Source organism: Muscardinus avellanarius (assembly GCF_963383645.1).
Source record: "Muscardinus avellanarius genome assembly, chromosome: 19".
NCBI lineage: Eukaryota > Metazoa > Chordata > Mammalia > Rodentia > Gliridae > Muscardinus > Muscardinus avellanarius.
In genome coordinates this window covers 35,691,930-35,751,485 of record NC_137805.1, presented here as the reverse complement: position 1 = coordinate 35,751,485, position 59,556 = coordinate 35,691,930, and the positions used below count along the sequence as shown (strand labels likewise).

Sequence of the window (59,556 nt, the reverse complement as noted above, 5' to 3'; positions counted from 1 at the left end):
AGGTCTCACTAAGTTGCAGAGGGCCTCACTAAGTGGCTGAGACTGGCCACGAACCCAGATCCTCCTATCTCAGTCTCCCAAGTACTGGGGATTACAAAGCGTGTGCCACCACGCCCGGCCTGATTATATATATATTTTTTTTTTTGTTGTTGTTCTCAAGCAAGGTCTCACTAAATCGCTGAGGCTGGCTTCTAACCTGCGATCCTCCTGTTTCAGCCTCCCAAGTCCTGGGATTACATGTGTGCGCCACCATGCCCTGCTCTCCACAGCAGGCTTTTGATACAGGCCTGCCTGACTTCTGGCCATGTTGCTTTTTTTTTTTTTTTTTTTTTTTTTTTTGTGTGTGTGTGTGTGTGTGGTACTGGGGTTCCTGGAAACCCTTCTACCTCTGGGCTACACTCCCAGACCTATTTTTATATTTTTTAAATTTGGAAACGGTCTCTTAAGCCAGCGCGGCTGGCTTCGAAGCTGCGTGATCCTCCTGTCTCTGCCTCCCAAGTGCGGGGATTACAAGCGTGCGCCACCACACCTGGCTTTTTTTTTTTTTTTCCCACAAAGGTGCCCACAGCCTCTCTTCAATAGACCCGGGTAGGTCAATGCTAAGGAAGGTCAAAGCTAAGAGAGGCGCTGAGGTCAAGGTTTCCAGTGCTCCCATTATACACCATAGGCCACAGGGTAACCTGTCACTATTGTGAACCGAGCCATAGCCACCCAGTGAGAGACCCAGGAACACGCCTGAGACCAGCTGGGCCTGGGCAAGATGGCAGAACGTAGCGGGATCCCCTCAGTGACCCCAGATTTAACCTGTCACCGGATGCCTTTCAGTCCAGTGCCAAGAGGGAAGTTTCTGTCCTGCATTACTAAGTACAAGGCTTCACAGGCCAACAAAATACACCATTCAGTGGGCCCACAGTCATTCATCTTACGGCTTGGGTTGGAGGAAAGGCACATCTTTGAACCACCCAGTTTCAAATCCCAGCCCTGTCAATTCTGAGCTGCCTGGCAGTGGGCAGGTCCCCTAGCTCTTCTGGCCGGTCCTCTTCCACGACACTGCCATCATAGTTGATACCTTGACAATTGTCGTAAGAGCCGGGTGTGGTGGCTCACATCTCTAACCCCAGTACTTGGGAGGCTGAGACAAGAGGATCACAGGGTCAAGGCCGGCCTCAGCAGTGTAGTAAGACTACCGGCAAACTAGCAAGACCCTGTTTCAAAACAAAAAAATAAAAAGGGCTGGGGGTGTGGTTTGGAGGTAGAAAGCCCCTAGGTTCAATCCCCAGTATCAAAAAAAGAAAGAAAAGAGTTGTCGTGAGGATTAAATAAGAGATGTAAGAAGGACCTGACTTGGAGCCCAAAACACACAGTAGGTGCCTAATCAATGAAACACACAGTAGGTGCCTAATCAATGCCTCTGCTCCTGTTGATGCTTTGGGTGGGGCTGCACGTGCTTTAGGTCTGAGCAAGTACTCAGCAGCTCGGGTCGGGGTGACCGCGCCAGGGCTGAGCTGGGGTCACGTGGGCCCTTCCCGTGGGCTCCAGCAGCAGGAGCCAGGGCCGCCCTCACGCGCCTCCTTCCCCTCAGCTCTTCCTCCACCTGCAGCGGGAGCGCAGGTTCCTGGAGCCCCGGGCCCGGTTCTACGCGGCCGAGGTGGCCAGCGCCATCGGCTACCTGCACTCGCTCAACATTATTTACAGGTAAGGAGGGCCTGCAGCTCAGGCCAGGCCCGGGCCCTTCCGGCTCCCGCAGCCAGGGCTTGTGTGGGCCCAGGAATCCCAGTGGGCCTGGTCCCTTGTCTGAGAAGGGCCCGAGAGCTGGGGTAGGATGGGGCGCCCTGCTTCCTAGAGACAACTGCCAAGCCTCCCGGGGCTTTCTCTCTGGAAGGCTCCCGGAACAGTCCTCCCAGCAAGACCTGGGATTCCCAACTGTCTGACTCCGTAGCTGAGGTTCCACCAGGCTGATTTCCCTTATTTTTTGCAGGGACCTAAAACCAGAGAACATTCTCTTGGACTGCCAGGTTGGTGTGTATGTGTGTGCATGACCATGTATCTGTGTACCTACCTTGTCAATGTATGCATATGGGTAAAGGTACACTCCTGTATGTGTGCATGTGTACACCCATGTATATGCGCACTGTGCACATAGGAAACTGTGTGTGTGCATATGTGTGTGCATGTGTATACCTAAGTATATGCACACTATGGACATAGCAGGCTGTGTGTGCATGTATATCGGTGTGCATGTGTGTGTACGCAAGAGTTGTATGGGGCGGGGATGTAGCCAGGTGGGGGCAAGTAGATTCTGTAGACCTGTGTCTTGGACCAGGTTCCCTAGAAACAGACTGAGCTGGAGAGGTAAGTGCAGAAGGTTTACTGGGGGGCACTCTCAAGAGGTACAGTTTTAAAGGGGTGAAGGAGACAGGGTCTGATAGAAGAAGAAGCTCGGCTGCAGTGTGGTTGGGAGTGAGGTCCCAGCTGACCTCACAGGGAGGGTCCAAGCCAGGTGGGGCTTTAGGATTGTCCCAGGTTGAGGGAAGGGGGCTGTGCATCAACCTGTCACAGGGCGTGAATTGCCCCTAGGGAGGGGGCAAGGTCCCAGGAGGGATGGGCTTGGCAGACCCAGCAGGGGGTCTGAGCGGAGCTCCGCGGTATCCACCCACTCCACCCTCCCGCCCAGCTGCCCCGGATGTGTTTGCTTTCTGAGTGCCAGCCCTGCCTCCTGGGGGCTGCTGGCCAACAAGGACATCCTAGGGCTGCTGCTGTTGTAAGCACGGGTCTGAGTCTGTAATGACCTGGGGAAGACAGTACAATGCCATGTCCCTACCTGGTGCCCTGCGGTATTTGTGGCATCCGGTCTAGGAGCCCTGGGCCTGAGCGGAGCCTCCAGCCTGTCTGGACATCAGACCCGCTGCCTGGGGGTGGGTTCTGGGCTTTGGGATCAGGACTAAACATCCCTGGGCTTAGCTCCACCTGTCTCTCGTCCTCTGTCTCTCGTCCTCAGGGACATGTAGTGCTGACTGATTTTGGTCTCTGCAAAGAAGGTGTCGAGCCCGAAGAGACCACGTCCACCTTCTGCGGCACCCCTGAGGTAAGCAATGGCGACCGACCGGGAGGGGCAGGCCATGATGGCTGAGGCCCGAGCTCCCAAACAGAGCCAAGAGGCTACAGCTGGGGACACTTCCCACCCGCCCAGGAACTTCCCCTGAGCCAGCTGGGCATCAAGCCTTGGTCTCCTCCCCCGGAAGGAGAGGCTCTCAAGGCAGAAAGAGAGAGGGGTGCTGGTTCTGGGGGTGGCTGGACCTGGCCAGCTCAGGTGCAGCTCCGCAGCAGTGGCCCCCAGTGGAAATAAAAATTCAAACCACATACATAGTTTAAAAAATTTCAGCAGCCATATTTAAAAAGTAGCTGGGTACAGTGGTACGCACCTATAATCCCAGTACTTGGGAGACTAAGAAAAGAGGATCACAGGTTTAAGGCTATGTGATAATAGCAAGACCCTCATATCAAAATAAAAACTAAAACAGGCCAGAGGTGGAGTACTGGGTTGAATTCCCAGCACTACAAACACTATATATATATATATATATTTTTTTTTTTTTTCAGGTCTGGGATGGAACCCAGGGACAGTCAACCTCCGAGCTACACCTCTGCCCTATTTTTTATTATTTAGTTTGAAACAGGGTCTCACTAAGTTGCAGAGGGCCTCACTAAGTTCCTGAGGCTGTCCACGAACCGCAATCCTCCCGTCTCAGCCTCCCGAATGCTGGGATTACAAGCGTGTGCAACCATGCCCAGCTTTTTTTTTTTTTTTTCCCTTTGGTGGTACTGAGGTTCCTGGAAACCCTTCTGCCTCCGGGCTACACTCCCAGACCTATTTTATATTTTTTATTTGGAAACAGGGTCTCTCAAACCAGCGTGGCAGCGCGATCCTCCTGTCTCCGCCTCCCAAGCTCAGGGATTACAAGCGTGCGCCACCATGCCCGGCCCTATATATATATCTTATTTCTTTATTTTTAAGTAAAAAGACAGGGCTGCCGGGTGTTGGCGCACACTTGTAATCCCAGTACCTGGGAGGCTGAGACAGGAGGATCCGGGTTCATGGCCAGCCTCAGCTACTTAGTGAGGCCCTTCACAACTTAGTGAGACCCTGTTTCCAAATAAAGAATAAACAGTAGGGCTGGGGGTGTAGCTTGGAGGTAGAATCCCCCTGGGTTCATCCCCAGCATCACACACACACACACACACACACACACACACACACACACACACACGACAGGGCTGGGGTTGTTGTAGCTCAATGGTAGAATTCTTGTCTGGCATGTGCAAGGCCTTGAGTTTAATCCCCAGCACTGAAGAAATAAAATAAAATACAGGTGAGAGCCAGAACACGGTGCACAACTGTTATGTCAGCAATTCAGTAGGCTGGGGCAGGAGGATCTCACAAGTTGAAGCCTAGACCCAGCAACATAGACCTGTCTATGTTAACTAGACCCTGTCTCAACAAAACAAAACAAAACAAAAAACAAGGAACAGGTGAAATTAATTTCAACAATATATTTTATTTAATCCAATATATCCCCAAGCATTCTCATTTTAATATACAATTAAAGGTGAGCCAGAAGGAAAGTTCTCCAGGTGGAAAAAGAGTGAACTCGAGGCAGGGCTGAGCGGGTAGGAGAGGACGTCAAGGCAGAAGGGAAACTATTTGATCATTTTTCTGAATCTTTGACATCTAGATGTCTTTTACAATTGCAGCACATCCCAGTTAGGATTCGCCATTTGAAGGGTTCAGTAGCCACAGGTGGCCGGTGTCTGCTGTACTGGGCGGCACAGCCCACAGGCCGAAGTCCAGGTGCAACAGGAGGGCCAGGCCTGAGAGTTACGAGCAGGATTTGCAAGTGTTCAACACAGCTCAGAGATCCTGGAGGGTTAAAAAATCTGTGGATCTCAGCAGTAACTCCAAGTGTCTCTGTCCCGCTGAGGCCTCCCTGTAGCCTTGGGGTTAAGACCTTCCCTTGAACTCCCCCCCCCCATCTTGAACCTTAGACCTGCCAGGAACCCCAGTGGCTTGGACGGACATCAGGGTGGAAGGGCTGAGGCTGCAGGCTGGGCAGCTCTTCCCCACGTGGCCCGGGTCAGGACTTAAGCAGCTCTGGCTTCCTCTGTATGCTTGAAAGTCTGGGCCTCGGGCTGGTGCTCGGGTAGCTGATGGACAGGTGACGTCTCTTGTCTGTGTGAGGTGGGGGCCGGGATAAAGCCTGACAGCCAGGCCGTCCCTTCCTTGACAATACCAGGCAATATGGACCCCTGACTCCTATAGAAGACGCCTGGCCCAAAAACACATCACTTTTCCTATGACTCTGCCACTGCTGTGGTGCCAGAGAGCATATCCAGGAGTAGGTACAATTGCTCCTGTGGTTCAAGGACTTGCACGTACCTTTAAAACAGCCCCCAAGAGCCCAGCCCGGTGGTGCTTACCTGTAATCCCAGTGCGTGGGAGGCTGAGATTGGAGGATTACAAGTTGGAAGACAGGCTCAGCAAATAGTGAGATTCTCTTCAACTGAGTGAGACCCTGTGGGGATCAGGCTCCAGTGTCTGTCTGTCTGTCTGTCTGTCTGTCTCTCTCTCTCTCTCTCACACACACACACACACACACACACACACACACACACACACACACAAGTTCCCAGGAGAGACTCTGCATACCCATTTTATGGATGAGGGAACCCAGGGTCTGAGAGGCTAAACGGCCTGCCAGAGACCACACACCACGTAGGGCTCAGGTATCCCTTTGCTTTCCACAACCTGCACAGTCCCTCAGGACAGCTTTGCCTATTGCTGAGACTTCTCTCCTCAGTGGCAGAGACCCAGGTTAAGATGCCACCAAGCCCAGGGTCCAGCAGAAAGCACAGCTCTGCCTCAGTCTCTCTCTTCATGCAAGGCAGTGATGCACAGCGTGCAGACATCTATCACAGTAGCCTCAAGAGTCACCTCTTCCCAGACCCCTTCCTCTGTCACTAGGGTTTCCGGTACAAATGTGTGACTTGGACTCTGTTGGTCTCCCCACTGCTCTGTGAGAGCGCTGCCAGGGCGCTTCTATTTCTAGGACACCGAGAGGCCATTAGATGTTCGTGTGCAAATTAGAAGAAGGCGCCTTCTCCAGGCAGGCTGATTAGAAATAGCACCCTTATCAGCAAAAGTTCCTAGACATATGCCTCAGTCAACATTCTCACTGCTCTACTCCAAAGTGACTGACCACACAGCTTAGAGAAGGAAGATGTGCTCACAACTTCCTTGGAGATTTGGGGTTCAGACCGTGTGAGGCTGGGAACCAGGGAATCTCAGGGCAGGAGGGCAGGAAGCCCAGATAGGGAGAGCACCCGGCTCTGCTCCTCACACCACGGTGGCCGGAAGCAGAGAGAGCCAGCACGCAAGGGGGGTCAAAGCCACCAGCCCTAAGGCCACACCCCCAGGGACCTGCCTCCCAGCCACACCCCCAACCAAGTTACTTCCCAGATCTACTGATGGGATTACAACCCTCATGACTCAGTTATGTCAGCTCTGAACACCAATTTCTGCGCTCTTAGGGGACACTCTACCGAACTATAACAATGTATTTCTGCACTAGTGTTATGGCTTGGAGAGTGGATCACAGCCAGGGTTGTAGCCCCCTTAACCCTTTTGGCTGGCAAAACTTCTATGAGGGGCACGCATGTACTGTACAGGACGGTACTGCCCACCTCTGTGTCCCCAGCACCTGGCAAAGGGTCCTGCATGTACCAGGCCTTTGGTCACTGGGTGCTGAATGAACACACGCATGCACGTGTGACCCCTGCTGGTGTTCTCCTGCCAGTGCCTTGTTTATAAATGTAGAAACCGAGGCTGAGGGCCTTTCAATTAAGTGTGTTTCCCCAACAGTACTTGGCTCCTGAAGTGCTTCGTAAAGAGCCGTATCACCGGGCGGTGGACTGGTGGTGCCTGGGCGCGGTCCTCTATGAGATGCTGCATGGCCTGGTGAGTGGGGTGTCTTCAGGGACGTGGACTCGGGAGAGCTCAGGGTGGGCGTCTCCTGAGGGTGGCTTGCTGGAGCTCGGCACAGGGAACTAAACGAGCCGTCTCTCCACCCTGGCTAAAAAAAAGATGATGCCAAGCGAATATAACGATTCTGGTTTTTTTCAATGATGTTACTTAGCACTTTACAGTTTATACCAAACCGTTGTGTCTTGGGTACCTGAGCGCAGCCTTTGGAATCTGGCACTGAAGGATATGAGGTTGTTCTGATTTTACTGAAAGGGAAACTCCTGACAGATTGTGAATCCATCCCAGGCTGCCTGCCTAGCCTTCTACTTGTGTGGACCCACTCAGAGGAGGCTTTTCCCTGGGGCTCCATCACCAGCAGGGCAAGGGGCATTGTAAGGGGCAGGCTTCATGGGGTGAGAAGGTCCAGCTGAGCCAGGCACGGTGGCACACACCTGTAATCTCAGTACTTGGGATGCTGAGACAGGAGGATTGCAGGTTTGAGGCCAGCCTCAGCAACTTAAAAAGACCCTGTTTTAAATTTTTTAAAAGGGGAGCCGGGATGTAGCTTAAAAGTAGAATGCCGGCCAGGCGTGGTGGCGCACGCTTGTAATACCCGCGCTTGGGAGGCTGAGACAGGAGGATTGCGCAGGTTCGAAGCCAGCCGTGCGCGCTGGCTTAGGAGACCCTGTTTCCAAATAAAAATGTTAAAAAAAAAAGGTCTGGGAGTGTAGCCCAGAGGTAGAAGGGCTTCCAGGAACCCCAGTACCACCAAAAAAAAAAAAAAAAAAAAAAGTAGAATGCTTGGATTCAATTCCCTATACCAAAAAGGAAAAAGAAGGAGGAGGAGGAAGAAGAGGAGAAAGAGAAAGAGAAGAAAGAAGAGGAGGAGGAGGACCATCTGGTGATCTGGTGGGGGAGGTGGAAAAAGAGTGGCAGGGAGGAAAGGTGGACCCTGGTTGTCATTGGGGGCCTGGCTCTTTTCCTAGGTTGTGTGTGTGTGTGTGTGTGTGTGTGTGTGTGTGTGTGTGTGTGTGTGTTATGGTACTGAGGATTGAACCCAGGGGCATTGTACCTCTGAGCTCCAGCCCCAGCCCTATTTTATTATTTATTTATTTAATTTATTTTGGTACTGGGGATTGAAGCCAGAGGTATTCTACCTTCAAGCTACACCCCCCAGCCTAATTTTTATTTCTTATTTGAAAAGAGTCTTTCTAGGTTGATAAGTCTCACTACTTGCTGAGGCTGTCCTCGAACCTGTGATCTTCCTGTCTAAGCCTCTCAAGTGTAGGGATTACAGGATCTTTCTAAGTTGCAGAGGGCCTCGTTCAATTGCTGAGGCTAGCTATGAACTGTGATCCTCCTTTCTCAGCCTCTCAAGCACTGGGATTACAAGCGTGCACCACCTCTCCTGGCTAAACTGTGGGGTTCAACTCCTTTGAGCCTTGTCTTTTCGTCTGAAGACCTGCAGCCTCTTTTGGAGGACGGTTATGAAACTGGGATAAATGACGGTCAAGGGGCAAATTTGGAGCTGGGCTTGGTGACACACGCCTGTGACCCTAGTACTTGAGAGGCTGAGACAGGAGGGTGGCAGGTTTGAGGCCAGCCTCGACAATTTAGCATAATCTTGTTGCAAAATAAAAATAAAAAGGGCTTGGGATGTAGCTCAGAGGTAGAATTCCCTGGATTCAGTCCCAGTACCCCCGCACAAACACATAAACTTGGTGTCAAACTAGAGGAGAAGCGCTGGACAAGGGACACACTCGGAGGGCCACATACATCCTCTGGTGGGGAGCGCCACGTGACCTTCCCAGCACCCCATCCCCTGTGCTGAGGCAAAAGACATGGCGGGCCTGGCTGAATCCTCCTGACTACCCAGCTTGCTCCGAGACTCCCCAAGACCTGGTTCCACGCTCCTGTGGGTGATCCTCCCGCTCCTTCTCCCTCTCTTACCAGCCACCCTTCTACAGCCAAGACGTGTCCCAAATGTACGAGAACATTCTGCACGAGCCGCTACAGATCCCTGGGGGCCGGACGGTGGCCGCCTGCGACCTGCTGCAAGGCCTTCTCCACAAGGACCACAGGCAGCGGCTGGGCTCCAAGGCGGACTTCGTAGGTGACCCGCTGGCCGCGCGGACCTCCGGCTGCCCTTCGGAACCAGGCCTGCTGATGCGAATGTCTGGAAACCCAGCACTGCTCTTGACTGACTGCTTTCCTTAGCTGACCAGTTCTTTTGTGTCAACCAGTATTTACTGAGCACCTACTATGTGCCAGGCATTGAGCTAGGTGCTAGGGTCTCTGCCCTTATTAAGCTTAAGAAAACCAGGTGTGGCGGTGCAGGCCTGGAATCCTGGTACGCTGGGAGGCTGGGATAGGAGGATCGCAGGTTTGAGAACAGCCTCGGCAAGTTAGCAAGGTTCTCAGCAACTTTGCGAGACCCTGTTTTAAAATAAGAAAATCATGCCGGGCGTGGTGGCGCACGCTTTTAATCCCAGCATTCGGGAGGCTGAGACAGGAGGGTCACGGTTTGCGGACAGCCTCAGCTACTTAGTGAGGCCCTCTGCAAGTCAGTGAGACCCGGTTTCAAAAAAGAGAATAAAAAAATAGGGCAGGGGGTGTAGCTCGGAGGTCGAATGCCCCTGGGTTCCATCCCCAGTACCAAAAAAAAGAAAAGAAAATCATTGGTGGGGGGGTTGTGGCTCAGAGGTAGAATGTCTTGGGTTTAATCTTCAGTAACACACACACACACACACACACACTGGGGGGCAAGAGGCATCTAACAAAGAACAATGATTCTATACAATTATCACAGAGTGTGATAAGAATCAGGAAGGAAATGAACAATGAACAGAGACGGACAGTAATAGAGGAGGGACGGTTCCCACTGGCGGGGCCAGGCGGGCCGCCCTCGGGGACTGTGGCGCTGAGACTTGGAAGAGGAGCAGGGGCCTCGAAGCGGGCTGGGCCAAGGCACCTAGATGTGGCGAAGTCCCGAGGTGGGAAAGAGCAGAGGAGCGGTGTGATAGCTTCCCTCCCTCCCTCCCTCCCTGGTGCTATCTCTGAGCTACACCTCCAAGCCCTTTTTTTTTTTTTTTTTTGTGGTACTGGGGTTCCTGGAAGCCCTTCTACCTCCAGGCTACGCTCCCACGGGCTATACTCCCAGACCTATTTTTTAACCTTTTCATTTGGAAACAGGGTCTCTTAAGCCAGCAAGGCTGGCTCCAAACCAGCACGAGCCTCTTCTTGTCTCCGCCTCCCAAGAGCCTCTTCTTGTCTCCGCCTCCCAAGCGCGGGGATTACAAGCGTGCGCCACCACGCCCTGCTCTTTTTTTTTTTTTTTTTTTTGAAGCAGGGTCTTACTAAGTTGCTAAGGAGCCTCTTTAAACTGCTAAAGCTGGCCTCGAATGTGAGATCCTCCTGCCTCAGCCTCCAAGTACTGGGATTATAGGTATGTGCCACTATTCCTGGCTTTGTGGTTTTTAAAAGATTCCTCTGGCTTCTGTGCAGAGGGTAGACTGGACTTCCTACTCACAAATATCTGGGTGTATACACACATACACATACACACACACACACACACACACATCTGAGCATAGGCGGGGCACTTGAGATATAAAGATAAATAACAATATAGTTCACTCCCTTAACAAGTTCACGCTCTTTAAGCCGGGCACAGTGGTGCATGCCTGGAATCCCAGTACTCGGGATGCTGAGACAAAAGGACCACGCGTTTGAGGCCAGCCGCAGCACATTAGTGAGATCTCAGGAGCTTAGATCCTGTTTCAAAATAAAAATGAAAAGGGCTAGGGGTGTAGTTCAGGGGTAGAACGCCACTGGGCTCAAGCCCCACATGCTAGATACTCGAATCATGACATGGCGGGCATGGGCTTACTACCTTTGCCTGGCTTAAAGAACCGAGGTCTCTAAAGATAGACTCCCCTCATTCCAAGGGGAAGGTGGCATCTTAAAGCATATGCGTGGCTTTTAAGATAAGTTATTTATTCACATAGGTGAAAATTCAGAAAGTACCAAAGGGTAACCAGAAAAAAATCCCCGCCCACCCAGTACCGCAATTTAGAGGCGACATGAGTTGCCGGTGTCTCGGGTATTCTGCTGGAGATATTTTGGATCTGGTTCTTTAAAAAACAGTTCACCCGGCAATGTGGAGACTCGCTCCCTGAGAAACACGGAGAGGGGAAAGGGCCCTGCTGCGGGGTTGGGGGGGGTCCATTAGGGAAGAAGTGGAGAAGGGAGCCCCTGCTGAGTCCCAGATCCTTGGGCTCCAGGAACTGGCAACTTTTCTTTCTCGATCTTCCCTTAAGTAAGTTGATTTTGTTTATTGCTCTGGGTGTTTTCTGGAAGACTCAGGATGCACCGATGCAGTGTATGGCGGACAGGGGTTCTCACGCTCCCCCAGAGGCCCGCTTCTCTCCTGCCCCTCCGAGAGCCAATCTTGTTCTGCAACCTTGTTCCCGGACACATCTCCGGAGCCTAGCACGGTGTAGAAGCGCAATAAATAGTTGTGGATACTCTCTGTTGGGAAAAGGGTCTGGGTCTGGATGATGGTGGAGGCAGAGGCCTGGCTGCTTCAGAATTCTCTCGTCCCAGGACACGAGCCAGAACCGCAAGGAAATGTCCAGTCGACAGCCAGTAGCTGCTGCAGCGGGGCTCTGGAGGATGTGGGGGTGGGACGGGGCAGCCGCCGAGGGACGGGCCGCTTCTGATCAGCACCTTCTTCCCGCAGCTGGAGATCAAAAACCATGTGTTCTTCAGTCCCATAAACTGGGATGACTTGTACCACAAAAGGCTGACTCCGCCCTTCAACCCAAATGTGGTAAGCCGTCACAGGGGTCCAACTTTGGATTCTGGGTTCCCAGGGCTGGTGGGGGCGTGGAGGGTACCTGGAAGCCCTTCTACCTCCGGGATACACTCCCAGACCTATTCCTCCTGTCTCTGCCTCCCAAGCGCGGGGATTACAAGCGTGCGCCACCACGCCCGGCTGGGCCAGCTCTCTTTATGCAGGTGGGCCAATGAGGGTCCGAGAGGCCTCTTGCTAGATGACAGGTGGTGCTGGCTCTAGCAGCCCCAAGCCCTGCCTGCTAGCTCGGCACCTGGGATGCGCCTTGCTGCGGCTCCTCGGCGTCTTCCTCTTCAGCACCACTGACCCTGGGCAGAGCCTTCGCGGCATGTAAAGTGCTCTGTGTCACGAAGCACCCAGGCAGAGCCACACCCTGGAGAGAGATCTTTAGACTCGCCTTGATAACAAAAATGGCATGCGTTCTTTGTAGAAATTGTGTGAAACAGAGAATCTGAAAGCAACGGTGGAGAAATACGTAGCATCTCACTACTCAAGGGAGACCACTGTTGGCAGACTTCCTCCCTTCCCCTCCCCTCCCCTCCCCTGCCCTCCCTTCCCCTTCTCCTTTCCTCCCTTCCTTCCTTCCGTCCTCCCTCCCTCCTTTCCCTTCCCCTTCCTTCCTTCCTTCCTTCCTGCCTTCCTTCCTTCCTGTGGTACTGGGGAGTGAACCCAGAGGTATTCTACCTCTGAGTTAGCTACAACCCCAGCCCTTTTTATTTTTGGTTTTATGTATTCATTTATTCACTCATTCATTTCATGGTACTGGGGATGGAACCCAAGAGCATTCTACCTCAGAGCTATACCCCCAGCCCTATTTTTTATTTTGAAACAGGTCTCGCTGAGTTGCAAAGGGCCTCACCAGGTAGCTGAGACTGTCCGTGAACCGTGATCCTCCTGTTTTACTCAGCCTCCCAAATGCTGTTATTACAAGCGTGCGCCACCATGCCCAGCTTCCATATTTTATTTTTATTTGGAAATAGTCTTGCCATGTTGCTGACAGCTTTGCTAAATTGCTGAGGCTGGCTTCAAACTTGAGATCCTCCTGTCTCGCACACCCAAGTACTAGGATAACAGGCGTGCGCCATCATACCCAGCAAGATTCTGGGGTTTTTTGTTTGTTTTTGTGGCCCTGGGGGTTGAACCCACGGACATTATACCTCTGAGCTACACCTCCAGACTTATTTTATTTTTATTTTGAAACAGCTAGGTTGATGAAAGTCTCACTATTTACTGAAGCTGTTCTCCAACCTACAATCCTCCTGTCTCAACCTCCCCAAGTGCTGGGATTACAAGTGTGTGCCACCATGCCTGGCTGAGACTCTGTCTTAAAATAAAAAAATAAGTTGGGTGGTGGACTATGCTTATAATCCCAGTACTTGGAAAGTTGAAATAGCAAGACCACAGGTTTGAAGCCAGTCTTAGCAACTTAGTGAAGCTCTCAGCAATCTAGTGAGAACTTGTCTCCAAATAAAAAATAAAATAGGTCTGGGGGGGGTGTATCCCGGAGGTAGAAAGCCCATGGGTTCCATTCCCAGCACCACACACATGCACTAAATGAATGAATGAATGAATGAATGAATAAATGGGCTGGGAGTGCAGCTCAGAGGTAGGATGACCTTGAGTTCCATCTCCAGTACAAAAATAAAATAACTGATCACCTGGAGGCATTTGGCTTCCTTTGGCAGCTCTGACCCCGGTGCCCCCTTCTCATTGCTGGCTTATATTAACAGGCAGGACCTGCTGACTTGAAACACTTTGACCCAGAGTTCACCCAGGAAGCCGTGTCCAAGTCCATCGGCTGCACCCCGGACGCCGTGGCCAGCAGCTCTGGGGCCTCAAGCGCATTCCTGGGATTTTCCTACGCACCAGAGGATGACGACATTTAGCTAGGAGAGAGCACCTGCGCAGCCTCGGAGGCCAGCTGGTGATCCTGGGAGTTATCTTTTCCTAGGAAGACTCAGAGTCATGGAGATGGCTTACACAGGAAGCAGGATGTACTTCTCCCGTCCCATGAAGGGACATCGTTAGGTGGACCCGGGCTGGTTGGATAGGTCATCAGATACTTGGAGCCTTTATCTCTGCTCGCTCTTCATGACCAATGGCTTCCAATATTCGGGTTGCCTCATCATCACAAGATGATTACTAGCCACCACTTTTGTGTTCTGGGCAGGGAAAAAGGAGGAATGGAGCGGGAGGGAAGAGATAAAGGGCATCAGTAAAGAAGAGCTTTCCAAAGCCGGGCGTGGTGGCGCACGCTTGTAATCCCAGGACTTGGGAGGCGGAGACAGGAAGATCGCAGGTTCAAAGCCAGCCTCGGCAACATAGCAAGGCTCTCAGCAACCTGATGAGACCCTGTTTCCAAATACGAAATAAAATTAAGAAAAGGACTGGGGGTATGACTTGGAGGTAGAATGACTCTGGGTTCAATCCCCGGTCCCCTCCAAAAATAAATAAATAAAATAAAAAAGAGCTTTCCCAGAACCCCCGCCCAATGACTTCTGCTGACAACTCATTAACCACCCACCCCCTTCTCTAATGGAGCCCGGGCACATGACTACCCCTAATAGCAAGGGGGTATTAGCATCAGCTAATGGAGAAGGGGAGGACGTAGAGAGGCAAGCAGTCTCACGCACCCAGAAGGCTTCTTGGTGTTTGGGTTTTGATTTCTTTGTTTAAAATGAGATATGTAGCCAGGCGTGGTGGCACATGCTTGTAATCCCTGCACTTGGGAGGCGGAGACAGGAGGATCGCACAGGTTCGAAGCCAACCACGCTGGCTTAAGAGACCCCGTTTCCAAGTTTAAAAAAATATAAAAAATAGGTCTGGGAGTGTAGTCCAGAGGTAGATGGGCTTCCAGAAACCCCAGTACCACAAATAAATAAATAAATAAATAAATAAATAAATAAATAAATAAATAAAATAAAATGAGATATGTAACCAGCCTTCAGGGTATTACCCAGCGCCTCTTAGTGTTCTGTGTTGCCGGCATCTTCCTTTGTTGTGAGTAGTACTGGACACTTGTTACTGGGTTTGGCTGCCTGGCACCTACACCCTTTCCAATATTCAGGGAATCCCCCACTTTATGAGCCTTGACGAGGGACAATAACTACCTCCACTTAAGAGTAACTGAAAAGCCGGGCGTGGTGGCGCACGCTTGTAATCCCCACGCTTGGGAGGCTGAGACAGGAGGATCGCGCAGGTTCGAAGCCAGCCTCAGCTACTTGGTGAGGCTTTCAGCAACTCAGTGAGACCCTGTTTCCAAATAAAATATAAAATAGGTCTGGGAGTATAGCCCGGAGGTAGAAAGCCCCTGGGTTCCACTCCCAGCACCATAAAAAAAAAAAAAAAGAAAAGAAAAGAGTAACTTAAAATGCTAGATACTGACTTTCCCCTGAGCTAGGACCAGGCCTGTGGCCCAGCAGTGCCACAGTATAAGCCAAGGAAGGGACCGGGAGCGCTCCTTCAGGCAGCAGCTATGATGACGGTACCCATGAAATGGAGTTCCTGGCATAGATGCCGCAAGGATGCAAACTGTAGCCACCGGTCCCCAGCAGCAGCAGCAGTTTCTTCACCAGACCAGTGTGGCAAGGTTACTCCTGGATGCCTTGAGTCTCTTCTCTACAGTGCCAGTGATCCTCCTTTCTCAGCCCGAGCCTCTGAGCCTAACACACTCCAGCTTCATCATGTCTGCCTATGCTGGGCCGGTTCCTACCCTCAACTCCTTCATGTCTCTCAGCCGTTTTCATCCAACTAACCCTAAGGTGGGAATGCTTATCCCCTTTTAGCCAATCAGGAAACGGGGTGGGAGTAGCTGTTCCTTGCTTGAAGGTGGCATCACTAATAAAGGCTAGGACTGCGACTTGAAGCTATACCAGCTGGCTCTAGGATTCTTACCTTTAACCTTCGTGCTGGTCTGCCCCTCACTCAGGGTATTAGGTCCAAGCAGAATGACTATCAAAATTTCCAACGAAAGCCAAGGTAAAAATTAGCTAGAACAACCCAGGTGGTGATAAAAAGGTGTCTTAAAGAAGAGACATCAGCGGAGCCCAGCGTACCTGGGAGGCTGAGAAAGGAGGATCACAGGTTCTTGGCCAGCCTCAGCTTCTATGAGCCCTCTGCAACTTAGTGAGACCTTGTTTTAAAATATTAAAATTAGGGCTGGGGGTGTAGCTCGAAGGTAGAATGTCCCTGGGTTCCGTCCCCAGTACTGAAAAAAAAAAAGAAGGAAGAAGAAGAAGAAGAAGAAGAAGAAGAAGAAGAAGAAGAGGAGGAGGAGGAGGAGGAGGAGGAGGAGGAGGAGGAGGAGGAGGAGACGACACCAGTGGAGCATGGTGTGTACACTTGTAATCCCAGTACCTTGGGAGGCTGAGATAGGATCACAGGTTCAAGGACAGCCTCAGCAACCTAAGGAGACTCCCAGCAGCCTAGTAAGACCATTTCCAAACAAAAAATTAAAAAGTACTAGTGTAGCCGGGTGGGATCCATGTTCGTAATCCCCGTGCTTGGGAGGCGGAGACAGGAGGATAGCGCAGGTTCGAAGCCAGCCATGCTGGCTTAGGAGACTCTGTTTCCAAATAAAAAAATATAAAAATAGGTCTGGGGGTGTAGCCTGGAGAAGGGTTTCCAGGAACCTCAGTACCACCAAAAAAAAAAAAAAAAAAGGGCTGGGGGTGTAGCTTGGAGGTAGACAATCTTGGGCTCAATCCCCAATAACACCATAACACCAGCAGTGGAAAAAAGAATGTACGCTCAGGTAGAGTCTGAGCCTGGCTGCCAAGTTTGTGCTGTGCTTTACCCAACATGGGAGCCAGGCCTTGGAGACCAGGGCTGCCGGGCCACTCCTTGGGTTCTATGTGCGTAAGATCAGTCATTTCTAAAAGTAATTCGGGCTGGATGGGACATGAGCATCTAACAGCTCACGAATCCAAGACACTCTGCTCTTGCGGGATGGATTCCGCTGCCTTATGTCAGTAGAAAAGTGGTTTCTTTTTCACAAACCTCCTGCGGTTCCTGCGTCATTGTGGCCTTATTACCGTTCTGGTTTGGGGACAAGGAGAGGAAGTTTCTTGGGACTGGAGTGTGCTGATGACTTTAAGTGCCTTTTTCTTTTAACTTAGCCCCACTCTCATCATCCCATTTTTGTCCCCCCAACTCCCTGACCCAGGAATTATGGGTGAAGAGGCCACAGAGGAGGGGAGGTACCAATAGCACTGACCTATTAGAGGTCATAGCTGATCAGAAAGAACTGATGTTGCCGGGTGTGGTGGCGCACGCTTATACTCCCAACATTCAGGAGGCTGAGACAGGAGCCGCGCGGTTCATGGCCAGTCTCAGCTATTTAGTGAGTACCGAGTCCCTCTGCAACTTTGAGACCCTGTTTCAAAATAAAGAATAAAAAACGGCAGGGCGTGGTGGCGCACGCTTGTAATCCCTGCGCTTGGGAGGCTGAGACAGGAGGATCGTGCAGGTTCGAAGCTAGCCCCAGATGGCTTAAGAGACCCTGTCTCCAAATAAAATATAAAATAGTTCTGGGATTGTAGCCCAGAGGTAGAGGACCCCTGGGTTCCATCCCCAGTACCACCACCAAAAAAAAAAAAAAAAAGAATAAAAAAACAGGGCAGGGGGTATAGCTTGGAGGTCAAATGCCCCTGGGTTCCAACCTCAGATCCGCAAAAAGAAATAACAAACGAACGAACTGGTGTTAAGCTTTGTCATGTGTTAAGAATATGGAAACTCTTGTTTATTTGTTTTGTTTTGTTTTGGGTTTTTTTTTTTTTTTTTTTTTGTACTGAGGTGGAACCCAGGGGCTTTTCTACCGGGCTATACTCCCAGACCTATTTTATACTTTTTTTTTTTGGCGGGGGGGGGGGTACTGGGGTTCCTGGAAACCCTTCTACCTCTGGGCTACACTCCCAGACCTATTTTTTATATTTTTATTTGGAAACAGGGTCTCTTAAGCCAGAGAGGCTGGCTTCGAACCAACGCAGTCCTCCTATCTCCACCTCGTAAGCACGGGGATTACAAGTGTGCGCCACCACGCCCCGCACTATTTTATACTTTATTTGGAAACAGGGCCTCAGTTGCTGAGAGGCTCACTAAGTAGCTGAGGCTGGCTTTGAACCTGTGTGATCCACCTGTCTCAGCCTCCCAAGCGCGGGGATTACAGCGTGCACCACCAGGCCCGGCAAAACTCTTGGGTTTTTATATTAATAGTGCTTGTAAATTGCCAAAGTGGCACACCGAGTAGAGATCAAAATCTTAACTGCTCAATGCAAAAAAAAAAAAAAGACTATAATTGTCAGAAACATGACAGTATTGCCAAAATTACATAATCAGCTATGGGTTGTGAAACAGTGGTTCTAAGATTATAAATCACCAAATTTGCCACCAACATAAAAAGAAGGAAAACTACGTTATTGAATAGATCATGCTAAATTTAGGTTTATCGGACATATTGCAAATTTTATATGCATTATCTGCAATTCTTGTTATAAACCAGCATTTAGAAATTATTAACCTGGCTTTAAGATGGGTTACATTCACTCAGAGATATTATGCCACTTGCCCCTTGCCCAAGGTCACCCAACCCAGCTGCTACAAGTTGCAGCCAGGAACTGGAGGTGGTGGCAGCTGACTCTGAAACCCTTACTCTTTCAACACCGAATGGCTGCGGAAGAAATGCTCTTGGCAGGTGCTCGTTTCACGTTTTAACAAACATGGACCGCACAAAAAGCAAAAGAATCCCAAGACCTGCCACAGCTCTACATTACTGCCATTTTTATCCCTAACTGCAGGTTGCATTCACCCAATTTTGCACTAAAATGCAGCATCCTCAAAAAGAGAATCCTCTGAGCCACGCACACATGGATGGCGCTCCTTGGTAGAGCGTTCTGCCTGTGGGAGGCCCTGGATTCCATTCCCAGCACTGGGAATGTGTGTGTGTGGGGGGGGGGGGGGGCACAGGGAGAGTGTCAGTCACCTAGCAGTTGTGAAAAAGTAAGACAAGGTGTGTGACTTTTAATACTCTAAACTTCCACTACTCTGTATACGCTAAAGACAAACATAAATGCAAATCAAAACCGTTAAGATGTCTCTGCATTCTTTTGTGTGAGCCTCGAGGGTGCTACCGGTCTGTACACAGATCCACAGTCCTCAGGGCAGGGGCAGTCTCCTCTGGGGAGAAGAGTGTTTGTGGTCGCGGGTGTCTGGATCCCCAATTTCATGCCGATGGCTGAGCAACTACTGGTGGTGATGGCTCTTCCACACCAGCAGTTCCTTCAGCGTCCCACACCCTTCCCCATCCCTTCTCTGTCCTGATGATTACCTCTCTTCTTTCAGATCTTTGCTCAACGGGGGCGTCTTTCTAACCAGCTGGGGACCCTCACAACTCTTAAAGACAGTTTATATTTTTAAATTTGGTTGGATCTGGCCAAGATCTATCTCTCTGCGTGAGGCCACCTAATAAAGGAGAAAGAAGAGCTGGAAGTGGTGGCGCACACCTGTAATCTTAGTACTTGGGAACCTGAGACAGGAGGATCTCAGGTTCGAGGCCAGCCTCGGCAATTTGCAAGACCCTATTTCAAAATAAAAAACTAAAGCCGGGCGTGGTGGCCCACGCTTGTAATCCCAGCATTCGGGAGGCTGAGACCCGGAGGATCGCGGTTCGCGGACAGCCTCAGCTACTTAGTGAGGCCCTCTGCAACTCAGTGAGACCCGGTTTCAAAAAATAAATAATAAAAATTAGGGCAGGGGCTGTAGCTCGGAGGTCAAATGCCCCTGGGTTCCATCCCCAGGCCCGCAAAATAAATAAATAAATAAATAATAAAAAAATAAAATAAAATAAAAAACTAAACCGGGCGTAGTGGCGCACACCCTTAATCCCAGTACTTGGCAGGCTGAGACAGGAGAATTGCAGGTTTGAAGACAGCCTCAGCAAGTAGTCTCATCAACCTTTGCGGGACCCTGTTTCAAAATAAAAATAAAACAGGGCTGAGAGTGTAGCTCGGAAATAGAATGTCCCTGGGCTCAATCCCCTGTACTACACATACTAAAAATAAATTTTTAAAAAAGGGGTCTGGGGGTGTAGCTCAGAGGCAGAACGCCCTTGGGTTCAAGCCTAGTACCACAAAAAAGACAGTATCTCGGGACGCCACTCTCACCGTTACACCTGCCCACCCTCGGGAAGCCTCCCCTCGCCTCCTCCTCCCCTAGCAGCAGCCTGGGGGAGCAGGCAGATGCTCCGAGGAGCCAGCCTTGAGAACCGGTAGCCCCGGCCGGACGTTCTGCGCCTGCGCCCTGGGGGTCCCGGCTGGGCGCTCCTCGCCGCGCCCTCCGCCGCCGGCAACCTTTATAATTTCCACCCTCCGAGTGCAGCGAGCTCTGGGTCCTTGGATCCTACCATCTTTATCAGTTTTTAGCAATAACATTTTTACAGAACAGAACAAAATGAGCTGCTTCTGGGTGGAAAGTTAACCCTCGATCTGTTTGCGTTTACCCGCACTCGTAGTCATGGTACAGCCCGGCGCGGCCCCGCCCCCGAGGCGCCCACGTGACCTCGGCCGTCGCCGCGCCGTGACGTAGTAGTTCTGCGCCCCGGGCCACGCCCTCTCCTTGCGCGCGGGCGCGCCGCCGCGGTTGCTAAGCGGCCTTGGATACCTGGCGGCGCGATGCTGCGCGGTGTCAGGTGAAGATGGTGGGCACTGGGCCTCAGGTAGGAAGGGGTCCGGCTGCAGTGGCCGGCGGGGCGCTGGGGCGGCCCAGGGGGTCGCGGCGCCCGAGCCGGACAGCCTCGAGGCCTCGGGGCCCGTCTTCTGGACACAGAACTCTGCTGGGGTACACCGAGGGCCCCTACATTTAGGTAGCCTAGGGCCCCGGATCCCGAACGGGACCCAAATCTCCATCCTCTCCGACTGCACGGACTTTTAGGCGTCCTGCTGCGTAAGAAAGAGCACTGGACGAGGAGTTGTAAAATCATAGGCTCTTGACTGTCGTTGCTACCATCCTTGATTTTTTTTTTTTTCCTTTGCGGAACTGGGGATTGAACCCTAGAGCATTCTACCTCTGAGTTACGCTCCCAGCCCAATTTTTAGTCTTTAATTTGAAACAGGGTCTCACTAAGTTGCCGAGGCTGGTGGAGAACGATCGATCCTCGAGTCTCAGCCTCCCAAATACAGGGATTACAAGCGCGCCACCACGTCTGGCGACCCCAGGTCTTTTAATCATTTATCTGGGAAAAGACTGATTTGACTGATAAGACTATTGAATAGAAAGTGCGAGGATATTTGGGCAGTGCTATCTAAACGTTGTTTTTAATGTTATCACTATTGTTTTTAAAGTCATTTCCTATTCTTAAGGAAGCGAATTTCTGAGTAATTCTAATAGGACAGGACCCCAGGTCTGCTGCTTTCACCAAGGGCTGAACTCAGTAAGCTGTCAGCTGACGTCTAGCTTTGATTGCACTCTTCCTTTAAGAGCTATGAAATGTCAGAAGGAGCTTTTTCCTTTTTCCTAGGAGTCTATCCTTTTGGCAAAAGCAGAAATATGACCCACTCATTGTTGCATACCTGTAATCCCTGCTCCTGGCGAGGCAGAGGCAGCACCATTGCAAATTTGAGATCAGCCTGATCAACTTAGCAAGACCCTGTCTCAAAACAAGAAAAGGGCTGGGCGTGATGGCACAAGCTTGTAATCTCTGTACTTCGGAGGCTGAGACAGGTAGATCGCAAGTTCGAGGCCAACGTCAGCAAGTAGTGAGACTCTCATTAATCTAGTGAGACCCTGTTTCCAAATAAAAATAAAATAGGGCTGGGGGTATAGCTCAAAAATAGAAATTTTAGATCACAATTGACCTATGTGACCGAAATCTTAGCCAAACCGTGGATAAAGGGAGGATTACTGGATTTTATTTATGAAGATTACAAAGATTGGAAACAGGGTTATATAGGGTGATGGCAGACAAGGCCTTGGAAATAGGCTGGTGGGAGGGTCCGCAGAAGCCCAAAGCAGACACTGAAGCCAGGATGGGCCGGGTTTGGTTTGGCCTTTGCTTTCTGCAGCTATGATATTGCATTTCACTCAACCTTTGAAATTGTAAGAGTTTCATGGATAGGTTGTAGTTGTGTACCCTTCTTTGATGAGTTAGAAATGGGATGCAATGATTTATTCTTTTGAGGGTCTTTCTTTTGGAATATTATTTTCATAATCTGCCTTTTTTTCCATAAGGTAACCATGGAGAAGGAGGTTCGGAGCACCATCCTTTTCAATGCATACAAAAAGGAGGTATTTACCACCAGCAATGGCTACAAATCCATGCAGAAAAGACTTCGGAGTAATTGGAAGATTCAGAGGTGACCATGACTCTGTGTGTGAGTGAGTGAGTGAGTGAGTGTGTGTGTGTGTGTGTTCTCCTCTAAGTAATAATGAGAGCCTACAGGTAAAACTGAAAAGTCGTAATTTTCTTATATTAGACTGGTTAGGTAGGAGGAGCTCAATTTAACGATTATTAAAATGCAAACAAGTTATTATTAAAACAACTCTTGAAAATTGGCAATCAATTTAAGTTGTTCCACAAATCACAAAAAATTATTCTAATTACATATATATTATATTGTAAGATGTTGAAGACATTCTCCATATTTTAACTTGGGTCAGTACTTTAGGGAAAGGAAAAATGATAATTAGATGAGAATATCTCTTTTTTTTTTTTTTTTTTTTTGTGGGTCTGGGGATGGAACCCAGGGGCATTTGACCTCTGAGCTACACCCCCTGCCCTATTTTTTATTCTTTATTTTGAAACTGGGTCTCACTGAGTTGCGGAGGGCCTCACTAAGTAGCTGAGGCTGTCCGCGAACCGCGATCCTCCGGTCTCAGCCTCCCGAATGCTGGGATTACAAGCGTGCGCCACCACGCGCGGCTTCTTTTTTGTTTTCTTAATGAGCATGAATATATAGTCATATAAGCTCACGGAAGAGCTGATTGCATAGTTGGAAGACTCTGCTTTAGTGTGACTTAATTTGAACACCTTGGCTTGTTGGGAGCATTTGAGCAGAGGCAAGATGACTCTGGTTGGCCAATAAAGGGATTCTCATTTTGGAAGAGAGGCTGTAACATTATTCCTCTTAAGTTTCTTCATCTCTTGGCCACTGTGGCCTTGGTTCTGTACAGTCAAAAGGCTAAAATAATCCATAAATCGGTTTAAATTATAGCTCTAATATTTGCTCTTAAAATAACTTTTCTAGCTTAAAAGATGAAATCACATCTGAGAAACTAATTGGAGTGAAACTGTGGATTACAGCTGGGCCAAGGGAAAAATTTACTGCGGCTGAGGTAAGAAGTCTTCATAGAGTACGACAGGAAGGTAGTTAGGAGCCCGGGCTCTGAGGTCCTGGGTGAGATCCACTTCACCTCAAGGTGGCCGCTTCGCCTTCATCATGTGCTAACACATAGGGAGGCTAATTATTGGTCATGCTTTGCCATGGTTTTGCTTTGAAAATAGGAAAAATTTTATTCATATAAAAGTACAGAGTAAGCCAGGTGTGATGGCACACACTTGTCATCCCAGCATTCGGGAGGCTGAGATGGAGGGTTGCAGTTCAAGGACAGCCTCAGCTACTTAGCGAGGCCCTTCGTAACTCCGTGAGACCCTGTTTCAAAAAAATAGAGAATAAAAAAAATAGGGCTGGGGTGTCTCTCGGAGTTAGAATTTTCCTGGGTTCCATTCCCAGTACCAGAAGGAGAGAAAGAAAGAAAAAACAAAACTACAAAGTCCCGGGCATGGTGGCACACACCTGTAATCCTACTACTTGGAAGGCTGAGACAAGAGGATCACAGGTTTGAGGACAACCTTAGCAAGTAGTGAGGCTTTTATCAACCTAGCAAGACCCTATTTTGTTTCAAAATAAAAATAAAATGGGGGCTGGGGGCTGTAGCTTGGAGGTAGAATGCCCTTGGGTTCCATCCTCAGTACCACAAAAACAAAACAAAAAAAAACCTTCAAAGTGTAAACGTTGGTGAGGATGTAAAAAATTTTGGAACTCTCCTACACTGTTGAGGGGGATGTAAAGTGATGAAGGCATTAATAGAAAACCACCTGGCAGTTCTTCAAAAAACTTAAAGATAGAATTACCATATGAAGCTGGGCATAGTGGAACACTCTTGTAATCCTAGTCCTTAAGAGGCTTAGAGAGGAGGATCCCAGGTTTGAGGACAGACTCAGAAATGCAGTGAGACTCTGCAGCTTAGGGAGACGATTTCAAAACAAAAAATAAAAAGGATTAGGAGTGTAGTTTGGACGTAGAATGTCCCTAGGTTCAATCCCCAGTGTGTGTGTGTGTGTGTGTGTGTGTGTGTGTGTGTGTGTGTGCGCGCGCACGCACACACGCGCACGTGCATGTGCACAATTAAAAAAAGAATTACCATATTACCCACAGAGTCACTTCTATGTATACATCCAGAACAATTGAAAGCAGGATCTTAAATAGGAATTCATATAACCTTGTTCATAGTGCTTTTCACAATAGAAGAAGGATGAAACAGCCCAGTGTCTGTTTACAGATGATAGATAGGAAAAATATGGTATTTACCTACTATGGAATATGGTATTTACCTACTACTGGAATACCATATTGGAAAAATATGGTATTTACCTACTATTCGGCTGTAGAAAGGAGAGAGGGGTTAGCCAGGAACAGTGGTGTACACCTATAATCCCAGGGCCTGGGAGGCTAAGGCAGGAGGATTGCAGGTTCCAGGCCAGTCTCAGCAATTCAGTGAGACTCTCAGAAATGTAGTAAGATTCTGTTTCAAAATAAAAATCAGAAAGAGCCAAGCGTGGTGGCACATCCTTGTGACCCCAGTACTTGGAAAGCAGGGACAGGCAGTGTTCAGGTTCGAGGACAGCCTCAGCAAGGAGTGAGACTCTTGTCAACCTAGCGAGACTCTGGCTGGGACTGGAGCTCAAAGGTAGAATGCCCCTTATTCAGTCCTGAGAGAGAGAGAGAGAGAAAAAAAAAAAGAGAAAGAGAAGAAAAGAGAGGAGAAGAAGAGGGAAGGGAAGGGGTGGGGGAAAATATTCTGACAAATGCGGCAACATGGGTGACCCCTAAGGCCATCATGCCAAGTGAACTGAGGCCACGTGACTGTATAATTCCACTTTTGTGAGTAGTCAGATTCATAGCGACAGAAAATAGAGTGGTAATTGCAAGGGCTTGGGGAAGAGGGCAAGTTGTTTAACAGGTAAAGAATTTCAGGGCTTTTGTTTTTTGGGTACTGAGGATTGAACCCAGGAGCTAGCTTTCTACCTCTGAGGTAGACCCCCAGTCACACACACACACACACACACACACACACACACACACACACACGTGTGTGTGTGTGTGTGTGTGTGTGTGTGTTATAGTTTTTTAAATTTAGAAACAGAGTTTTACTAAGTTGCTGAGGCTGGCTTTGAACCTGTGATTCTCCTGTCTCCCCCCAAGTACTAGGATTATAGGCATGGGCCACCATGTCTGGCTGAGTTTCAGTTTTGAAAGATGAAAAGAATTCTGGAGGGTGGTTACACAACAGTGTTAGAGTGTTAACCATGTGTTGAACAATAGGTAAAAAGCATTAAAATGACCGTGCATCAAGGTGCACACCTATAATTCCACTACTTAGGAGGCTTATATGGGAGGATGGCAGGTTTGAGGCCAGCCTCAGCATCTTAGCAAGACTCTGTTTCAAAAATAAAATTAAGAGTGCTGGGAGTATACTTTAGAGGTGGATGGCCGCTGAGTTCAAGCTCAGAGGTAGAATGCAAGATGAGCTCTAGATTTTCTCCCCTCCCCCAGCTTTGAGAGCAAGAGGGAACTTTCCAGAAAATAAGCAAAGAACTTACATTTCTCAGTGGTGTAGTTGTTTAATGACCCTGAACAGAATTTCTCCATGGGGAGGCGTGGAATGCCACCACCTTGCTCTCCCTGGTCGGTGCGGGGAGAGCTAGATCAGTGGTCCTCAGGTGGGTGGTGTTGCCCCCCCAGTATCTGGAGATACTTTTGGTTGTCAGGGAAGGGCAGGTGCAGCTGGCATCTGTAGGTGGAGGCCAGGACTGCTGCAGAGTGGACATCTCTGAGTCTCCTTCAGCTAGTTGTTCCCCACTTTTGGTTTGCTCTCCAGATAGTCAGTTTTGAAAAATGGCAGTTCAGTTTAAGAATTTGGAACTTAAGCCAGGCTTGGTGGCGCACACTTGTAATCCCTGTGCTTGGGAGGCTGAGACAGGAGGATCGCACAGGTTCGAAGCCAGCCCCAGCTACTTAGTGAGACCCTGTTTTCAAATAAAATATAAAATAGGTCTGGGAGTATAGCCTGGAGGTAGAAAGCCCCTGGGTTCCACTCCCAGTAACGCGCGCACACACACACACACACACACACACAGAATTTGGAGCTTTATGCTCCAAGACGAGCCTGGGAAAACCTACATAGAGAATATACTTTATGTTATTCCACATGCATTTACATTTATTTATTTATTTGTGTGTGTGGGGGGGGTACTGGGGGGTGGAACCCAGGGGCTTTCTACCTCTGGGCTATACTTCCAGACCGATTTTATATTTTATTTGGAAACAGGGTCTCACTAAGTTGCTGAGAGCCTCACTAAGTAGCTGAGGCTGGCGTTGAACCTGTGCGATCCTCCTGTCTCAGCCTCCCAAGCGCAGGGATTACAAGCGTGCACCACCACGCCTGGCTATGCATTTATATTTAAATGCCATATACATGTGAAGTGTTTATTTTCTAGTAGTTAACGGCTTATTCATTGTACAGGTATTTTGGACAAAATTTTTTGAGCATGCTCCTAGATTGGCCTTTTCTTCTTTGCATAGTTTGAAGTTCTGAAGAAGTACCTTGACGGTGGTGGAGATATCCTTGTGATGTTAGGAGAAGGGGGAGAGTCCAGATTTGATACCAATATTAACTTTCTACTAGAAGAATATGGAATCATGGTTAATAATGGTAATTATTATTGTTACTATTTTAGACCGAGGCAGCGATTTCCTATTTATTGTTCACATCGTAGCTCTCTGGGCCCACTGGTACAATGGAGAAAGCTCTGGACTGAGGTCATATGGTCCAGCCTTCTGGCATCACCAGCAGTTAGAACTTTCTGGACATGGACTTCTTTCGTTGATAAAATATGAGGGATTGCATGAAAGTTTCGGGGTTCCTTGAAGGTCAAAATATTCATATAATGGGTGTGGGAGTACATATTTGTTATTCTAGTATTTGGGGAGGGGAGGCTTGTAGCTTCGTGGCCAGCCTCAGCGACTTAGGCCCTCTGCAATTTAGTGAGGCCCTGTTTCAAAATAAAGGATAAAAATTAGGGTTGGGGGTGTAGTTTGGCAGTAGATTGTCCCTGAGTTCAATCCTCTGTACTGAAAAAAATTATGAGTCTGTAATATCAAACTTATTTCTAATTTAAAATGTATGTTTCTTTTTCCTTACAAGATGCTGTGGTTAGAAATGTATATTATAAGTATTTCCATCCTAAAGAAGCTCTGGTTTCCAATGGTGTGTTGAACAGGTAAGCACATTAAAAAGCAAATGGCTCCTGTGTCTTTTTTTTTTTTTTTTTTTTTTTGGTGGTGGTACTGGGGATGGGACTCGGGCATTCTACCTTCGAGCTGTACCTCCAGACTTATGTTATTCTTTTATTTGGAAACAGGGTCTCACTAAGTTGCAGAGGGCCTCGCTAGGTTGCTCATGCTGGCAGGGAACCTGCGATCCTCCTATCTCAGCCTCCCAAGTTCTGGGGTTAGAGGTGTGTGCCGCCCCGCCCAACTCCTCTCATGTCTTCCTACACATTTTTTCACTGCCCTATATTCCTTTCTTGTCTTTTTGCTTTAATGTACTATATTATAATTTTTATTATATTATTACTTCCCTTTTTTGGTATCACTGGGGATTGAACCCAGGGGCATTCTACCTGGCTACACCTTCAGCCCTGTTTTATTTTTCTTTTGAAACAGCGTCTCACTAAGTTGCTGAGGCTGGCCTCAAACCTGTGGTCCTTCAGATTTAGCCTCCCAAGTACATGCATTGCAGACATGCACCACTATGCGTGGTTTATACTTCCATTTCTTATTCATCAGATTAGATTCCTACTTTTATTTTTTTGGTGGTACTGGGGGTGGAACCCAGGGGCATTGAACCTCCGAGCTATACCTTCAGCCCTATTTTTTATTATTCATTTTGAAACAGGGTCTCACTGAGTTGCAAAGGGCCTCACTAAGTAGTAGCCGAGGCTGACCCGTGGTTCTCCTGTCTCAGCCTCCAGAATGCTTTGTCAGGGTATTTTCAATTGCAGTTTACAAAAAACTCTGTCCCAATAGAATTAAACAATAAAGAAACTTTATCGGTTTGTATAATTGAAGATCCCAGAAATAGGGCTGGCTTTGGACCGACTGAAAGAACATGCTGTCAGGGCTCTAGTTGCAGCCCTCTCTAGTCCTCGTGGCTTCGAGTCCTGTGTGTGTGGCTGACTGGTTGGAACAGTTCCCAGATCTGTGTGTGAATGTCATACGGTCCAGGGCAAGAGCATGCCTTGGTCCCAGCATCCCCAGCGTGAGTGGTCCCGAGACTCAATCTGTTTGAGTTGGCCTAGGCCAAGTGCCTGCCCTGGACTGGCCCCGTGGCATCGCTAGGTCAACTCTTGGAGCCAGGAAAGACAGCCTTCTCTGAGCTGTCCTAAAACATAGATCGGAGGCTTTTAAGAAGTGGGAAATGTATGTGTGAGGGGGCAATCTCAGCTGCCCCTGTGAGCCTTCTCATGTTCAAAAATATGTACATCTGACTCAAATTTTCCATGTGCCAGGTGCTCTGCTGATTCTGAGGGTGGTCTGAAATGTGGGTCAAGGATAGGGACCTTTCCTTGAGACTCAAGAGAAAGGAACTGATCCAAAGTATGTGTGTATGAGAGACTAGGATTGAATCCAGGGACGTTCGACCTCTGAGTTACACCTCCAGTGTGGTTTTGTTTTGTTTTGTTTTGAAATAGGGTCTTGAGCCGGGCGTGGTGGCGCAGCTTGTAATCCCCGCGCTTGGGAGGCGGAGACAGGAGGATCGCGCTGGTTTGGAGCCAGCCTCGCTGGCTTAGGAGACCCTGTTTCCAAATAAAAAATATAAAATAGGTCTGGGAGTGTAGCCCGGAGATAGAAGGGCTTCCAGGAACCCCAGTACCGCAAAAAAAAAAAAAAGAAAGAAAAAGAAATAGGGTCTTGCTAAGTTGCTGTGAGTCTTCCTATGTTGCTAAGGCTAGCCTCAAACCTTTGATGCTCCTATCTCGGCCTCCCAAGTACTGGAATTACAGGCATGTGCTACCACCTCTGTGGCTTGAGCCTAATATTTTAATGTTAACTTTTTTTTTTTTTTTTTTGCGGGTCTGGGGATTGAACTCAAGGGCATTCAACCTCCAAGCTATTTTTTTATTCCTTATTTTGAAACAGGGTCTCACTGAGTTGCAGAGACCTCACTAAGAAGCTGAGGCTGTCCGCGAACCATGACCCTCCAGTCTCAGCCTCCCGAATGCTGGGATTATAAGCGTGCGCCACCACGCCTGGCTTTAATGTTAACTTTTGCAAACTTCCTGAGAAAGATGTGGGTGTACTTTAATATTTAAAAATTGTATCTCAAAGTCAGCAAATTCTTGTGTCTAGTTCATGTTTACTATTAATTGTTTTGTTTACTAAATTTTAATTTTTTTCTTCAAGGGAAATTAGCCGAGCTGCAGGAAAGGCTGTGCCTGGAATCATTGACGAGGAGAACAGCGGAAATAACGCCCAGTAAGTGTTTCTTAGGCCACTGGAGGCCACCGAGGAGGGTGGGTTTGTCATTCTGAACAGTTTTCTTTTTCAAAGTGAGCTTCCAGAGCTGGGCATGGTGGTGCACGCCTGTAATCCCAGTACTTGGGAGGCTGAGACAGGAGGATCGCAGGTTTGAAGACAGCCTCAACAACCTAGTGAGTGAGATTCTCAGTAACTTAGGGGAGACCCTGTTTCCAAATCAAAATGAAACAGACAGGGTTGGGGGTGTAGCTCAGAGGTAGAATGCCCCTGGGTTCAATCCTTGGTACCAAAGAAAGAAAAGAAAAGAAAAGAAAAGAGTTTCCTGGTTATAAAAGTAATTATTACCAATCCCCCCTCCAATTTTAGCAGTTCAAAAGGAAGAAGTAGAAGTTCTACATTATAAATCCATGCCCCTCCCCTGGAGATAACCAGTCTTAGCAGTGTGGAATTTGGACTTCTTTTTTTTTTTTTTTTCTTATTTAGAAATACAGACCAGTACTTTATCCTTTTAGTGACTGGATTCAATTGGGCATGTCTAATTGAATGCATATATTTTATCTAGCCACTCCCCTATTGGACATACAGGTAGCTTTAATATTTTGCTGTAATAATACCTAACATTATTGAGCATGTACTGTGTAACAGGCATGTGTACCTCATTTAATCTCCACAGCAACCCTAGAAAGAGAGGAGATACACAGAGGTAATCGCTCAGATTCCAACTTAGAATTCAGTGCAGCCGGCTGCCCCGAGGCTGTACTTTTAACCTCTGCTTCATGCTGTTGTCAGGAAGTTTTATATTTGCTATGAATCAAGGCGCAGTGAGCATCTCGGCTTTTTTCGTTGTTGTTGTTTTTTGTGTGCCTTTTTTTGTTTGTTTTTGTGTGCTTGTGCTGGACTTTAGTAAGGTGGATTCTTCTATTGGGATTTCTGGGTCCGAGGCTTCCAGTTGGCGCCTTGTCCAATGTGATGCCCCGCGACGCAGAATCACCTCTCCGGCCCTGGGCAGCACTTACAGCCCCCGGGAACGTGCCCTTTGTCCTTCCTGCCAGCTGGGAGTGTTCTAGTAAAAATGATATCTCACTTAGCTTGAATTTCTTTGAGTATTAAATGTAGAAGAGATGTTTGCTACTCTTAAGAGTATAAAATTTTACCTATATTGACTTTTGGTACTTTTATGGTTTCCTTCCTTTTTTGTGTGGTACTGGAGATTGAACCCAGAGCTACACCTCCAGCCCCTTTTTCTATTTTTTGTTTCGAAACAGAGTCTTGCTAGGTTGCTGAGTTTTGTTACATTGCTGAGGGTGGCTTTGAACTTGTGATCCTCTTGTCAGCCTCCCAAGTACTAGGATTAGAGGTGTGTACTGCCATGTCTGGCTTTATGGTTTCTTTTCTTTTCTTTAGGCATTGGGGATGGAACCTGGGCTCATTCTACCTCCAAGCTACACCCCAGCTCTATTTTTTATTCTTTATTTTGAAACAAGGTCTCACTGAGTTGCAGAGGGCCTCACTAAGTAGCTGAGGCTGGCCTCGAACCGCGATCCTCAGTTCTCAGCCTCCCAAGTGCTGGGATTACAAGCATGCGCCACCACGCCCAGTTTATGGTTTCATTTTAATATAAAATTTCAAACCATCTGGAACATAGTTTGGGGTGTGGTATGATAATGGAAATGTTTCTACAAATAGCCAAAAATTATGCCATCCACCTCCAAATAATTTTAAATGCCTTTATTTATTTATTTATTTATTTATTTTTGCAGAACTGGGGGTGGAACCCAGGGGCATTCTACCTCTGGGCTACACCTTTTTTTTCTTTATTTTTTTGAGACAGGGTCTCACTGAGTTGCAGAGGGCTTCACTAAGTAACTGAGGCTGGCTGTAAACCATGATCCTTCTGTCTCAGCCTCTCAAATGCTGGGATTACAATTGTCCACCACCATGCCTGGCATAATTCCCACCTCCCATATATACGTGTGTGTGTGTGTGTGTGTGTGTGTGTGTGTGTGTGTGTGTGTGTGTATTTTTATGGTCCTGGGAATGGAACTTAGGGGCTTTCTACCTCTGAGCTACACCCCTAATCCTATTTATTTTTTATTTTGAAACGGTCTCACTGAGTTGTAGAGGGCCTCACTAAGTAATAGCTGAGGCTGTCCACAAACTGTGATCCTCCTGTCTCAGCCTCCCAAATGCTGGGATTACAAGTGTGTGCCACCACGCCTGGCTTCTCCCACATATATTTTGAGTTTGATCTAATTCATATTGTTTGCTTATTTTTTATTATTTCTGCTTTACTGCTACATAATTTTAGTTATTAAAACTAACTACATAAAAAGGTCAACTTTTATTTATCTATTTTTTCATGGTACTGGGGATTGAACCCAGGGGTATTCTACCTCTGAGGTATACTCCCAGCCTTATTTTTATTTTGAAACAGAGTCTCACTGGGTTAATCAGAGTCTCATTACTTGTTGAATCTGTCCTTGAACCTGCAATTCTCCTGTCTCAACTTCCTTGGTACTGGGATTACAAGCATGTGCCAACATGCCTGGCTAACTTTTATGGGATAATATATCTTTTTGTGTGTGTGTGTGTGGTACTGGGGTTCCTGGAAGCCCTTCTACCTCCGGGCTACACTCCCAAACCTATTTTTATACTTTTTATTTGGAAACAGGGTCTCTTAAGCCAGCGCGGCTGGCTTCGAACCTGTGCTATCTTCCTGTCTCCACCTCCCAAGCGCGGGGATTACAAGCGTGCGCCACCACGCCCGGCTGGGATAATATATCTTAAAGTAGAAAGATAGACTGGGGAAAACGTTTGTAACACATGGAGATCTTATAAATGAATAAGAAAAAAATGGTCAGAAAGCAGTAACAAACTGGGCATAGTGGCGCACACCTGTTATCCCAGGTCTTGGGAGGCTGAGAGAGGAGGATCACAGGTTCAGGGACAGCCTCAGCAACTAGCAAGGTTCAGAGTAATTCAGTGAGACCTTGTTTCAGAAAAAAAAAAAAATGCTGAGAGTACAGCTAGGAGGTAGAATGCCCTTGGGTTCAATCCCCAGTACCAAAAACAAAACAAAAAAGTAACAATAAAATTGATAGAAGGAATGCAGCCAGCCGCACTGGGGAGTGTGGTGTGGGGGAGAGGCGTGTGTTTTGATGTCCCTGTGACTGCTTCTGTCACTACCTCCCCTTCTCCAGGGTCACGGGCCCACCTCCTCTGGCTGCGCTCCCCCCTTCCCAGGGTATTGCTGGGCTCGGGCAGATGGGGAGAACGGAGTCCATGGCCAGGTGCTACCCTTTCCTTTGGTGGGACCACAAAAGTCAGAGGGTAGATGAGACTTGGCTGAGGGATGGAGAGAGCTAACACTGGAAGGAAATAGTTTTAAAATCCCGCTAAGAAGAAGCTTCTCGTGGTCTAAAGGAAAAGGAAAATAGAAAGCTCTACTGGGGGTTCCTCATGAGTGTTCCCCCCACAGCTCGCCCACCTGGAAGTTTCTAACTTGTGCTCTGGTCATGAGAGCTCTGTCTTCTCCGTTCTGAGAGCTCACCCTTCGTATGGCTCTCTTGTGGAGCTCCGACTTCAAGGAGAGTGTTCCAACCAAATCTAAGGAAGAAGAAAATATTTACCTGAGAAGACATTATTATCCGGAGTTGGCCCATGATTAGCTCTAAGTCAGTTCCTAGATAAGGCCTCTCTTTCTCCTTCCCTTCCATCTGGGCGACTTTAGTTTTTCCAGTTACAATTATTTGTACCTTGCTGTTAATTTACATTTATGTTTGTTAAAATACTTTATTAAGCCAGTCGTGGTGGTGCACGCTTGTAATCCCCGCACTTGGGAGGCTGAGACAGGAGGAGCACACAGATTTGAAGCCAGCCTCAGCTACTTAGTGAGGCTCTCAGCAACCTATAGGTCTGGGAGTATAGCCCGGAGGTAGAAAGCCTCTGGGTTCCACCCCCAGTGCCACCAAAAAAATTTTAAAAAATAAAATACTTTATTAAACTTATAGCTAGAATTGTCCCAGTTTTTGACTTAACAAACCAAAGCTTAGAAGAAATTTGTGTCTGATGCTGAATCAGAGTGTTGTGTAGGAAACACGAAGATTATTTTCAGATTTTTAAATTTCATTTTTTAAACTTTGCCTGTCTCTTTAATTTCTTACAGGGCTCTCACCTTTGTGTACCCTTTTGGTGCCACGTTGAGTGTCATGAAACCAGCAGTGGCTGTGTTGTCGACAGGCTCTGTCTGCTTCCCACTCAACAGGCCCATTCTGGCCTTCTATCACTCAAAGGTACAGCCTTTCTTAGGTACAAGTATATGTTATTTTTCTTATTGAGATAAGAAACCAGGCACGGTGGCACATGCTTTCCAGCACTTGGGAGGCTGAGACAGGAGGATCATAGATTCGTGGCCAGCCTCAGCTACTTAGCGAGGCCCTCTGCAACTCAGTGAGACCCGGTTTCAAAATAGAGAATAAAAAATAAGATGGGGAATGTAGCTCGGAGGTAGAATGCCCCCGGGTTCAATCCTCTGTAACACCACACACACACACACACACACACACACACACACACACACACACACACACACACAGTTAATAGAAACTGCTTTCCCATTTTGTACATGAGAGTTTCGCACATTTTCTCACTGGTCTTCATGTGAGTCTCTCGGGTAGCTACATATTACTCATGGGAAAAGAGCGGATTATCCAGTAATTAATGGAGTCAAGTCTTAAACCTACCTCTTACTCTAAGTCCAAAGCTTTTCCACTATAGCATGAAGCTGTCTGCTTTACAGCTCTAAAATAACTTTTTATCCAGAAGAAATACATACTCTTATTTATATTTTATAGTACTAGGGATTGAACCCAGAGGAATTTTACCTCTTAGCTACACCCCCCAGCCCTGTTTTATTTTTTAACCTTGAAGCAGGGCCTCGCTGAGCTGCCAGGGCTGGCCATGAACCTGCAGTCCTCCTGCGTCACCCTCCCAAGCACTTGGATTACAGGTGTGTGCCACTGCGCCCAGCATATTTAATTAAAAAAAAATTTTTTTTTTCAGAACTGAAAATTGAACGTAGCGGTTCAGTTAGTCTAAGTTCAATTAGGCTAAATCCCCATCCCTTTCTATTTTTTGAGACTTGTCAAGAGATGCAAATAAGAATACAAGTACTTTTTTTTATGACACTAGGGATTGAACTTCTAGGCATTCTACTTCTGTGCTATACCCCTAGTCCTATTTTTTATTTTTATTTGGAAACAAGGTCTCACTGGGTTGACGAGAATCTCGCTACTTGCTGAGACTGTGCTCAAACCCGCGATCCTCCTGTCTCCGCCTCCCAAGTGCTGGGATTGCCGGCCTGCGCCACTGACCCAGCTATCTACTCATTTAATTGGAACCAATTACAGGCAAATGCTGGGGAAGGAAGGAGCAGACACAGGTGGAACTTCTGTCAGAACAGAATGAAAAGAGTAAAGGAAGATTTATAATCTATTTGAAACAAATGAGGAAGAGAAAAGAAAGCATAGGCCTGACTGAATAGTAGGCAAGAGAAGGCTTTTAATTTCCCTTGTGGCATTTACTTACGTCTGTGGATGCGGTCCATTCAGTCCTCTGCTTTCTGTCCGGTTCTCCCGTGTTCATATTCTCTTCTCAATAGCCCACCTGTTTTCAGTGACTATGGAATAGTAATCGTATTGTCATTTTTTTTCCTGTGAATCACTTGTTTTTGTGTGTGTGTGTGTGTGTGTATGTGGGTCTGGGGATGGAACCCAGGGGTTCGACCTCCGAGCTACACCCCTGCCCAATTTTTTATTCTTCATTTTGAAACCGGGTCTCACTGAGTCTCACAGGGCCTCACTAAGTAGCCGAGGCTGGCCGCAAACCGCGATCCTCCATGTCTCAGCCTCCCAAATGCTGGGATTACAAGCGTGCGCCACCACGCCCGGCTGAATCACTTGCTTTTAACTTGGTACAAGTCAAAATTTGTGTTTTGTTTTTAGTGGGGTTTTTTTTGTACTGGAGGTAGAACCCAGGGGCTTTTCTACCTCTGCGCTACACTCCCAGACCTATTTTATTCTTTATTTGTAAACAGGGTCTCACTAAGTTGCTGAGAGCCTCACTCAGTAGCTGAGGCTGGCTTCGAACCTGTGTGATCCTCCTGTCTCAGCCTCCCAAGCGCAGGGATTACAAGTGTGCGCCACCACACCCAGCTAAGTATTTTGTTTTAATTTGTTAAAAATGACCAATATTGACATCTTATTAATCAGATGATAATTCTGTGATTATTTCATACTTGTGGCTTAATTTCCTATTTGAATCTTATGTAAGATTCTTATTAAGATTCTTATGTAAGATCTTACCATTATATTACTTAACTACTATTCAGTTAAGATTCTTATTAAGATTCTTACGTAAGATCTTATTTTTTTTGTTTGATTTTACTTTACCTTTTTTTCCGTTAAAGTTGTTAGCCACAAGCTGGGCATGGTGGCACGTGTCTGGAATTCCAGTATTTGAAAGTCTGAGACAGGAGAATCACAGACTGAAAACCAGCCCCAGCTACTTAGCAAGGCCCTCAGCAACGTAGCTATCCTATTCCCCAAAAAAGAAAAAGTAATAAAATAAGTCTGGGAGTGTAGCTCAGAGGTCGAATGCCCTGGGGTTCAGTCTCTACTATAACACATGGATTAGCCAGGGGTGTAGCTCAGTGGTAGAGCACTTGTCCAGCATGTTCAATAAGGCCTGGACTATCCTCAGCATTGTCAAAAAAAAAAAAAATTATGATCTTCATTTATAAGCTAACTAGCAATGGGAAAAGGCTGCAGAACCAGCTTACACTGCTTTTTGTTAAAGTGAAATAATGAGAATATGAACGTGTCTAAAATGAGAGGCAGGTTAAAATGCCGTTGTTCTCAAACTTGGCGTTTCTAGACTGCCGCAGTCCTGACGTGGCCGGCACGCGCTGGCACGTCACACGGGTGCTGGCGGTCCCGGGATGCCGCGGTGCGCGGGATCCCAGATTCTGATACTGTTTTGTCATCAGTAGAACCAAGGCGGGAAGCTGGCCGTGCTCGGCTCATGCCACATGTTCAGCGACCAGTACTTGGATAAAGAAGAAAACAGCAAAATCATGGCAAGTGCTTCTCTCTCATCAATTAATGTGTATGATTTTTATGTCATTTAAAAAATACTGATGAGCGTCTTTTCCTCATGTAAAACCGGCTCTTCAGAACCCATTGAGTGCCAGGCACTAAGAATACAAAGTTGAATCAGACATAGTCCTTGCTTTGAAAAAATGTGTAGTTCATAGAGTGGCAGATTAGTAAATCTAGAATTAATTAATTTATTTATTTATTTATTTATTTATTGGTGTGGTAGTAGAAATTGAAACTGGGGGCATTCTATCTTCAAGCTACACCCCAGCACTTTCTGTTTCTTATTTGGAAACTGGATCTCGCAAAGTTGGCCGTGGCCTCACTAAGTTGCCGAGGCTGATTCTGAACCTATAATCCCCCTGCCTCAGCATCTCAAGTGCTGGGATTGCAGGTGTGTACCACTGTGCCTGGGCAGAAGATATGTCTAAGCACGCCACGTTGAGATGAGTCTTGTCCCTTAGAGAACTGGTGAAGAGCAAGATCAGCAGGGGCCTCACATGCAGAGCCAAGTAGCCTGACCTTTCTATGATGAAAGCCACAGGGAACCCTTGTAGGGTTGCGGCAGCCTCAGGCACAGAGCCCTCTGTCAGTTATGTGGCGAGGAGGAGGCAGCCCAGAGCTAGTAGGTGCTGGTGAAATCAGCCAGGCGAGAAACATTAAGGCTGAATTAAGGGAGTAAAGAGTGGATGGACATGAAGGGCTAAGAGCATGAGCAGGCACGCACCTGAGGCAGGAGGTTTGCAGGTTCGAGACCTGCCTCAGCAACTTAGGCCCTCAGCAAATTAGTGAGACCCTGTTTCCAAGTAAAAAGGGCTGGGATTTAGTTCTGAGGTAGAATGCCCCCGGATCCAATCCCCAGCATCACAGACACAAATAAAATAAAATAAAATAAAATAAAATAAAAGCATGTACAGTAGTTAGGAAGGGGTATGTGCAGGACTGGGCACTGCCGATGAGGGCCGTGAAGCTGAGCCATTGCGTTGCTCTGTAGTGCACAGGACGCCTGTCTTACGTAAGAGGACAGAGCAGTAAGCAGATGTCTTCACAGTGCATGCCCGAGCTGTCTGTGTGGGATCCCACTGACTGTCACTGCCCGAGGAAGGTGTGCCCAGTAATGCAGGGTAATTCTTCAGCCTTATCATTGTAGTATTGATTGCTCAAGATCTCATTTCTGTGGCATCTTCATGAAGTCCCAGTGTCTCTATATCTCTAGGAACGTTCTAGGAAATCTAGATATCTAGGTATTCTTGGGATTCTTTTTTGCTTTTCTTTTTTTCTTGGTACTGGCGGTTGAATCCAGGCTGAGACCGGAGGATCGCAAGTTTGCAGCCCGCCTCAGCAATTTAGCGAGACCCTTTTTCAAATTAAAAAATAAAAATAGCTAGGGGTATAGCTCGGAGGTAGAATGTCCCTGGATTTAATTCCTGGTACCAACAAAACAAACAAAAAGGCTAGGTATTTTTTTTTTTTTTGAGTCTCTGGATTAGTCTTTCCCCCTTTATTATTTTTGATTAATTTGATTCTCTGATCTTAACCTTTAGCTCTCTCGGAGAACCAGGTGTCTAACTCTGTGTTTGCACTCTGAATGCAGGACGTGGTTTTCCAGTGGCTCACAACAGGAGACATCCGCCTAAACCAGATCGATGCTGAGGACCCAGAGGTGGGAGGCTGCGCATCGCTGGAGGAATGTCTTACTACCACTTCCAGCAATTTGGAAGGAATTTATGTCTGTTTTGACTTATCTATAAGATAAATGGAAGGTGATGCTTTGGGAGAGGTGAAGGACACATTGTAGAAAATAAAAATCAAAAGCCGGGCGTGGTGGCACACACCTGAAATCCCGGGACTCAGGAGGATTGCAGGTTCAAAGCCAGCCTCAGCAATTTAGCAAGTCTCAGCAAATTAAACCTGTTTCCAAATAAAATATAAAATAGGGTTGGGGGTATAACATGGGGTAGAATACCCATGGGGTTCAATCCCCAGCACACATACAAAAAAATTATAATTAAATCATAGAAGTAATTGGGGTAGGAGCCAACATGTATAGCATATATCATATATGCTATACATGTGTTTTTGGTTTGTTTTTTGGTGGTACTGGGGATGGAACCCAGGGGCTTTTTACCTCCGGGCTATACTCCCAGACCTATTTTATATTTTTATTTGGAAACAGGGTCTCACTAAGTTGCTGAGAGCCTCACTGAGTAGCTGAGACTGGCTTTGAACCTACAAGATCCTCCTGTCTCAGCCTCCCAAACGCGGGGATTACAGGCGTACGCCACCATGCCCGGCTATACATGTGTATTTTGTAGATGACTTTATAGGACCAATTTATTATATATATATATGAATTTAAAATATGCTTTCTGAGCTGGTACAGGACTGTAATTCCAGCTGATGGGGAGGTTGAGGCAGGAGGATCACAGGTTTGAGGCCAGTGTACAGGTACAGTAACTTACCAAGACCCCGTTTCAAAAACAAAATATAAAGCCAGGTATGGTGGCGCACACTTTTAATCCCAGCATTTGGGAGGCTGAGACCGGAGGATCGCAGTTTGCGGACAGCCTCAGCCACTTAGTGAGGCCCTCTGCAACTCAGTGAGACCCTGTTTCAAATTAAAGAATAAAAAATAAGGCTGTGGGTGTAGCTCGGGGGTAAAATGCCCCCAGGTTCCATCCCCAGACCTGCAAAGAAAGAGAAAAAAAAATGTAGTTGGAAATGATGGCAGGCACACTAGTGATCCCAATACCTGGAGGCTGAGATGGAGGACTTCATGTTCACAGCCAGCCTCAACAACTTGGGAGGCCCTCCTCAACTTAGTGAGACCCTGTTTCAAAATAAAAAATAGGGGTGAGTGTGTAGCTAGAAGGTAAAATACCCCTGGTTCAATCCTTTCCAGTACTGCAGAAAAAAAAAAAAAATTCTGGGCCAAACTTTTAAAATGAGTTATCCACAGAAAAACACTTTTTTCAGAAATATGAGAAATAAGCCGGGCGTGGTGGCGCATGCTTGTAATCCCAGCATTCGGGAGGCTGAGACCGGAGGTTTGCGGTTTGTGGTCAGCCTCAGCTACTTAGTGAGGCCCTCCACAACTTAGTGAGACCCTGTTTTAAAATAAAGAATTAAAAAATAGGGCAGGGGGTGTAGCTTGGAGGTTGAATGCCCCTGGGTTTCATCCCCACACCTGCAAAAAAAAAAAAAAAAAGAAATATGAGAAATATAAAAACACCTTTTGGAGCTGGGCGTGGTGGCGCAAGCTTGTAATCCCCGCACTTGGGAGGCTGAGACGGGAGGATCGCACAGGTTCGAAGCCAGCCTCAGCTACTTAGTGAGGCTCTCAGCAACTTAGTGAGACCCTGTTTCCAAATAAAAAAAGGTCTGGGAGTATAGCCCGGAGGTAGAAAGCCTCTGGGTTCCACCCCGAGTACCACCAAAAAAAAAAAAAAAAACTTTTTTTGTGTGTGTGAAGAGCTAAGGTTTTATTTTTCTTCTTTTTTTTTCTTTTGGTACTGGGAATTGCACCACAATGCCCAGCCTAAACCTAAATTTAAAGCCTCAATGGCATCTTCTGCCTATAATCCCAGTACTTGGGAGACTGAGACAGGAGGATCACACATTCAAGAATAGCCTTAGCAACTACACCAGACTCCTAGAAACCTACTGAGACACTGCTTTAAAATAAACAGGTGTGTGTAGTGGCGCACACTTGTAATCCCAGCATTTGGGAGGCTAAGACAGGATTGTGGTTAGCAGACAACCTCAGCTGCTTAGTGAGGCCCTTTGCAACTCAATGAGACCCTGTTTCCAAATAAAGAATAAAAAAAAAGTAGGGCAGGGGGTGTAACTTGGAGGTAGAATGCCCCTGGGTTCCATCCCCAGACTTGCAACAAAACAAAACAAAACAAAAAACAAACGAGAAATGAAAAGTGCTGGGAATTTAGCTCAGGGGTAGAATGCATCTGGGTACAATCCATGCCACAAAATAATAAATAAGTTTATTTTATTTATTTAATTTTTTTGTGTGGGTCTGGGGATGGAACCCAGGGGCATTTGACCTCTGAGCTACACCCCCTGCCCAATTTTTTACTCTTTTTTTGAAACAGAATCTAAATTGCGGAGGGCCTCACTCAGTAGCTGAGGCTGTCCGCGAACCACGATCCTCCTGTCTTAGCCTCCCAAATGCTGGGATTACAAGCGTGCGCCACCACGCCCGGCTTAATTTTATTTTTTGATTAGGTAATATATTATAGTTTAGAAATCAAAAGCACACACAGTAAGTAGTATTTCTTCTATCTTTAAGCCCAGCTGCAATGATGATAATCTTAGTACTTTCCTCTAAGTTCATCCAGAGATACTGTCTAACTCTACTTCCCCTTCTTTGATGCAAATAATATTGATTGCACTATGCATGTACATTACCAAAACCTTACTTTTTAGTGTGCGTGGTAAAGGGATGGAACCCAGGGGCATTCTACCTCTCAGCTGCATCCCCACCCCTGTTTTATTCTTTTATTTTGAAACAGAGTCTCACTAAGTTGCGGAGGGCCTCACTAATTTGCCAAGGCTGCCTGCAAACCTGTGATCCTCCTGTCTCAGCCTCCCAAGTGCTGGGACTACAAGCATGCGTCACCCCACCTGGCTAGCACCTTGCTTTTTAAAATTGCCAATATGTCTTGAAAATTAGTCCCTGTTCTTTAAAAGAACTCTCTTCTTTTTTAGTCATTTTTGGTTTTGTTTTCCCATTGTTTGAAAGCACTGTACTGTTGTAACCAGTCTCCAGTTGATGGACATTAAGGTCTTTCTGGTCTTTTACCACTCCGCACACAGAGCCCACGCCATGCGTGAGGAATCTCAGCAGTGCTGGAGGCGTCCTTGCCTAGGGGGCGGCCTGGGGCCCTCTGCTGGCATCACAGGGTGGGCAGCTGACATGAGAGGGTCAGACAGTACGGCCTGGATGCTGATGGGAGTGCACACTACATTGGGAGTTTGCAGACTTCCTTTTTTTTTTAGTACTGGGAATTGAACGTAGGGCCATTCTACCTCCGAGCTACGCCCCTAGCCCCTTTTTAAATCTGTATTTTGAAACAGAGTCTCACTAAGTTGTGGAGGGCCTCACTAAGTAGCTGAGGCTGGCTGTGAACCTACGGTCCTATCTCTTCCTCCTGAGTACCGGGATTACAAGCGTGCGCCACCGCGCCTGGCTTGCAGACTGTCTTTTATTGTCTGTTTTCTCACTAAAGTTTAAAATAAAGTCAGCCACTAAATTGCTTAGAGGAAAATTGTTTGGGATGGTTGAAGTGACGGAAGGGAAGCACTGTCGTGGAAGGAGGGAGTGTGAGTAGACCAGGGAGAGAGGCGATCGCCGAGTAGTCGAGATGACAGGTCAGGAAATTAAAAGGACACCAGTTAGCAGGTGTGTCCAGCTGTGTTAGCACCTGCTTGGGCAGGAGGCTTGGCCTTGGCCATTCTTGAGTTTTAGTCAAGGGAGTTTGGTTCCTCTTTCTACTTAAAGTGGCTTGCTTAGGACTGGGTATGATGGCACATGCCTGTAATCTCAGTATGTGGGCAGCTGAGACATACTTGGGAGGCTGAGACAGGAGGATTTTAGGTTTGAGGACAGCCTCAGCAAGTAGTAAGACTCTCATCAACCTAGTGAGACTCTGTTTCAAAACAAAAAATAAAAAATAGGGCTGGGCGTATAGCTCAGAGGTAGAATGCCCCTGGGTTCAATCCTCAGTACCACACACACAAAGAAAATGGCCTGCTTAAGATTTAGTTAGTCAGGCGCGGTGGCGCACACTTGTAATCCGAGCATTTGGGAGGCTGAGACTGGAGGATCGTGGTTCACAGACAGCCTCAGCTACTTAGGCCATTTGCAACTCAGTGAGACCCGGTTTCAAAATAAAGAATAAAAAATAGGGCAGAGGATGTAGGTTGGAGGTCGAATGCCCCTGGGCTCCATCCCCAGACCCGCAAAAAATAAAAACAAGATGTAGTTGTCAGTGATGAAGAACAGTGAACCCCTTTGGCAGGAGAGCATAGGGATAGCAGACTGAGACCTAAAACAGTGTGGGCGCAACAGAATTGGCTCTCGTTCCTGCTCTGTTAAAAGGACCCCTCTGGTTGTTTTCAGATCTCTGACTACATGATGCTGCCCGACACAGCCACACTGTCAGAGCGGCTCCGAGTGTGTCTCCAGGAAGGGGACGAGAACCCGCGAGACTTCACCACCCTCTTCGACCTGTCCATTTACCAGCTGGATACTACCTCCCTCCCCAGGGTCATCAAGTCAGTACCTGAGGCTCTTGGAGCTGCACTGCAATCTCTTCTCTGTTTGGTTTTAAAACATGAGCTTGGCTGGGCATGGTGGCACACACCTGTAATCCCAGCACTTGGAGGGCTGAGATAGGAGGATTACAGTTTCAAGGACAACCTCAGCAAGTAGTGAGGCTTTCGTCAACCTAGCAAGACCCTGATTCAAAATAAAAATAAAGCCGGGCGTGGTGGCGCACGCTTGTAATCCCCGCGCTTGGGAGGCAGAGACAGGAGGATCGCGCAGGTTTGAAGCCAGCCGCGCGTGCGCTGGCTTAGGAGACCCTGTTTCCAAATTTAAAAAAAATGTAAAAATAGGTCTGGGAGTGTAGTCCGGAGATAGAAGGGCTTCCGGGAACCCCAGTACCACCAAAATAAATAAATAAATAAATAAATAAATAAATAAATAAATAAATAAATAAATAAATATAAAAATAAAAGAAGCTGGGTGTGGTGGCGCACGCTTGTAATTCCCCGCGCTTGGGAGGCTGAGACAGGAGGATCGCACAGGTTCAAAGCCAGCCTCAGCTACTTAGTGAGGCTCTCAGCAACTTAGTGAGACCTGTTTCTAATAAAATATAAAACAGGTCTGGGAGTATAGCCCGGAGGTAGAGAGCCTCTGGGTTCCACCCCCAGTGCCACCAAAAAATAAATAAATAAATAGGAATATAGCTCAGAGGTAGAATGCTCCTACATTCAGTCTCCAGTACCACCAAAAAAAAAAAAGAAAGAAAGAAAGAAAAAGAAAAGAAAGAAAGAAGAGAGGGAGGAAGAAAGAAAAGAAACATGAGTCTGGGAACTAGTAGGATCACAGCAGAAGTGGCAAACAAAATATGTTCTCCGCTAGGCGTGGTAGCACGCACCTGTAATCCAGTACTTGGGAGTGAGACAAGAGGATCACAGGTGTGCAGCCAGCCTCAGTAACTTATTGAAATCCAAGGGCTGGGGCTGGGATTCAGGGATTGAAAGGTTTCATTCCTAGTACCACCAGAAAAAAAAATTGAAAATAAACACAAAAGAAACATGGTCTCGGGTCTATAGTGAGATCAGCAGAGAGACTGAGGTGGGAGTGTGAGGGTGGTGTGGGGACTGTCAGCAGTTCTCAGCCCTACGTGTTCCGGCTCTGAGGCCAGTGTCTGGGTGACCAGCCTCTCCTGTGTCACCCAGGTTTTAGCAGAGTCTCCTAGGAATGCTCGCAGAAGCCGCTGTGGCTGGCCACTCGCAGGCACTTACGTGGTCATGTTCCTGAATGTTTTCAGCAGGCCTCAGCATTAGAATGAGCTTCGTTCTACATGTGGAAACTGAGGTTTAAAGAAAGGACAGTTTGGGAGGCTGTGATTGACGGCCAGCCTCAGCTACTTAGTGAGGCCCTTTGCAACTCAGTGAGACCCTGTTTCAAAATAAAGAATAAAAAGCCGGGCATGGTGGCGCACGCTTGTAATCCCAGCGCTTGGGAGGCTGAGACAGGAGGATCACACAGGTTTGAAGCCAGCCTCAGTAACTTAGACTCTCAGCAACTGAGTGAAACCCTGTTTCCAAATAAAATAAAAAATAGTTCAGGAGGATAACCTGGAGGTAGAAAGCTCCTGGGTTCCATCCCCAGGACCACACACCAAAAAAAAAAAGAATAAAAAATAGAGCTGGGGGTATAGCTTGGAGGCAGAATGCTCCTGGGTTCCATCTCCAGTACTGCAAATAAATAAATACATACATACATAAGAAAGAAAGGCCAGTATTTTCCCAAGGTGGGAGCAGGGCTCTGTGTATTTGTTGTGGTGCTGGTGACTGAGCAGCTGACGCTGACGGCCAGAGTTATGAGTAGGAAACTAGGGAAGTTTGAGTCTTTTCCAGCAATGGCCAAAACACCGTCTTGCAGCAGTTTGTATAGTTAATTGGAATCAGGAGACACAGAGGTGAAGAAGCGAGTTGAGAGTCGGGCAGCGGGTGAGGAGGGTTGGAAGGGAAGAGGAGCAGCGGCGCTCTTAGGATATGGGTGGGGAGAAAAGAATCCAAGCGACTGTGGCGCAAGCATCCAAGAGGCTGTGGGCAAGTCCAAGAGACTCTCCTGGACCCCTGGGCGGCGGGACGCTGCCGCCTGGCAGAGTGCGTAGGGAAGGGGAGAGAGGGCTTCTGTTGAGGACCCTCGGTCTAAGGGCTGAGGGCTCCTGTGAGGATGGGCAGGTGGAGCCGAAGCTCAGAGTTGACGAGCCAGAGGAGGCAATTGGGGCGGCGGTGAGAAGGTGGGCACATCAGGGACAAGGCTGGAGGGAGTCGAGCTCAGAGGACCTGAGCTCCAGAGGGAAGAGGGCCTGCGCCAAAAGCTGGGGAAGGTGGCTGCAGGGCAGGCTGTGGCCTGCGGAGGGAGCAGCTTTCTAGGAGCCAGGAGGACTTGACATGTGGACAGGGTGGTGCAGGGAGGGGCTGAGGCCTCCTTCCCTCCCTTTCTCCCGCCCTCCCTCCCTTCGTTCCTTTCTTTTTTGTGGTACTGGGGATGGAACCCAGGGGCATTCTACCTCTGAGCTACACTCCCAGCCCCATTTTTTTTTTATTCTTTATTTTGAAACAGGGTCTCACCGAGTTGCGGATGGCCTCACTAGGTAGCTGAGGCTGTCCGCGTCTCTGCCTCGCAAATTTTAGCACGACAAGTGTGTGCCGGCTCTTTCTCTTCTCCGTTTCTAATCTCTGGATCTCACTGTCCACAGAGAGGGTTGTTTACCTTATCTTCCTTGCCCACTACATGGGCAGCCTGGGTAGGAGCCACGTTGCCAACCTAGAATCCTCATTGTCTGGGCCCAGAGCCCAGTACATAGTGGGCATCTGGTGAGTATGTGTGGAGTTGAGGAGCGCACTGCCATTATCCTGCTGCCTTTCTTATGCACCTGTTCCCCAGAATACATGGCAACTTACTGTCACAGGCCCCGTGACTCAGGGAACCCAGTAGCAAAAGTCTTCGGCGTTTTGGAGTTTATTCTCTAGACGGCAGCCAGGCATTAAGGCGTGTGTATATATGACTGTGTGAAGATTAAAGAATACGTTAAAAGATGGACACAGAGCTCCATCCCCGCTGGACTACTGGGGGTTGAGAGTACTGAGTTCAATTCCCCAATACAAAAAAGAATAATAATTTCTCTTTTTTTTTTCTTTTTCTTTCTTTTTCTTTCTTTCTTTTTTTTTTTTTTTTTTTTTTTTTTTTTTTTTTTTTTTTTGCGGGTCTGGGGATGGAACCCCTCCAAGCTACACCCCAGCCCTATTTTTTATTCTTTATTTTGAAACCGGGTCTCACTGAGTTGCGGAGGGCCTCACTATGTAGCTGAGGCTGTCCGCGAACCGTGATCCTCAGGTCTCAGCCTCCCAAATGCTAGGATTACAAGCGTGCCCACCACGCCCGGCGATAATTTCTCTTTTCTAAGTTAAAATCAGTTAGGCCAGGCATGGTGGCGCATTCCTGTAATCCCAGTACTCTAGACAAGAGGCTGAGACAAGAGAATGGCAGGTTCAGAGCCAGCCTCAGCAAGTTAGTGAGGCCCTTAGCAACTTAGTGAAACCCTGTTTCTAAATTACAGAATGAATAGACTAGGGATGGAGGTGTGGCTCAGAGATAGAATGTCCCTGGGTTCCATTCCGAGTACCACACACATAAACACACACACACACACACACACACACACACACACACACACACACAGAGTCTTCAGACCAGAGCGTTCTAGAAATAGGTAGTTCAGTCCCATTTTTACAGATTTATATTTATTCTTCTAAAATAGCACAGAGTGAGATTAGCCCGTGACTTCGCTCCTGCCACTCTCCCTCCACGGTGACCCCTCCGGCTGCCTGCTGTTCTGTGACAAGGCCTCTGCCTCTTCTTCCTCTTGTCTGGGCCGGGGACGCTTTTGCAGGTAGCTGGATAACTTCCTCCCTCCCTCACACAGGGCTTCTCTGGCAAGCCACACTCCTAGCCCCTTTTCTCTCTTGATTCCCTCCCCTGACTTGCTTTCCTTCCTAACACTTCTCAATCCCTGTAGCATATTGGCAGTTTTTGTCTACAGTGTGTAAGTCCCCGGCACTCCTTGCTCTGCCCGCTGCCCTGCTCCTGACTGTGCTGGTGCTGGGCAGAGCTGCCTGGTGCACAGACTGAGCGCCTGCCGAGGGCGAGCCGAAGAGAAACGAGTTTTCCTTTCGGTTGTCAATAAATAACACCAGATGACACGGTAGAGAAGATTCCTAAAACGCTCATTTCATTAGATAAAACAACATGTCGGCACGTTTTTCTGAGCTAGTGCTGCGCGCCATCTTGGACACAGAGCCCTGGTGTGGTCGTTAGCTGTGCTTTGCCTCCGCCTCCTTGATCCCTGCTTTTCTGTCTTACACAGGGCTCACGAGCAGCTAAACGTGAAACATGAGCCGCTCCAGCTCATCCAGCCGCAGTTTGAGACGCCGCTGCCCGCCCTTCAGCCCGCGGTGAGTGGGTGTGCCTGGGGAGCCGCACGCTCGCCCCGCTGTGGACCCTTCCAGGTGCCCTCCATGGCGCTCTTCCTGGGGTCACCTTGCTCTGCTTCCTGACATGCTCAGACACCTACTGCAAGCACTGTGTAGGGCCCTGCTAGTGTGGAGGCTCCCACGGAGGAGTCAGGGCCAGGACTCTCCTGGTCGTCACACAGTTCCCGTCTGGGGGCGGAAGGGCCTGTTTGCGAGCCGGCATCAGGAGGAGTGAGGAGCTGGTTTGCAGGCAGTCGACAGGTCAGGGGATAGTCATGTGCAGACAGGTTATTTCTCACCCTTTGGTCCAGCATTAGCTCAGCCTGCCTCATCTTTCCTAGTTCATTCTGGACCGTTGTGAGCCAGTTGGCTTCAACTTACTAGAATGCTAGATACATTCCATGGTAGGAATGTATTTACATTAGAGAAAAGGGCAAATGATACAAATCCGGTGGTATAAATATTTCCCAGTAGGCCGGGCGTGGTGGCGCACGCTTGTGATCCCCGCGCTTGGGAGGCTGAGACAGGAGGATCGCACGGGTTCGAAGCCAGCCTCAGCTACTTAGTGAGGCTCTCAGTAACTTAGTGAGACCCTGTTTCCAAATAAAATAAAAAAAAAAAAGGTCTGGGAGTATAGCCCAGAGGTAGAAAGCCCCTGGGTTCCACCCCCAGTACCACCAAAAAATAAAAAAAAAATATTTCCCAGTATCTCACCTGTTCATACCTGTGAATTCTGACTCTTAAGTTCAGTACTTTTTTGGGGGGCGGGTACTAGAGGTTGAGGCCAGAGATATTCTACCTCCTAGCTCTACCTCCAGCCCCCCCCCTTTTTTTTTTTAAGTTTTAGAACAGAGTCCCTCACTAAGTTATGTATTGAGATTATAGACATCTACCATTATGCCCAGCTTAATTTCAGCACTTACTTTGTACACGAATCTATATCTGCTTTCCCATATAATTTCTATCCCTGAAGAACTCATAATTAAATGAGAATTAAATGAGAACAAGTTCAAATGTTCAGCACAAACCTAAGCCCCACACTTCGCATCGATGTGCCACGTAAAGGAGTTGGTCTGTCTGTTGGTTAGCTTAGTGGTAGAGCTGGCGCTGGCTCCACTTGGCGCTGACAGTGGACTCACAGTCTTGCTCGATGTGGGTTGAAAGGATGAGGGCAGGAGGAGGGATGGGGTTAGAGTGCTCCATCCTAGGGGAAGGCGGAGTCGGCCTCTGGCTTCCCGGGTATCTCACCATTAGTTATGGCTTCGGATAACACTTTCATGAAATCGTTTCCTTTAGGTTTTCCCTCCTAGCTTCAGGGAATTACCACCTCCTCCTCTGGAACTGTTTGACTTAGATGAGACATTCTCCTCTGAGAAGGCACGGCTTGCTCAGATTACCAATAAGTGTAAGTGTGGCCAATGTTTTTTATACTTTCACTGGTGCAGTGTAATTGTACATCATAATGAGGTTTAACATGGTACAAACATGTGTGCACACATCACTTAGTGTATTTCCCTCTATATACCCGCCCCGGTATCAACCTCCCGAATGCTGGGATCACAAGCGTGCGCCACCACGCTTGGCAAAATTTGTTTTCTTAATGAGTTTTATTTCACTGTGCACAACTGAGATTTGCTGAAAGAGAAAGGCTAGAGATTGTTTAGGGAGAACAAAATATGAACAGATGCATGAAGCTAAATTTTTGTTCTTTTTTTTTCTTTTCTGGTACTGGGGCTTGAACCCAGCGGCATTATACCTCTGAGAGACACCCTCAGCCCTATTTTTTTTGTTTTGTTTGTTTTTGGTGATACTAGGGGTGGAACCCAGAGGCTTTCTAACTCCAGGCTATACTCCCAGACCTATTTTTTTATATTTTATTTGGAGACAGGGTCTCACTAAGCTGCTGAGAGCCTCACTAAGTAGCTGAGGCTGGCTTCGAACCTGTGCGATCCTCCTGTCTCAGCCTCCCAAGCGCGGGGATTACAAGCGTGCACCACCACGCCTGTCCCCCCAGCCATATTTTATTTTTATTTTGAAACAGAATCTCACTAGGTTGAGGGCCTCACTTGCTGAGGCTATCCTAGAACCTGCGATCCTCCTGTCTGAAAGTACTGGGGTTACAGGCGCATACCACCATGCCTGGCTTTACGATATTGCTTATTTTTCTAGAGGCCAGTTTGCTCAGTGAGTTAGAAAATGTTCCTAAGCAAAAAGCCAAAAATCAGCTTTGATCCCTGTAAGATTTTAGTTCAGACCCATTAAGTGACCATAGGTTGAGTCCTAACCTGGCTGCCACCTGGCAAATCTAGGTCATTTTTCATAGGAATAGATAAGAAGAATGAGTCAGGATTGCAAGAAACATAGAAACTTTACATTGGGAGCCAGGTGCCCACTCTGAGCAGAGAGTGAGGAAAACGGCCGCAGAGACCCAGGACACTCCTGACCGTTGGCTCTTCCTGACACGCTCTGCCTCCAGCACAGAGCCAGGCCTGTGCGCATGTGCCCAGGGGCACAAAATCCCGCCCATGGTGAAGCAGTGACTCACTCCTGGGAACCTAATTTAAGGAGATGATTGAAGGTGCACAGATGACTTCTGCGTTATGTATTTAACATGTAGTAAGCCACCCAGGCGTGGTGGCGCACGCTTGTAATCCCAGTGCTTGGGAGGGTGAGACAAGAGATCCGCACAGGTTCGAAGCCAGCCTCAGCTACTGAGTGAGGCTCTCGGCAACTTAGTGAGACCCTGTTTCCAAATAGAGTATAAAATAGGTCTGGGAGTATAGCCCAGAGGTAGAAAAGCCCCTGGGTTCCACTCCCATACCACAATAAATTAATTAATTAATTAATTAATTAAAATAAAATGTAGTAAGCCAGTTATGGTGGGCCATGCCTATAATCCCAGTACTAGGGAGACTGAGACAGGAGGATCACAGATTCAAGGCCAGCGCACAATAACTTAGACCCTTTTTCAAAATAAAATGGGCTGAGAGTATAGCTCAGAGTTAGAATGCCCTGGGTTCAATCTCAAGTAAAACACACACACACACACACACACACACACACACACACAGCGATAAAAATGAGAACAGCTTTAGTGTCTACTAGCAGGGAAATGGTAGTTATGTCATATTCAATTAATGGGACAAAATGCAATCATGAAAGAGGTTTACAATGGCCAGGGAGTGACATTGGCAAAATATAAGATAAAATCCTAATGAAGAAAGCAAGAAGTCAGGCATGTTGGCACACACTTGTAATCCCAGTACTTGGGAGACTGAGACAGAAGGATCGCAGGTTCGAGGCCAGCCTCAGCAACTTGTGAGGCCCTCCACAACTTGGTAAGACTCTGTTTCAAAATAAAGTATGAGAAATAGATCTGGGGTATAGCTCAGAGGTAGAATGTCCCAGGGTTTAATTCCTACTAACACACACACACACACACACACACACACACACACACAGAAATAAAGATATAAAACTGCACAAATAGAGAGATCCCAACTAAGTGAAAAAATCTGTTTGCCCAATGATCAGAAAGCTGTATACTCAAATGGAAATAGTTCAGTGTAAATAAAACAGCTTTACCATATATCTACCCTGTAATAGGCATTGTAGAAAGTGCTGGGAAATCAAAAACTGGCAAGACAGAGCTTAGTGGTAGAGCACTTTCCTATCATATAGAAGGCCTAGGTTTGACACACACACAAACACAACACACACGTGCGCGCACACACACACACACATACACACACACACACACACACACGGAATCATAGATCAGTGAAGAATCAGATGCTCTGGGCGTGGTGGCGCACGTTTGTAATCCCAGCATTTGGGAGATTGAGATGGGAGGACCGCAATTTGAGGACAGCCTCAGCTACTTAGTGAGGCCCTCTGCAACTCAGTGAGACCCTGTTTCAAAATAAAGAATAAAAAATAGGGCTGGGGGTGTAGCTCGGAGGTAGAATGGCCCTGGGTTCCGTCCCCAGTACCACAAAAACAGAATCAGATGCTTTGACCCGACATTTCTGTTTCTATAATTATCCTATGGAAATCCCTATAGATATGCAAAACAAAATGATGCAGCTGTACAGAGGTTCATTGTAGCATACCAAATAAAGGGGACAGTCATTGTTCCAGTAGGAGAATTGATTTTTTTTTTTTTTTTTTTTTTTTTTTGGTGGTGGTACTGGGGGTGGAATCCAGAGGCTTTCCACCTCCGGGCTATACTCCCAGACCTGTTTTATATTTTATTTGGAAACAGGGTCTCACTGAGTTGCTGGGAGCCTCACTGAGTAGCTGAGGCTGGCTTCGAACCTCTGCGATCCTCCTGTCTCAGCCTCCCAAGTGCGGGGAGTACAAGCGTGCACCACCACGCCTGGCTAGGGAGAATTGATTTTAAAAATTATAAGGCCAGCTGTGGTGGCGCACACTTGTAATCCCTGCGCTTGGGAGGTGGAGAGAGGAGGATCACACAGGTTCAAAGACAGCCTTGCTGGCTTAAGAGACCCTGTTTCCAAATTATATATATATAAAATAGGTCTGGGTGTGTACCCAGATGTAGAAGGGTTTCCAGGAACCCCAGTATCACCAAAAAAAAAAAAAAAAAATTATAAAATAGTCTAGAGGCACATGCTTGTAAGCCCTTGGGAGGCTGAGATAGGAGGATCACAGGTTTGCAGCCAGTCTCAGCTACTGAGTGAGGCCCTCTGCAACTGAATGAGACTGTTTCAAAATAAAGAATTAAAAATAGGGAGCCAGGTGTGGTGGTACATGATTGTAATCCCAGCATTTGGGAGGCTGAGACAGTATCGCGGTTCTAGGACAGACTCATCTACTTAGAGAGGCCCTTTGCAACTCAGTGAGACCCTGTTTCAAAATAAAGAATAAAAACAAAAATAGGCTGGGCATGGTAGCGCACGCTTGTAATCCCAGCATTTGGGAGGCTGAGACTGGAGGATCGCAGTTTACAGACAGCCTCAGCTACTTTGTGAAGCTCTTTGCAACTCAGTGAGACCCTGTTTCAAAATAAAGAATAAAAAATAGGGCAGGGGGTGTAGCTCGGAGGTCAAATGCTCCTGGGTTCCATCCCCAGACCTGCACACACACACACACACACACACACACACACACACACACACACACACACACAAATAGGTCTCAGGGGTAGCTCAGAGATAATTGCCCCAGGTTCCATCCCTTAGTAACACACACACACACACACACACACACACACACACACAAATAGAATAGTAATGGCTGTCCATCCATTACTACTTCTGGGACTAGCTTCACAGAGATAAATTATTGGTAGAATTTATTTTTTTCTGTACTAGGGATTGAACCCAGGGGTATTCTATCTTTGAAATACACCACCAGCCCTATTTTTTTATTTTTTATTTTTGAAACAAGGTCTCACTAAGTTACAGAGTTCCTCACTAAGTAGCTGAGGCTGGCTGCGAACCTGTGGTCCTCCTACCTCAGCCTTCCAAATACTGGGATTACAAGTGTGTGCCACCATACCTGGCCTGGGTGTTTTTTTTTTTAATAATAATTATAGGTGCTATTTTATTTTATTTTATTATTTATTATTTATTTATTTTTTTGCGGGTCTGGAGATAGAACCCAGGGGCATTTTACCTCTGAGCTACACCCCCTGCCCTATTTTTTATTCTTTATTTTGAAACAGGGTCTCACTGAGTTGCAGAAGGCCTCACTAAGTAGCTGAGGCTGTCCGCGAACCGTGATCCTCCGGTCTCAGCCTCCCAAATGCTGGGATGACAAGCGTACGCCACCACGCCCAGCTAATAGGTGCTAATTTTAAAATAAGCACCTATTAGCTTGGCTTGGTGTTGCATGCCTGTCATCCCAGTACTTGGGAGGCTGGGCCAGGAGCATCACAGGTTTATGGCCAGCCCCAGCAATATAGAGGCCCTCTGAGACTTAGACCCTGTTTTATTGTTTGTTTGTTTGTTTGTTTGTTTGTTTGTACTGGGGGTGGAACCCAGTGGCTTTTCTACCTCCAGGCTATACTCCCAGCCCCATTTTATATTTTATTTGGAAACAGGGTCTCACTAAGTTGCTGAGAGCCTCACTCAGTAGCTGAGGCTGGCTTTGAACCAGTGCGATCCTCCTGTCTCAGCCTCCCAAGTGCTGGGATTACAAGTGTGTGCCACCACGCCTGGCTGAGACCCTGTTTTAAATGAAAAAAAAAAAAAAAAATAGGGCTGGAGGTATGGCTTAGAGGTGGAATGCCCTTGTGTTCAATCTTCAACACAAAAAACAAAATCAAATAAAACCCATATGCCCTTCTTATAATAGTTCTTGTTGCATTCAGAAAATAGTAACTTGAGCCAGGCATGGTGGTCCACGCTTATAATCCCGCCATTCGGGAGGCTGAGAAAGGAGGGTCATGGTTTGTGGACAGCCTCAGCTACTTAGTGGGGCCCTCCGGAACCTAGCGAGATCCTGTTTCAAAATAAAGAATAAAAAATAGGGCAGGGGGTGTAGCTCGGAGGTTGAGTGCCTCTGGCTTCCATCCCCCGTACCAAAAAAAATAGTAACTTGATTTCCCATTTTTAGGTTGATCCCACACTTTGTTAGGTAGGAATGCTGGATTTAGGGTAGAGAAAAGCCAGAACAAGTCCAGCTTCAGTCAGCCTCAGTCAGGAGTCTCACTTTTGTCCTACATTATAAAGGTAGAACATTCAAGATTTCTAGAGTTTGTCCCTGTTTAAGTCTTGCGTTCATATCATCTAGGTAGAAGTGAGTTGAGAGCTATAGAAACTTGATAAAGAAGACCTAAAACACACTAAGTCTGTACTTGAAGGGCAGAAATGAACTGTCCACCTCTGTCTCGCCTGTGCTTAGGTACTGAAGAAGACCTGGAATTCTATGTCAGGAAGTGTGGGGACATTCTTGGAGTAACCAGCAAACTACCCAAGGATCAACAGGATGCCAAACATATCCTGGAGCACATCTTTTTCCAAGTGGTGGAGTTCAAGAAGCTGAACCAGGTACAGAGCCCAGAAGGCACTGAGGTGGTGACGTCACGCCGTTCATTCATTCCATTCCCGTTAATGACATTTGCTGCCTCTGCAAGTACTTATTAAATGTCCACTGGATATGCAGCCGACAGTGAGCCCTGCACTAGTGAGCGGAAAGAGAAGCCAGTCCCTTGGCATGCTCGATGGTGCGTTAGAAGCCACACAAAGTCGAGCCAGGCCAGAGGGAGCAGGCGGGGCACTGGTGACTGGCAAGCATTAAAGGGTGCTCATGATCAGCCGCACTGCGCACTGATACCAGAGCAAAGGCTTGCGGTGCTGAGGGATGCCTCCATGCGGGTGGCTGGGGAGGAGTGTTCCAGCGAGGGAGGCCTGTGCAAAGTCCCTAGGCTGGCCGAGCTGCCTTGTGGGGGAAGGGCAGTGCTGCAGGGGCGGCCAGAGGAAACCGAGTCAAGGAGGGGAGCAGGGTGAGGGCAGCACCTTCTGCAGGGGATCACTGTTCTCAAACCAAGGGCCACTAACTTCAAAATTATGCCCGCTTTCCTTCCATTCCTTGACAAGATTTCTAACATTAAGTGCCCAACCAGTGGAAGTAAATAGGCATTCAAATGCTACTAATGAGAGAATAAACTAGTTCTACTTCTCTGGAGGGTTTTTTTTTTTGTACTGGAGGTTGAACCTGGGAGCATTCTACTTCTGATCCTCATCCCCAGCCCTCTCCTCTTTTTAAAATTTTTAATGAAGCTGGGCATGGTGGTGCACACTTTTAATCCCAGTATTTGGGAGGCTGAGACAGGAGGATCGCAGTTCATAGCTGGCCTCAGCTACTTAGCAAGGTCCTTTGCAACTCAGTGAGACCCTGTTTCAAAACAAAGAATAGGCTAGGCGTGGTGGCACATGCTGGTAATCCCCGAGTTTGGGAGGCGGAGACAGGAGGATCACGCTGGTTCGAAGCCAGCCTCTCTGGCTTAAGAGACCCTGTTTCCAAATAAAATATAAAATAGGTCTGGGAGTGTAACCTAGAGATAGAAGGGATTCCAGGAACCCCAGTACCACCAAAAAAAAAAAAAAAAAAAACACACACACACAAAGAATAGAAAATAGGGCTGGGGGTGTAGCTTGGACGTAGAGTAGAATGCCCCTGGGTTCCAACCTCAGTACCTCAAAAAAAAAAAAGGAGGAACTGGTTAGCCAGATGATGGTGCATACTTGTAATTCTAGTACTTGGGAGGCTGAGACAGGAGGATCACGGGTTTGAGGCCAGCCACAGTTACTTAATGAAGCCCTTTGCAACTTACCAAGAGCCTATTTAAAAAAAAAAAAATAAAAAGCCAGGCGTGGTGGCGCACGCTTGTAATCCCAGCATTCTGGAGGCTGAGACCTGAGGATCACGATTCACGGACAGCCTCAGCTACTTAGTGAGGCCCTCTGCAACTCAGTGAGACCCGGTTTCAAATTAAAGAATAAAAAATAGGGCAGGAGGTGTAGCTCGGAGGTCGAATGCTCCTGGGTTCCACCCTGAGACCCACAAAAAAAAAAAAAAAATAGGGCAGGGGGTGTAGCTTGGAGGTCAAATGCCCCTGGGTTCCATCCCCAGACCTGCAAAAAAAAAAAAAAGAAAAGAAAAAGCTGGGCGTGGTAGCACACGCTTGTAATCCCCACGCTTGGGAGGTGGAGACAGGAGGATCACGCAGGTTCAAAGCCAGCCTCGCTGGCTTAAGAGACCCTGTTTCCAAATTAAAAGTATAAAAAATAGGTCTGGGAATGTAGCCTGGAGGTAGAAGGGTTCCATCCCCAGTACCATCAAAAAAAAAAAAAAAAAAAAAAAAACCATAAAAAATAGGGTGAGATGTAACTCAGAGATAGAATAGTCCTGGGTTCAATCCTCTTTATTGAAAAGAAAGAGAGCCGGGCGTGGCGGCGCACGCTTGTAATCCCCGCGCTTGGGAGGCGGAGACAGGAGGATCGCGCAGGTTCGAGGCCAGCCGCGCTGGCTTAAGAGATCCTGTTTCCAAATAAAAAATATAAAACAGGTCTGGGAGTGAAGCCCGGAGGTAGAAGGGCTTCCAGGAACCCCAGTACCACTAAAAAAAAAAAAGAAAAAGAAAAAGAAAAAAAAGAGAAAAAAAAAAGAAAAAAAAGAAAAAAAAGAACTGGCTAAGTATGCTAGGGTACATCTAGGAGATTAAAATGTTTTAAGAGAATGTTTAAGGATTTGGGAATACATTTATGATACAGTAAGTAGAAGAAGGGCTGGAAGGACTATAACAGTATATAGAGAATGCATCTATCTGTACAACATACATCTATTTTGTATAGTAGAAAAGGATATAGCCAGGTGTAGTGACGCAGGCCAATAACCCCAGCTACCCAGGAGGCTGAGGCAGGAAGATTGCAAATTCAAAGCCAGCCTCAGCAACTTAGGAAGACCCCCATCTCAAAATAAAAGGAATGGGTGCCGGCATGGTGATACACGCTAGTAATCTCAGCATTCGGGAGGGTGAAACAGGAGGATCATGGTTCACGGACAGCCTCAGCTACTTAGTGAAGCCCCCTGCAACTCAGTGAGACCCTGTTTCAAAATAAAGAATCAAAAATAGGGCTGGGAGTGTAGCTCGGAGATAGAATGCCCCTGGGTTCCATCCCCAGTACCGCAAAAAAAAAAAAAAAAAAAAAAAAAAGACCCTGTTTCCAGGTGTGGTGGCACATGCTTGTAATCCCAGTACTTGGGAGGCTGAGACAGGAGGGTCACCGGTTTGAAGCTGACCTCAGCAACTCAGTGAAACCTTCAGCAACCTAGCAACACCCTGTTTTCAAAATAAAAAGGGCTAGAGGTACAGCTCAGAGGTAGCCTACCCCTGGGTTCAACCCCTTACACTAAAAGAGTCAGTAGACAGTTACAGTCTCTAAATGCCATGACAGGGAGCAGAGGGGAGGTTATTAAGACCAGGCTCCGCAGGAAATGTGGGTCGAGGGCCGGGCAGACTCCCAGCAGTGCTTGCCCTGTGACCTTGAAGAGGCACCCAAGGGCCACGGGAGCAGCCAGGGTGGTCTCTTCTCCAGTGTCTGCACCGTATCGCTGCCACTCACCATGAGGGTGGCAGGCAGGGGTCACAAACCCTGTCCTGGTAATGAATGCTGATCCACGGGTTGAATTCAGCCTTAAAGCCAGAGAATACCAGTGGGTCCCAGTTAATGATTCACCGCACCAGAGAGATCGTATTTCAACCTCTGTAGTGAAGTACTAAAATTCTGTTTTATCCCCCGCCAGGAACATGACATCGACACTAGTGAGCCGGCGCTCCACAACAGCTTCTGAGGCTGCGCCGCCCTTCTTCCTCCCCCCCCTTGATTTTAGTTGTCCCTCACCTCACCAGGCTGTACACTCCTCCCGCAACGCGCTGTGGACGGTCCGCATCTTCTGTAGCACTCAGATGGGTAAGATTTCTTACTTACAGAACACTTAAGGAAGGAATGGCCCATTTTAAAAATTGAATCTGTACTTTTATAATGTATGAAGTCGTCTGTCATTAAAGTCTTTCTCTGACTCCAGTTTAGCAATTGAGTCTCTTTTTATCAAAAGGCATTTATAATTCTTAAGCTTGTTGAAACACTGTACAGCTCTCTGGACTACTTCAAAAGAATACAAAACAGCCAGGCATGGTGGCACATGCTTGTAATCCCAGCATTTGGGAGACTGAGACAGGAGGACTGCAGTTCATGGCCAGCCTCAGCTACTTAATGAGACCCTATTTCAAAATAAAGAATAAAAAATAGGGCTGGAGGTGTAGCTCAGAAGTAGAATGCCGCTAGGTTCAATCCCCAGTACTGCCAATAAAAGGGGGGGGGGGCTGTATCTTGAAAGTAGAAGAAAGGGAAAGGAAGAAAGAGAGAGGAGAGAGGCAGAATGGATGGATGGGAATTAAGAGGGTTTGTTTTGTTTTGTTGGGGTGCTGGGGATTAAAACCAGGTATTTACACATGCCAGGCAAGCATCTTAGACCTGAGCTACACCTACATCCCAATATTGAGGTTTTGAAAGCTCAAACCTAGCTGCCTTGCACAATTCCTCATATTCTGGATTTAGCTGATTTTTTTCATGATGACATCTATTAATGTGTTCCTTTATTTTCCAGAAAATAAAGGAACACATTAATAGAATAGTCAAGGTCTAAATGCTTGAGTAGCTTTGAATTAAACTTTTTGGCAAGACTATTTCATAGGTGGTGATGTGTATGTGTGAGTGGGCCACTGTTAGTGAAATTGAGTTTAATAACTGGTTTAAGTGGAGCCCGGTGTGGTGGCCCACGCCTGTAATCCATTTCTTAGGAGCCTGAGACAGGAGGATTGCAGGTTTGCAGCCAGCCTCAGCTCCTTAGTGAGATCCTGTTTCCTCTTTGTCTTGACCCTAAAGCTTCTCTGATTAGAGATATTTGAAATCAACAATTAAAATTTCCAGTTACTCTTTTTTTTTTTTTTTTTTTGTGGGTCTGAGGATGGAACCTAGGGGCATTCGACCTCCAAGCTACATAGCCTACCTTATTTTCTTTATTTTGAAACCAGGTCTCACTACTTCCCCTGCCTTATTTTTTTATTCTTTATTTTGAAACCCGGGTTGCAGAGGGCCTAAGTAGCTGAGGCTGTCCGTGAAAGGCGATCCTTCGGTCTCAGCCTCCCGAATGCTGGTATTATCCAGTGACTTCTTTTTTTTTTTTTTTTTTTTTTTTTGGTGGTACTGGGGGAGGAACCCAGAGGCTTCCTATCTCCAGGCTATATACTCCCAGGCCTGTTTTATATTTTTATTTGGAAACAGGGTCTCACTAAGCTGCTGAGAGCCTCACTAAGTAGCTGAGGCTGGCTTCCAACCTGTGTGATCCTCCTGTCTCAGCCTCCCAAGCGTGGGGATTACAAGTGTGTGCCAC

At 47.4% G+C, this 59,556-nt stretch overlaps 2 protein-coding genes across 4 annotated transcripts in view; both read left to right on the top strand.

Moving 5' to 3' along the window:
- SGK2 (serum/glucocorticoid regulated kinase 2) overlaps positions 1–13,759 on the top strand; it is a gene marked incomplete at both ends in the record, with an annotated part of 17,946 nt that extends 4,187 nt beyond the window's left edge. For 2 of the 3 annotated variants that reach the window (XM_080716342.1, XM_080716341.1), the window contains 7 exons: positions 1,583–1,695; positions 1,979–2,015; positions 2,999–3,085; positions 6,917–7,012; positions 8,972–9,127; positions 11,760–11,849; positions 13,604–13,759. In XM_080716342.1, the coding sequence (XP_080572468.1) occupies positions 1,583–1,695; positions 1,979–2,015; positions 2,999–3,085; positions 6,917–7,012; positions 8,972–9,127; positions 11,760–11,849; positions 13,604–13,759 (735 nt within the window). The remainder of the gene's footprint in view (positions 1–1,582; positions 1,696–1,978; positions 2,016–2,998; positions 3,086–6,916; positions 7,013–8,971; positions 9,128–11,759; positions 11,850–13,603) is intronic. The other variant, XM_080716343.1, reaches the window with a different exon arrangement.
- Positions 13,760–20,562: 6,803 nt separating this feature from the next.
- On the top strand, positions 20,563–58,061 carry IFT52 (intraflagellar transport 52; the record flags this gene model as incomplete). Its single annotated transcript, XM_080716266.1, has 14 exons — positions 20,563–20,583; positions 22,095–22,219; positions 23,111–23,198; positions 26,729–26,858; positions 27,351–27,426; positions 29,612–29,683; positions 33,852–33,978; positions 36,735–36,821; positions 38,435–38,503; positions 42,977–43,131; positions 47,526–47,613; positions 48,928–49,036; positions 54,502–54,647; positions 57,907–58,061. 14 exons carry the CDS (start codon positions 20,563–20,565, stop codon positions 57,952–57,954), a joined length of 1,341 nt encoding a protein of 446 aa, XP_080572392.1. The 3' UTR covers positions 57,955–58,061.
- Positions 58,062–59,556: the final 1,495 nt, after the last annotated feature.